A 57485-nucleotide genomic window follows, 5' to 3' on the forward strand; every position below is an offset into this window, starting at 1 on the left:
GATCTTACCGCTGAGGTTTCCAGAGATCAGGGGTTTTTTTTGTTTTTTTTTTTTGTTTTTTGTTTTTTTGTTTTTTTTTTTTTGAGAACAATATTCGTTATGTCTTCACATTTTCATTTAAAATGGCATTGTTCATAAAGATCGTCCTTATTTTTCACTCTGGATAAAAAGGTGTCTATCAGAATCTGATTTATGACTTTTGATCATATTTTTTTGCAGAATAATACCATAAACTTAAGTGTTACTCTGTAAAAACAATATACAGATATGGTCAGACGTAAAAATATGTTTTATCAGAAGCAAGGTGCGAATACATGGGAGTGAAACTAGATAAATTGATAATGACGCACAGAGTATGTATTTTAAGGTATCAGGTTTAAAAGTACGAGTGTTTTGGATAATTTAGAGTGTCAGTCGAATAAAATGACTGCTTTCAATGTTTTTGCTTGTTTAAGTAAGTAACGTGATAAGCCAGTAACGAACTAAATACGAATTAAAATATTCATCTATAACATGATCACGATCAAGATTCTGTCCAAACTAAATTTTGGTCTATTGTTTAATATTATCAATTGTGTAATTATATAAACCGCAAAAGTTAAAGTATTATCCTAGTCATGTTCAACATCAGATTAACACAAAATACATAAAATAACATCCTATAGAATCAAAATCATTTTTTTAAAAATATGGGTAAGAAATGGGAAAAAAAATACGCCCCTTAATGTCGTATTCAAATACCAAATGAGATTTTTTTTTAATTAGAACTAGAGCTGTCCAAAATGTACAAAATTTTAGAAAAGGTACAAAGTCACTAAAAGTATTATATGGATCTAAGAGGTTTTAATTTTTTGTTTTAACATTTATTAAAAAAATTAAATTGTTCATTATATTTTTTTTGTAAATGATGAACTAAGCCAAAGCCCAGTAAAACATCAAAAATAATAATTACACTGTATATTGTTTTTTATGAGATTGAAAAAATTGATGACCCCTGGGTCGAGGCCTCTGCTGGTGGATATTCGACGTATTTGGCTCCAGTCTTTGGCACCTTTTTTCAGCTCTTCCCAGTCTTTTTTTATTTAAATTTTTTGGATTTCCAACGTTTTGGCTTGAGCATCACTTTAGAGACATAATCTGCGCATATGGTGCATCAAAATTAGTACCGTATATGATTAACATTATGACCCGTGAGTCAAGACCTCTGCTGGTGACTGTTAGCCCCCGAGGTTCTCTACAGCCCAGTAACCTAGTACTTCGGTTCTAGCTTGAAAATACGGATATACATTCAATTGCTGTGTTAAAATTTAGAAATTGTTTTCAAAATTAAGGATTATCTCCCTCATGCAGAGCTCTGATCCTTCGACGTATTTACATGTAGCTCCAGTCTTTGGCACCTTTTTTCAGCTCTTCCAAGTCTTTTTTATTTAAATTTTTTGGATTTTCAACGTTCACTGAAGAAACATAATTTGTCGAAATGCGCATCTGGTGCATCAAAATTTGAGGTACCTTTATTTACTATTAATGATTTGTTTCTGGTTAGATTCTTATATAAAGCGTTTTTTCCTCTCCTGTTTGAGCGAATCTCGATGCTACCATCACATGTGATGCGGTAACAACAAATCTGACGTCATTTCTCAAAAGGGCCGCTACTCTAATTAAAAAAAAACATTATGGAAAGTGGTTTGTGTAATAAATGATTTCTAATATCGAAATGTAAACGCAACACGTCGGCCATATCGCCAGAAATAAATTCCACCTACCGGACATAGAAATATAGCTGGCAGTCACATGAAATATAGAGATAACGAACAGTATTTAAGCTCGTCAATTCAAACAATACAAGTCGGGAGCAGAGCGAACAAGGACCTCCAAAAACATTAGAGGTGGGTTCAGGTGCCATGGAGGAGTAAGCACCCCCTGTCGAGCGGTCACACCTGCCGTGCGCTCCTTGTCCGTGCCGAAAAATCCATAGAAATTTCAATGTGTATATAATGGCCTAACAATTAGTATGAAAAACGTCAGTCAGCATTTGAACTTAAGATATATTGTATTTACCCACATGGTCAGTGTAATTGTCCCACCACCAAGTCTCACCATAGAACTTGCCGAATGATGACTTCAAACGAGACTGTCGATATCCTTGTTTCATCAATTTATTGGCTAATAACTTGCCTCGTTTTAAAAAGAGCACACCCTTGCGTATCGAATCAACTGGGAGACATAAACCCCATATGCAGGTGATAAGGGTGTATTGCTACATAAGTAAGGGAGGTTGACTATTGAAAAGTTGAGGTCATCACGTTTTTCATAAAGTTTTTTTGTTAGGTTACCATTAGCGTCTTTATGTAGTAAAATATCCAAATAAATAACAGATTTGGCGGACTCTGTGGTGTCCTTTATTTCAGGTTCACTGGGATATGTCGAATCGACATAGGAATCGAAATAGCTTTTGTTAATTGATAATACGTCGTCGATATATCTAAATGTCGAGTTAAAAGGCCACAGCAAGCGTTTTCTTCTTCTCATGTTGAAGTTTTTGGATAAATTCTGCTTAATATGAATACAAAAATAGATCTGCTAATAACGGGGCGGAATTGGTACCCATTGGAATTCCAAATGATTGTTGCAAGATCTGATCTCCAAAAACCACATACATATTGTCAATCAGAAACTCCAGCATCTTTTAAATATCAACTTCAGAGTACTGTGTGTACAATTAGAATGTTTTTAACAAAATAATTTTGCAAATCACAAGGTTAGTATATTTACGAGTTCCATTTTTATTGAAAAAAACGCTGTCTATGATGTCAAAAAGCCTGGACTTTAATTTATCGTTGGGAAGTGTTGTATAAAGTGTTGAAAAGTCGTACGTTTTGATGTTATTGATTTTTTTTTTTATAAAATTTTGTGATTTCAATTTTTCTAAAAGTTTCTTGGAGTTTTTTTTAAATTTCAGCATCTGATTTACACCACTTCTGGAATATACTGTTGTACAGTACTCCTGAGGTTTCTCCTTCACGGTTGTAGATATTTCAGTGAGGAGTAATGAAAGAAGATTGGTAGAACATTTACTGCAACCCGGTATGTATCTTTCTTTGTAAGAATTTTTAAGAAGTTTTGGAATCCAGTATAGGTATGGCAATTCAAATTCATATTGATTTTTGGGAATATTAAAAATATTCAAAACTAATATATGGCTTTGAAGAATTTCCTCCTAAGAAATGGAGCTATGTGTATAAGTTTTATTACCACTTGCAGAATTAAATCCTAATACAATTCAAATTATGAGCCTTACAAACAAAGTTAATGTTGTTACCTGTTGTTTCGCATTTAAACCAATGAATGTGCGACGATTTAATCCGAGGGAAAATAAATAAATACGGATCACTGACTTGTGTCTTTGACGTTAAGTCAAGATTATGACAAAGATCATGAGCAATATCATGCTAAACTTTAAACCCACTCAAAGTTTTGATTAGAAATATATAAGGAATTGTATGATTTTATCTTTTTTTAGTTTGTACTCTGATGAAGAAAAGATGAGAAATCTTTAGTGCTTTCGTTCTGATCACTGCAGCTACAATTTGAACATAACTTGAATCATTATTGTTTCTTTTTCGGATACATTTTGCTTTGTTTTATTGTGCCTGAACTAGGTAGTTAGTGTGTAGCTTTTATATTAGTTCTTGAGAGAACCCCAAAATATAAGAAAATAAATCAAACGAAGGACAACTTATAAATTTTTAACTGATACATGTTCCATTTCCAATCATCAATGTGCCCTAGATAATAATTGTTTTTCCTTCACTCTTTTCACCAACAGATATTCCAAACATAACACCGCATTTTTACTTTCCACACTTTATTCTTCTATCTGTTAGAGAGCGCATAGCTATTTCCTGTTACAATGACGTTTGAATGATATTGGCAAATATCTTTGATGAGATTTACACCAATTGGATTGAATTTGAAAATCTGAATCCTATTGAAAAATTATACAAAAATTCATTTAAAAGATAATAGCTTTATCTTAATTGTCTACTGATGATTTTTATTGTGCATTTTCTGACATTTCTTTCAATAAATTACATAAATTTTTTAGCGATATTTCCGTCAAACATATGCTGTTTAAATCACTTCTAACAAGAAAAAGAGTAAGCAAATTGTTATTTCGTTTCAATTTGTAAGGAGGTTTCTTCTTGGTTGTGCTGGCAGTCCAAAGAACAATTTGCAATACAATCAACCTTTGATTACTTGCACAGATCATAAAAGTAATAGCAAGCCATTCCTTATTTATGTAACTAAATTTACAGCATTAATGCATGCAAATAAAGTCTTCATAAAGTCCATTTCCTCTCTCGACTTTTCTTCACGCCAATATCCGGTCTCCTGTAATTTCCCGTCATTCAGTTCGTCTTTGGAGGTTTAATGGCAGGGCGACATGTCACAGAGTGATATATTAACATACACTTTGTCAAATGTACCTTGACGGGCGTGACTATGCATTCTTATCTGTATTCAAATGTTATTTTTTGGTGCAAAACAACTTATTATATTTAAATTCTTATGTTCAGTAAAGAAAGGCTAAATCGATACCGATTTCTACTCGAACACTGGCCAATGCTACAAAAAGGTGAGATAGTTCCACTCAAGTCCAACAATCACATCGCCCATTCAAAAATTGAGAGTAACAAAATAAATCAAAACACAAAAAAGCTCAACATAATGTTATCATACTGAGCTTTCAAAAGTGAATTTTGCAGGGTTTACATGTAATGTTTTTCTCAAAGGTTTCATCGATATCTTTGCTAAACATAAAATCAAAAGGTAGTTTGTATCTTCCTTTCAACTGAAGAGACGCATTGGCTTAATCTGTGAGGCATTTATTACTGACATCGAGCCATTTAGTGAAGAGAAATCAATCTTAATCTCTAGATTGCACAATCTTGAGCACAAACAGTCTAAATAACAGCCAATAATCTTCAATGCGAAAGTGATCAGTCGCTGATCAGAGAAAATGAGTTTGAGAATGAAATCATATAATTAAAAATGAATAGGGATGCATGTGTGTGTGTGTGTGTGTGTGTGTGTGTGTGTGTGTGAGGGTGTGTGTGTGTGTGTGTTCAAAACAAATTTCTAAAATCAATGGATAACATTTTATTTTAAATGTATTCAGTTACTCATAAATACAGATTTTGATTGGACAATGTCACTGTTTAAAAAAATAACACAGGAAACCAATGGACAGTATTTTCTCCTTTGTAAACCAACTATAACAGTTAATATTTACGTTTTATTGCTTCTTTATTTAATTATTTCTATAAATGGAAATTTATGTGTATTCACCAGTCAGTAATCAGATAAAAATGGACAAAAAATAATGTCGATTTGTTTTACAGAAAAAGATCCTGTATATTTCGCCGAGACATGAATTTGTATTAATTAACGTCAAGGAGATATATAAAGCGGAATAAAGAAGTATAGTTCAGACCAATGTAGTGCGGGGCCATTTTTTCTAGGTCTTCCAGATAATATCTTTTGAAGACAATAAAAGATTTATATTGGATTTATTAATAGTTTGTCTATAGATATTTTGGTACACTACAATTATAATTAAATTTAAATCAAAATAATACTATAAGGGAAAATTTATAAACTTTTGCAAACTTCAACTGTTAAACTCAAAACAAATATTACATCGATTTAATTTATACCTATTTATTTATTTACCTATTCCATCAACAAAGTTTCTCATTCATCATTGCAAACATTAAAAGTGTATATTTGTATACCTCATTCTGATTCCTTATTAAGTTAGATGTTTTATTATAATTATTATTATTTATCATTATTTTTCTTTAAAGAAATATCGCTATAAAAATTTTGAGGATATATCAAATATTAAATAGATCTGCAGTGAATACTAATATATATATATATATATATATATATATATATATATATATATATATATATATATATATATATATATATATATATATATATATATATCCAAAAAATGAAAAGAAATATCACAGTGTCCGGTAATTAATATGAAAATTAAAAATAACAAGGCAACAATGTTAGTAAAACGTAAGCGCTTTCATTACTTCTTCAGACGTTTTACAATTCAAAACAATTCAAACATGTTTGATTTATTGTAAAACGTCTGAAGAAGTAATGAAAGCGCTTACGTTTTACTAACATTGTTGCCTTGTTATTTTTAATTTTCATATATATATATATATATATATATATATATATATATATATATATATATATATATATATATATATATATATATATATATATATACGAGGGGTTATCAAAAAGTTTGTGGACTGATGCAATAAAATTAATATTATGTAGTTGTTGATTACATAATTTGTAGGGAACATAAAAGAACAAAAGTTTAAGAAGTGTTGAAAATTTCAGCTTGATATATTGACAATTTGCCAAATTATCATTAAATAGAAAGGGCTTTATATGATCACCCGGCGCTGTCGCTGTTTAGTTTCATGACGTCCGACAAGGTCACTGTTTCTCAATGTCTGCTCCCTCTGCCTCGGTACACTTATCTTGATGAGATTCTCTGGAGTAAAGTAAAGACCTAAACCCGTCTTGATTATATGACTTTACAATATCATGAACACCTGATTTCAATGCATTAATATTGTAAATATTAGGATAAACATAAGAAAAAATCCTCGCTTGATTTTGACAGCATAATTTTCTTGCAGCAGTTCAATGTAAACCAATGATCAACGTCACTTTTCGACGTGTCTGACTTTGGACACCCTGACTACGAATCGACATTAACCGTGTGTCTCTTTTCTTGCTAAATCTGCTTTTGTATTTAAAACAAGTACTCTGGATGTATTTTATTTCTCTGTAGTTTGTTTAAACATTTTCTAGGTCTATGTCAGGTTTTCCAGGGGCTGAAACTTTATAGAATGTTGTAACATGACACCCTACTCTCTTTCGACGTCATTTTTAATCCCTTTATTATTTGGACATTCCCTATAAAATTTCATAGAATATACAGAATGAGGTCAAAATTGCAACTTTTACGGAAAAATTGTGTCATATCATATGAGTGAATTACTGGGAATTTTGGATGACAAATGCTCATATTAGAAGAGTTTTTCTCAGTTACATTCAGGTAGAAAATACGTCATGTTCGAGGTTGCGCCGCCTTGACATACCATTGCTTACAAAATCATTTACTTTTCACTAAAAAAATAAAACTTATGATTTATAGTTTATTTTACAGCAAGAAAAGAAAATGCTTATTTCATGTTTAAAAATTCATTGATGTATCTTAAGCGCTCGTATATATATATATATATATATATATATATATATATATATATATATATATATATATATATATATTGATATTGATATTTATTGATATATATATTGATATATATATCATACAAAACATGAGGCAGTGAATTATGATGTGTGAATAAGACAAAGTTATCCATTCTTATGGATAAACTGGATATTATATTGGTAAACAAGATAAATAATAAAATGCTCAACCTTTAAAGCTGAAATGAGTGAGTCTAACTATAGCCATAATATCAAATAAACACACACACACACAGGATATATAATGTAGAATGACCAAATCATTTTCAATAAATCTCTAAGTTGTAGTATTTTCAATCGTTAAAATAATTATAACAAATGAAGCATGCATAAAAGCAACCAGGCTTGGGGTGAATTACATTGTAAAGTAATGCATTACATTACCATTACTTCAAGAATTTGGGCATTAAATTACCATTACCATTACTCTAATTTCTTTAAGTAATGCATTACCATTACTTTTGGGTTTTTTCAAAATTAGAAATACAAAACATGTGCAACTATTTTCATTAACATGCACCCCATAAGTTCAAAACTTAACTTGATGACTGTTTATTCAAATTTGATTTCAAGTACTTATTTTTATTACACTGTAAATAATTTACATATTTTTTTTATTCATAAGAAGTTCAAACTTTTCAATTGCCAATAAGATAAAAACATACAATATTTACATTTTGTGTAACTATATTGATGTCATAAAGCAATTTAACTTTTAGGGCACTTAAACCCCTTCCCAAAACTATCTAAATTAATAAGAAATAGATTGTTTGGATCTGATACCTTATGAAAAAAATAATGCATAGGTAAACTTGTAACAAGGGTTGGACAGTATGTACATTTTGCTCTGCTAAAAGTAGAATGCCTGTCTTCTATTCCTTTTGGTGCAATGGAATGGTCATGGTCAGCTCAAGCTAGACCAGCTCAATTAATGTTTCATAAACACAGCCTGGGGAAAGGGGCTGGTTTTTGGAGCACTTCTCTCTTGTTTTAATTGTTATCTAACCCTAATGGCATTGTGTGTTTTGATGACACTCTATTCAAAAGGTGGCAATTATCAGTTTACATAGTACACTAAGAAGTGTATCTCTTACCAGATTCATTTTTAAAGGAATTTACTGTTAAACTCTTTTAAATATTCTTTGAAATTAAATATTATCTGCAATAAATATGACATTTAATGTATGGTGATTGTACTTTCAACTAAATATAAAGTGTATTTAAATAGATACAGAGACTTTATTTAAATGGGTTAACTTTTTTTCATTCATTTCTATCATTTAAAAAGTTATTTAATGTAAACAATAGTTGCCATGTCCATTTTTATTTTTTTAAAATAGATATACAAAATAATGCTTTGTAATGCTATGTAATGACAGCATTACTCTGGATTTGGGAAAGTAATGCATTACATTACCATTATATGTAATTTTTTGTCATTACACATTACTAGCATTACGTTAAGTTTAAGTAATGCATTGCAATGCATTACCATTACAATTAGCATTACCCCAAGCCTGAAAGCAACAAATAGGAAAACTAGATTGTTTATTTTGCCATCTTTAAAAAAATGTTTGCTTGCCCTCTCCTGACTCAATGTGAAAAATTGAATAAGTAAGTAAGAGGTAAGAAAAAAATCTAAAAAGAAATTTTCAACATTAATGCTTAATTTTCAAAATTATTCAAATTGAATTAATATAGTTGTTGATGGGATGAGAAATTCTAGAATGAATAAAAAATAATCGTTTCCTGGATCGGAGGTTTTTAAAAATTGGGCCATTTTTGTCAGTCGGTCAAACAGACACTTTTTTAAAGATGGTTTTACAATGTATCACAGTCGATTTGTGAGTCTTCTTCGTCTGTCTCTAAGATGTCTTGGTTTTAATTCTGACAGAAGTTTGTCTTACACAAAGAACCACACAAACAAGGACATTAAGTAAACAAGAAGAAGGGAGAGTCCTGGTAAAGAGGAGATGAAAGAAGGCGCAGCAACACTCTTTACAACCACCAGAAAGACAAGGCATCGAAGAAGCTCCTGGATTGAAGCTCGGGATCTGTAAAACAGGAGGATAATTGGTCAAATTATGACATTGCAAGCTTTTATAGATAATTTGTAGTTTAATGATTATAACCAGGAAGTGAATAAGCAATGTCACCCCTACATCCCATCAACAGAAAATAAAATCATCTGATAGCCGATGGAGGTAGATTATAATTAGTTCATCTTTCAACTGTTGATGGGATGTGGGTAGGGCGTCACACCAGAAATATGAATACATGGTTTATGTGTTATGTGTTATACGCCACGTAGATACAGTAAAAGGTAAGCCAATTTTAGTTTCTGTTAGAATCTAAAAAAAAACTCTACCTTCACCTTGATTAAATTGTAACGCCATTGAGACTTACTAGTACTATTGACTATACAGCCAATTGTGCCTAACGTTTATTTAATGTTAATCTCAATTAACATTAAATTAACGTTAGCTTGATGTTAATTTGATGTTACTTTCATGTTAAATTAACGTTAGGGACAATTGGCTGGATATCTTCCTTACCACTGAATTTGTAAATCTTAAATCTTTCAATGAGAGTTTGAAATTGAAATTGAAAATAATAGCAATCTTCTTTGTTACTTTTTCAGACTGTCACTGTGCAAGTATTGATAAAAACGGTGAATAGGTTATCATAATATATTATTCTTTATCGCACAAAAAGAGATCATAGAGAATTTAAAATGTTTATTTCAACTTACCTGTTATCATACAGGGCACCAAAAGTTGACAAGGTAAAAATAATAAATACCACACCTGTCACAGTGAGATACGGAGAAAATTCCTTGAGAAAAAAACATATTACGTGTAAGCAATACACTGTCGTAACTATAAAGAATTCTTAATATAACAAGCACAGTGTCTGTAAATTTGATTGATTGATTGTATGTTGTTTTTACGTCCCAATCGAGAATTTTTCACTCATATAGAGACGTCACTATATACCGGAGAAGGGCTTCAAATTTTGACCTTTACTCGGCACTCAGGACCATTGACCAGTGAGGGATCTTTATCGTGCCATTGACACAGGGCCTCGGTTTTTAAGGTCTCATTCGAAGGACCCGCAACTTTCACTTCAAAGTGCCGAGCGCATGGGAAGGATCAGTTGCTATTCATTTTTTTTAACGACTCTAGGTCAGTCGCGGCCGCGATGAAATATATGGAGATAACGAACAGTATTCAAGCTCAAAAGTCCATTAAACAATACAAAATAGGAGCAGAGCAAACACGGACCTCTAAACATCAGAGGTGGGATCAGGTGCCATGGAGGAGTGAGCATCCCCTGCCGACCTGTCACACCCGCCGTGTGCTCCTTGTCATGATCGAGAAATAACGGAAAAATCCGTCGACAATTCAGTGTGTAAATAATGGCCTAACAATTAGTATGAAAAACGTCAGTCAGCATTTGACTCAATGATAAATTGTATTTGCTGACAAGGTCATTGTATCGACCATAGAACTTACGAAATGATGACTTTAAACGAGACAGCTGATATTCTTGTTTCATCAACTTGTTTGTCAATAATTTACCTCGTTTAAGAAATTGTTCATACGTAGAGCATGCTCTTGCGTATCGAATCAACTGAGAGATATATACCCCGTATGCAGGTGATGAAGGTATATTGCTGCATAAGCAAGGGAAGTTGACGATTGAAAAGTTAAAGTCATCACGTTTATCATAAAGCTTGGTTGTTAGATTCCATTAACGTCTTTTTCAAGTAAAATATCCAAATATGAAACAGATGTGTTAGACTCTGTGGTATCTTTTATCTCAAGCTCACCAGGATATATCGTATCGACATAAGAATGAAAAAAGCCATTGTTAATTGACAATACATCGTCGATATATCTAAATGTCGAGTTGAAGGCCACAGCAAGTGTTTTCTTCTTTTCACGTACAAGATTTTGGATTCGAACTCACGACCTCCGGATTAAGGAGCGCTCTACCGACTGAGCTACCGTGAACGGTTCTGTAATTTTGTAAATTATACCTGTATATAGAATCAGAATTGGAAGAAATTAGTTGATTAAAACGATATAGTCCCTGACTCCCTATGTGTCAGATTGCAGTAAATGTTAGTCCTTATTTAATTTTCATTTATCCTACGTCGCCCGCGTGGCGCAGTGGTCAGACCGTTTGCTCTAGAGTCAGGGCGTTTGGAGTTGATCCCTGTACGACGTGGAGACCGGTCCTTCAGATGACACCTATAAACTGAGGTCCCGTGTCGCAGTAGGTGCTGACACAAAAAAGATCCTTCACTGCTCAAAGGCCCTAAGTGCCGAGAACAGGTCTAAATTTGCAGCCCTCTAACAGCAAATGGTGGCGTCTCAATATGAGTGAAAAATTCTCAAAAGGGGCGTTAAACAACAAACAAACAGTTACCCTAAAATATAATTCGACAAAACAAAAAAAAGACAGTATTTCCACAAATAAATTGAACGGCTTTACCGTTTTATATCTGGCGAGGACACCATAAAAAACAATCAATAGAAGCATATGTATCCAGATGTAGAGATTTGTCCATAATGGTAACCGTCTATCAAATTTCTCCTGTGGAGCATGGATCTATTAAACATACGATACACTTCAACAATTTCAATCTTAGCATTTTAGCGCAATGACAGACAATATATATATACTGTTATAACATCAACCAGAAGTTTCTTATGAGCCTTGAGACTTAACCAGTTTTGGAAAGGGGGGGGGTAGTTAGACTTAAGACTTTGAACAATTTTATCTTGAATAAAACACGCTTATACATGTAGCTAAGTGCCAAGGACAAACATTGATTCGTTATACACGTAATTAGTCATAACCAATGATATGATTTCATAATACCTTTTTAAACTACAGGAAATGAAAATCATTTTGCTGTGAATTGTACATGTAAGCCTCATGTTCACCATAACCGTGTTATACTGACAGGTTTATTTTTTCCTGAAAAGTTTCTCAGATCCCCGAGTCTGAAGTTTATGTTGTGCTATTGGACACCCGAAATAAGTGTCCGATCAAAAAATAAAATAGGGGGTGCACAATGGCACTATGTAAAGGAGATTCTGTGAAAGTAGCATTAAATCTTGTTCAGTGGTATAGGAGGAGTTACGGATAAGAGATGGGTACCCCTCAATATTATAGAAACAGTGGCAGTGTTCTGTGTTGTGCTATTGGAAACTAAGTGTCCGATCAAAAAGTAAAATAGGGGGTGCACAATGGCACTATGTAAAAGAGATTCTGTGAAAGTAGCATTAAATCTTGTTCAGTGGTATAGGAGGAGTTACGGATAAGAGATGGGTACCCCTCAATATTATAGAAACAGTGGCAGTGTTCTGTGTTGTGCTATTGGAAACTAAGTGTCCGATCAAAAAGTAAAATAGGGGGTCACAATGGCACTATGTAAAAGAGATTCTGTGAAAGTAGCATTAAATCTTGTTCAGTGGTATAGGAGGAGTTACGGATAAGAGATGGGTACCCCTCAATATTATAGAAACAGTGGCAGTGTTCTGTGTTGTGCTATTGGAAACTAAGTGTCCGATCAAAAAGTAAAATAGGGGGTGCACAATGGCACTATGTAAAAGAGATTCTGTGAAAGTAGCATTAAATCTTGTTCAGTGGTATAAGAGGAGTTACGGATAAGAGATGGGTACCCCTCAATATTATAGAAACAATGGCAGTGTTCTGTGTTGTGCTATTGGAAACCCGAAATATGTTTCCGATCAAAAATTAAAATAAGAGGTGCACAAAAGCATTATGTAAAAAAGATTCTGTGAAAGTATCATTAAATTATATTCAATTGTATAGGAGGAGTTGCAGATAAGAGCTGGGTTCCCCTCAATATTATTGAAAAATGGCAGTGTTCTGTGTTTTGTTATTGGAAACCCGAAATATGTGTCCTATCAAAAATTTAATAAGAGGAGCACAATTGTACTATGTAAAAAAGATTCTGTGAAAGTATCATTAAATTTTATTTAGTGGTATAGTGGTTTAAGAGGAGTTGCGGAAAAGAGATGTGTACCCCAAAGCATAACAGACGTACGGACGGACGTACAACTGGACGGACGGACACCCCTGATCCCCGTCACTATGCACCCCCTCCCCCGCTTTTTAAGCGGGAGGTTTAAAAAAAATCAGATGGGATTAGATTTTGAAAATCGATACAAATTTGTATCTTTATGTAGACTACCAGTGTACCAAAATGTATTCTTAAAAAAACAAACAGAGGTACTGTGAGCACTGACCTCTAAAAACATCAGAGGTCGGATCAGGTGCCATGGTGGAGTAAGCAATCCCTGTCGACAGGGTACACCCGCCGTGTGCTCATTGTCATGATCGGGCAAACGAAAAAAATCCGTAAATATCAGAAAATATCATTTTTCAAAATGAAAAAGTGAATTAAAGAATTAATTTTTTTGTACTCTATACATTTACATTTCTATCAAAATTTATTGACCAAATATCAAAGTTGTAGACGTAATGTTTTGAGAGATTTTTAATGATAAATAGATTATGGCGACACCTTTTTTATATCGAAAATGGTATGAAGAAATATCCATATGGAAGAAGTATCCTCATAAAGATAAAGATTTATTAAATACTAGTAATCAATCGAACTAAATTGCATGTATCTCAATCACATACTTGAATGAAATCGCAATGATATATCACATTAACACACAATGTTTGTTTGTAATTCATAATGCACGTTTTCTTTACATCAAAGTGAAATCAACTAAGAAACAACAATTTTCCAGCCGTAATAAAATGGTCTCAAGTTTGTTTCCGATGATGTTATTCTAGTTAACTTTATTTTGTTGCATTGATTCGAATTCGGCATGACGTATTAGAAAATATCAAAAGCAAAAATATTAAATTGGCCATTACTAGCTCACCAAATACCCCCTTGGGATTCGGAAAAGGTTTATTGATAAACCAAAACGATCACGGGTCGCTTACAGTGTAAGGCATTTGAACACTCCAAAATTCTCTTGATAGAATATGGTTTATATCAAGTCAACTTTTCCTATCTAAATCAGTTTTGTCATGAAGTTACAATGTAAAAATTGAGAAACCTCAATCAATGAACAGAAAATACATTGAGGATGTCTCAAACTGAAATATCTCATTGAAGAAATTAACTTTAATTCAACTGGAAGGAAACATTCATTGAGTGTAAAATAAAGTACAATAACTTGCATCTGGTATATCTTCAGTTAGGCCAGTTCGAGGTTTGCCCGGGGCCCAACCAGGTCCTTTCCAAATTACTGCCAGCTTGTTTGCAAACCCCTTTGTTTCTTTGAATACACTCCACATATATTTTAGATGACAGATCTAAATAGAAAAAATATAATGAATATCTTGACTAAATTCTTCTAAAAATCCCAATTGGAAATCAGAAGCATGCATACGTTAGAATTTTTTTTTTTAAAAATGTCTTGTTTTAGAGTCTTAAAAAATCAAAACTAGAAATCAGAAGTATGCCAACATTAGTAACTTCATGCTATTCAAAAATATCCTAATGTTGATAGCTTTGGATGGTCTGATAATCTTAAAGTCATTAAAGGTGTATTTTGCAAACCGATAATATGTAATTGCGTATTTTACCTTTTATCTATAAAGCGAGCTATACACATACCAAGGAATACATGTATTCATAAAGTACACGTACATGTCATAGGTGAACACAGATGAAGAATAATAAATAAACATAGATAATCAAAGATTACAGAGCTATCCCTGAGTAGAGCTAAGTCCCACACCAAACTAATAATCTGCTAGTGTACATCCCTAGATACAACAGTTGTGTAACTTTGGTCCAGATAGGGCTTGCAGTCTCTTGGATAGGGCCTTGTTTCAAGTCTGTAAGTGTGTATCCCTTGTTGCACCATCCATACATGTTTGGTCTAGGTTGGCCTGATATTTACTTTGGAATATTTACCTGGTCACTCATTCGGAAAGCGTAATCCAAAGTAAGTCTGGCGCGCATCCCTAGATTATACACGCTAGTTTGCAAGTTTGATCTACGAGGGGCGTAAAATTAAACTGGAATTAACATGATCCAAAACCTTTAACTTGGTCATCCATCCTTAAAATGTAGGTCAAACATCTGAAGCAAGTCTGGTAGTGTGTATCCCAAGATGCAACATCCATTAAAGTTTTGTCCAGATAGGGTTGAAATTACAGTGGAATGTACCTTCTCTTAAAACTTTTACCAGGTCATTCCTCTGGAAAATGTAGGTCAAATCCAGCATCCGAGGCAAAGTCAGAGAGTGTTTATCCCTTGTTGCATCATTCATTCAACTTTGGTCTAGGTAGAGCTTGAAGTTACACTGGAATGAACTTGCTCCAAAAACTTCAACCTGGTCACTAGAAATGTACGTAAAATCCAGCATCCGATGGAATCCTGGTAGTTTGCATCACTTGTTGCATTATCCATGCAAGTTTGGTTTAGATAGACCTTATATTTTCTTGGGGACCTCCTCCAAAAATTTTAACTTCGTCATTCATCCGGATAATATAGGACAGATACGGCATCCAAAGCTAGTCCAGAAGCGTGCATCAATAAATGTATCATCAATGCATGATTGGTCAGTATTGGACTTATAGTAACTTAGGAATGAAATATGTTCCAAAAACTTTAACCTGGTGGCTCATCAGGAACATGCAATTCAAATCCAGCATCTAAGGCAAGTCTGGTAGTGTGCTCGTTAGATGTATCAGCCCTGCAGGTTTCGTCAACATAGGGCTTACAGTTACTCTAGAATGTATCTGCTCCAAAAACTAAACCCTGGCCACTCATACAAAAAATGTAGGTCAAATCCAGCATCCGATACCCTTTCATTTTATAAACCTTTTGTTGATATTGTGTAAATATTGGCGAGTAAAAAGACATTACGTTTAAACTTTTTTCTTGTTTCATTTAATTATATCTTCATTTTTTTTTTCATTATTATCTTATTAACATGCTCCGAAAATGTACGTTGGAAATTTTCCTCAATACACATTATGAAAAATGATGCTCGCTGAAAAAAATATCATTTTACATCAGTAGATAAACGCCAAATTCTGCAAGGATAGATAAACCATTTTTGGCAGATCTTTTTTTTTCCCAAGTATCTTGCCGAGCGTAAATTAAATTCTAGGCAATAAGGTGTATCTCTCTTTAACATAAGATGTCTATTTGTTGTATACTGGGGTCCCTACCTGCGCGTTAATGGGGTCCCATGACGTAAGAGGGTGGACTAGTCCATATACGACTTCTTCCTGCTCTTTTGCAAATGTTCCTGAAAGGAGAGATAATGGTTTTGATTCAAATTATTGAATATTACAGACTCTATTCTAGCCCCTGTGAGATTCAATGATATGGGTTGACTTGCACTTAAAGCAGATTTTTCTACATATGCAAATTCACTTATGTTCAGCTTAATGACATAATCTATATTTCAGCAAATATATATTCTATTTAAGCGCGTAAAACAGACTGATAAAACGTTTTTGGTCGATCTATCTCGTGATCAGTGGAGTTGTAAACACTGGAATTATGTGATAGGAATCACAGTGCGCCGGCGTTATCCTGTTGAAATCTTAACGACCAAGTGTTATGTTTACGTCAAGAATTTCATACCATTTCCCCCTATTCTAGGCAATAACACTTTGTTTCTATTCACCCTGAAAATGATAATACCGTCGATTTTAGCTTCGTGGTCTAGAAATAAAATTGAGCATATAATGCCTTTGCTGTTTCGAATTTATTCAGCAATATTTCTCTTCTATTGATATTCAGAGTACAAAAGTACATAGGTTTAACTTTTTTATTCCATAAATTTATATTCACCTCTATCATGCGATCAATCAAAGATCGATATTTTCAAACGAGAAGTTTACTGGCAAAAAACAGTCACCAAATTCGAAAAATTTAAGATATTAAATATATTTAATATATGTGACAAGCACTTTTCTCGTGTTCTTTTTTTATATATATTTAAATGAGAGAAAAAAATAATGCCGATTCTTCAGTTATTGAACATTCATTTCTTTTCACGCAACTCGGTTTAAACAGTGTAGAGTTTGGCTAACTTGTAACTTGTTAACATCCAGAGTTCCTTTTATTTGTAACGTAATGCAAGTTATGGGGACAGTTACATTGACCTAGTATTTTACATTTACAGCGAAAGAACAAGGTACCGTTTTAATACAGATTTGGCCCTGTATTTTTCTTAAATATATGAGATCTAAGAAATTAAAACTTTTTGAATCGTTGAAATCCTATATATGCAATAAGACCACACAAATCGTTATTCTTATGTGACCTCCTAAACGCTAATTGTGACGTCATCAATTTGTGCATTTTCCAGTATCTTCTGAAAAAAAAAATTGCAGAAGACATCAATTTTAAGTGTAATTTTCTTTCAGATTATATTGACTACATGCATCGCCCACAAAGATTTTGAGAAATGTGAAAAAGGTGACGATAACGAACAGTGATCAATTTCAAAAAATCTATACACAATACAAATCTGTGAGGAGGGCATAAAACAAGGACCCCTAAAAATTCCAGCGGTGGGATCAGGTGCCTAGGAGGAGTAAGCATCCCCTGTTGACCGGTCACACCCGCCGTGAACCCTTTGTATTGATCAGGTGGGTTGAACATTCGATAGTCAAATTCAGTATTAAAAACAAAAACCTAACAATTGGTATGAAACAAGTTAGCCAAAATACGACCCAATGATACTGTAGGTTATATTTGCTAACAAGGGCATTATAACGACCACATTATTTACGAAATGCTAACTTTAAACGAGGTTGTTGAAATCCCTGTAATTTCAACTTATCTGTCAGTAGCCTGACTCGGTTCAAAAATTGATTGTACTCGGAGCATGCTCTTGAGTATCCAATAAGTTGGGAGTTCTTCAAAAAAAAAAATAACTCAACATATCTGAAAACTGAAGTGGGCGACGGCTGTGACCCCTATTTTCTGAAGCAAAATAGCCTCTGAAATGAGTCTTTTTGAGGCTTTTTCTGTTTAAAACTTAGAAATGGTAATCTAACAACCAAGCTTTATGATAAACGTGATGACTTTAACTTTTCAATCGTCAACTTCCCTTACTTATGCAGCAATATACCTTCATCACCTGCATACGGGGTATATATCTCTCAGTTGATTCGATACGCAAGAGCATGCTCTACGTATGTACAATTTCTAAAACGAGGTAAATTATTGACAAATAAGTTGATGAAACAAGAATATCAGCTGTCTCGTTTAAAGTCATCATTTCGTAAGTTCTGTGGTCGATACAATGACCTTGTCAGCAAATACAATTTATCATTGAGTCAAATGCTGACTGACGTTTTTCATACTAATTGTTAGGCCATTATTTACACACTGAATTGTCGACGGATTTTTCCGTTATTTCCCGATCATGACAAGGAGCACACGGCGGTGTGACCGGTCGGCAGGGGTTGCTCACTTCTCCATGGCACCTGATCCCGCCTCTGATGTTTGAAGGTCCGTGTTTGCTCTGCTCCTATTTTGTATTGTTGTTGTTGTTGTTGTTGATTTTGTATCATTACATTCATATACTCAACTCATTAATTTTTCACATTAACATTAATTTTTATGGCACAATACAGCCAAACCCATACCTACTTCTTCTTAGAATATTCGAACCTTTCATCCCTGTATGATTTTCACAGACATTCAACATACGAAAGTGCAAAAATTATTATTGAACTTTTAAATCAATTATCAAAAGAAGCTGCGCAGGTCTAGACACACACCTGGTCTTGTTACTATATAGAAATATATTTGTTATCAAATTGGGCTTGTAGAGAAATATAATATCAACATCTATTAAAATTATTTAAATCGGTAGAGTAGATTTTGAGAAATGGAAAGAATTTTTGTTCACAAAACTGACAAATTTAAAACAAACAACAAAAGTTGATAAAAAAACGAAATAATGTTGATTTTCACACCCCGAGATTAATGTTGATCGAGATTTGATTCTGACATTTTCATTAAGGAATGTTTTCAGTACTACATATGAAAATTTAAGCCTAATTTCTGATTACCGATTTGCTTTTATATACATATAACATACACAGCATGGCTTTTAAATAAAGAGAAACATACAATGTTACATGGTAGAAATCCGTCAGTCATCATGAAAAAAATAAGCAACATTTTACAAGAACTCTTCGATTTGAGTGTACACAGTGTTAATACGGAAAGACCTAAATAGAACGTGAGTTTTACATTGTAAATTCGAATACAGTAGTCATCACAATTCTCTTACAGTCCGCTGACATTTTTAAATACCGTTTTAGATTACATGTGAATTGATAATATAATTTTTTTGTATTACACTTTTTTGGTAATAATACAGAACTGAATCTTACCAAATATTCGATCAAATATTATCAAAGTCCCGCCGTAGTTTTTATCGATACAGTATCGATTTCTGCCGTGATGAACCCTATGATGACTAGGTGTATTTAGAATCCACTCCAGTGGTCCAAGGTTGTCCACTGTCTGAAAATGATTACCTTTATATAAGAATTCATTGACTGTGAGTATCAAGAGAGATTTGTAAGGTCTCAGTAGCTTTCAACTTTGTGTACTTTATGAATAAGAATTTTCATAATGTTAATTTCATACAAATAAATTGCAGTAGTACATGTACAATACTGATGTAGTCTGTGATATTTTTTTTATGAATATCGTTTCGATTAATTGATTTCCTATCTACCTTTCATTTGCAATGGGAGATTGACTAATCGAGTAGTAAATTCTGTGATCGATCTAAAACTTATTGAAATATTACATTTTATCACTGATTTTTGCTTGATTGGATGTCAGCAGATGCCTCTTTTTAAACTCACATATGTCCTCTCATACACAAGTGTTTCTATGATTGCTGATGAAAAAGACATTAAATTTAAGGCTAGGACGATATATCGATTCTGTGTGAGGACAATAGGCATATCGATACGTATGTAGAAATATCGGAATATCGCCAAAGATTGTTCTGACTCATTTTTACTCTGTTTACTGAACATTTTGGGTTAAATATATACGAGATAAATATTGTAAATATAAATATTAATATGAAATACATAATAATATTAACACCACTTGTGTAAAGAATTGTTTTACAACAAATGAACAGCTTCTATAAATAAATTGTTCAAAAATATCGTGATACATATCGTATCGTGGCTCAAATATCGAGATACGTATCGATATAAACAAGTTTTACGTCCCGGCCCTAATTAGGTAGAAAAGAAACATTTTCAATATTAACTTTTCTCATTGTGAAGAGAATAAGAAACTGAACAATATTTAATTTTAAGCTTTGTCGTTATCTTTTCATTTCTTTCCATTTTTCATCATGATCAATCATTGGTGGTTGAGAATTACTGATGATTGACCCTCACACTTTTATAAAGAGACTGTGGAAAGTGAATTCAAAAGAATTCAGCGTCAGATTAGTCTCATGCATGTTTTATGCATTTCAGACTCTTAATATGTAACATTTTTTTCCCAATAAAATCCAATAGATATGTAACTTTAGTTCTGAATATATCATTTTTTTTTTAAATCAAAGTATCGACCACCTATTACTGCAAATAAAATAATAAAGTCTATTTGAGTACATTTTCGTTACCTCTGTGTGTATCCAGAACTGATACAGCAAGTTGAACTGGGAGTGAACCAAGAATACGGAAGGCGGCATGATCAAGGCTAACGGAAGGTAGAACATCTGTAATTATAAAAACCAACCTATATATCAGTCTGTAGACATCAGAAAAAAAACATTTGTAATTACAAATAAACCTATACATCAGACTAAAGCAACATCAGAAATACAAACATCTGTAATCATAACCATCCTATACATAAGACTTTAGCAACATCAGAAATACAAACATCTGTTGTCATAAACAACCTATACATCAGACTATAGACATCAGAAATACAAACATCTGTAATCATAAACAACCTATACATCAGACTATAGACATCAGAAATACAAACATCTGTAATCATAAACAACCTATACATCAGACTATAGACATCAGAAATACAAACATCTGTAATCATAAACAACCTATACATCAGACTATAGACATCAGAAATACAAACATCTGTAATCATAAACAACCTATACATCAGATTTAGCAACATCAGACACACAAACATCTGTAATTATAACCAACCTATACATCAGACTATAGACATCAGAAATACAAACATTTGTCATCATAACCAACCTGTACATCATACTATAGCAACATCAGAAATACAAACATCTGTAATCATAACCAACCTATACATCAGACTATAGACATCAGAAATACAAACATCTGTAATCATAACCAACCTATACGTTATAATGATTTCATAAAGAGTTCAAATATCAAAATGTAATAATTAACAAAGATTGATATTTTTAGTGGCTTGGTAAATTTCAAGATATAAACAATTATTTATATAACATGAAAGATGTTCCAAACAATGGCACTCCTTCTCGAAACATGAGTAAAATCCAGAAGATAATTAATCTGTTCCTATAGATACATTCTTTATTATAGTTATTTATTACAGTATATTGTAGATCAAAATCAAGAGTACCTTCATACAGTCTTAATCATTCGCTTAAGCTGAAGACTATTTGAGAATCAATTTGTTGCAATGTAAATGTTGAACATCTTAAGAAATGTTCAACCCGTTGCTATGTTGTATACTAAAAGCTTCATTCATACCCTCCTGATTTACATAACTTACTTACTATAAAATAATTTCCTTCCAAAGCCTGCAAGATCATAGTGTTCACTGTAATAATGTAAACACTGATCCTCTGGATGAACAGAACTGGAGATGTTCAAAGAAATATACATGACCAACTGGCCCTATCCTTCGATCAAAAGCCATGTTGCAGGATCAAAATTATTAAATTTTAGTACTGAGGTTTTTACTCATTAACATGTTTCTCAGATATATGACCAACGTTAAGTCTACAATCACTAACTGTGCAATTTTAGTACCAGAGTTGATATTCATTATACATTAAATCAAACAGTTTTCCCGATTCGTGCTCAGCTGTAGAAATAAATTTGAAGATTGAATGATTCTTTTAATCATTTTATCATGTCCTCATGAAAACATTATTTATAATTATATTCCTTAATGAAGCGAATAATATCAGTCTAAATAGTAAAACAAGATTAAGGATGCATCCTGCTGAGATAAATTAAATTGAACATTTCAATTACGGAATTTCAATTCAATTTATTCATTAATTAAAACAAAATAAGAAAATTACGAGTTAGTGAGCAATTTTTGTTTAGATAAAATGTGTTAAAATATGGAGGGAAACCAAAATTTAATTCTTTTGGATTTTTCATAGACGATTGAAAAATTTTAATTTCTGAAAACGATATAATCTTAGACTAGAAATTAACTTTCCTTCATGTTTTTGAGAAGACTCAAAATACAAAGAATCAAAATGTGCAAGGAAATAAGTTATTTGGGGGAAAACACCAAGCTTATTTTGATGGATACAACAAGAGACGCACAGGACACCTAAGAAGAATATATCCTTAATAATTTTTCATAGTATGGTCAGAATAAATCATCTATGTTAATTATTTGTCCTAATACAGGATTGTAAACTATTTGTCTCCCTTAAAGACATACGCAACGTAGTTTTCCACATTTTCTCTTATTTTCTGTATAAATGAAGAACTGCAAAAAATGAAAGACCTTTGTGCAATTTTTATGATGCAATATAATGCTTTACAGTAACACCACCTCTAAAACTAGTTTTGAGGAAATACCAGCTAAAACTATATTTTTGGTAATTTTTTCTTTGCAAAACAAAAGGATTTTCATTATTTAATATCTATTCTAAACCCCTGGTAATGTACGCTGATTTTTTTTTTTTTGTCATAGAATATCAGATGGTACTAAGATTTAAATTTCAGTAAATCTTGAAAAAACTTATCAATAAGTAAGGTAATTTGTAAAGTACATTGTGAGGTACATGAACATTGCGTATGACCTTAAGATATTGAAAAAATCCATTCTGTAACAAATTGAATAGCCGCTGTCAAAATCGATGTTCACTTTACGGCAAATCCAGTGAGGAAATGCTTTGCATACTTACATCTAACATTTTGGGAGGGCATTTTTATCTCATGCATTAAGTTTACCTGTGTGTCGTTGCCATCTTGAAACTCTTACCCATGATATATAGCGGAGGATACATGACTGACGGAGGGCAGTGGTGAAGTTATAGTCCTCGGAGCTGTGGTGGGTTTGGTGGGCAGCCCATATTATATTCACTTCTGTAAAGAATGGGCAATGCAGGATAAGCTAGTATGTGAGTTAAAGCGTGCAGAGATGACCTGTGAGAGAATTCTAAGGGAAAATGAACAATCTGAAATTGTATCTTTTTAAAATAATTTCAATGTATCATTTCTTTACATACAATCTATTTCCAAGCTATCCCAACCTAATCATTCGTATGTATACGTCTAAGCCCCTACTTACGCTAGTCGATATTCATAACGCACTTGAATCCTTTTTAAATTTTAGATATCAAAATTTTATTGCTATATTAAATTCTTAAAATGAATTATTTCAATATATCAATGACCTTATTAAGGTATTGATTGTTTGTATGTCGTTTACATCGATATCTCTGCTAATATTTGTTACTCATATTAAGAATTCGCTACATGTAACTAATACTGATTTGTCAATACCTGTGTCATAGACTCAGGCCAATGCAGTAAGGTATTTTATTGTTCTGTAATAAGTGGTAATAGGTGGTCCATACTGTTAAAGTCTCTTCCGAATGACCTCTAAATTTAACTTTTAATCCGGCATTTTTCAACAGCAGAAATACCCATTTTCTATTCAGAGTTGTCGTTCGTGCCTTACATTTCATCCTTTTTTTCTTTTTTTATGCCCCCGTATCGAAGATTCGGGGGTATATAGTTCTTGCCCTGTCCGTCCGTCTGTCTGTCTGTCTGTCTGTCTGTTTATCTGTTTGTCCGCAAAAACTTTAACATTGCCCATAACTTATGATTGGTTGGAGCTATGGCTTTCATATTTCACGTGTGTATTCCTTGTAACAAGACCTTTCTCTGAGAACCATTATATTTGACCTTGACCTTGGATTTTGACCCAGTTTTACAAAATTTTACGCAGCTTTAACCTTGGCCATAACTTTTGAATAGTTAGAGCTATGGCTTTCATACTTCACATGTAATCATTGTGACAAGACCTTTTTTTTGGATACCAACAACTTTGCCATAACTTTTGAACGGTTGGTGCTAGGGCTTTCGTACTTCACAAATGTAATCCTTGTGACAAGACCTTTCTTTGGATACAAACTTTGACTTTTTGACCTTGATCTTGGAGTTTGATCTACTTTGAAAAATTTTAACCTTACCCATATCTTTTGAACGATTGGTGCTGGGGCTTTCATATTCCACATGTACATTTCTTGTGAGAAGGCCCTTCCTTGGGCACCATTAATTTTGACTATTTGACCTTGACCTTGATGTTTGACTTACTTCTGAATATCTTTAACCTTTTCTATATCTTTTCAATGGTTGCTGCTAGGACTTTCATATTTCACAGGTACGAGGGGTTATCAAAAAGTTCGTGGACTGACGCGATAAAATTAATAATATGTAGTCTTTGCTTACAAAATTTAAGCGGAACATAAAACAACAAAAGTTTAAGAAATGTTGAAAATTTTAGCTTGATACGTTGATAATTTGCCAAATTATTCTAAAATTAAAAAGACTTTATGTGATCACCCGGCGCTGTCGCCGTTTAGTGTCATGACGTCCGCTTAACGTCATTGTTTCTTAATGTCCGCTCTCTCTACCTCATACAATTATATTGATGAGATTACCTGGAGTTAAGTAAGGACTTAAACCCGTCTTATTTATATGAATTTACAATGTCTTGAGCAGCTGTTTTCAATGCATATAATATTGTAAATGGATCTTTATATGGGGAAAGATCCTCACCTGATTATGCCAGAATACTTAGTTTGTTGGAGTTCAATTTCTACCACACATGATCAACGTCACTTTTCGACGTGACTGACTTTTGACACCCTGACTACAAATCGACACTAACTGTGCATATTTCATCTCTCTGAATCTTTTTGGGCATTAAAAACAAGTACTCTGGATGCATTTTATTTTTCTGTAGCCAGTTTAAACATTCCTTAGGTCAATACCAGTTTTTCCAGGAGCGAAACTCTATAGAGTGATTGAAAAAGAAACCCCCCCCCCCCCCTTGTTGACGTTATTTTCAAGTCCATAATTGTTTGGACACTCCATATAAAATTTACGATAAAATTTCATAGAAATTACAGAATCGGGTAAAAATTGCAAATTTTACTAAACAAATGTGTCATACCACATGCCTGAATTAACGAGATTTTTGGATGACAAATACTCATATCTAAAGAGTTTTTCTCAGTTATACCCAGGTAGAAAAAAACGTCATATTAGAGGTTGCGCCGCCTGGACATACCTTTGCTTACAAAAACACTAACAATTTATTAAAAAATAAAAATTATGATTTATGGTTTATTCTATAGATAGAAAAGATGATGCTAACTAAATGTGTAAAAATTCATTGATGTACCTAAAGCGGTTTTAATTTTATGACGCTAGTCCACGAACTTTTTGATAACCCCTCGTATATTCCTCGGGACAAGACCTTACTTTGTTTACCAACATGCATTTGAGAAAGTTTAAGTTACCATACGGGGGCATCAGTGTTTCACAAACAAATCTTGTTTTTTTTTTTTGTTTTTTTTTTTAAATGTCGTAAATGGTGAAAAATGATATTTAAAATTGTGTTTTTAAATATTTTGATTATCTGTAAAAATGATTTATTCTAAATTTATTATCCCTTAAAAATTTTTTTTCAAAGTTTTTAATTTATATTTTGCAAATAGCTCTTTTTACATGTTTTAATACTTTAAAATAAACAGATTTAAGGGATGCTAGATATAATTTTCCAAGAATCTTGTACAGCGGGCGCCTGAATGAGGTGTATGTGGGAGCACAGCAGAAATGACAATTCTTGAAACAGAATGGATAAAACCTATTATAAAATTTAATCTATGCTTCGGCCAGGATTCAAACTCGCGAATTTTACACAAAAGACAAATGTCTTTACAATTCAGCAACCGCGGAGATTGAATTATACACATGTACAAGTGCTCAATCATGTATCTAATGTACCTTTGCCTGATCTCTATGCTGTTGCAAACACCAAGGTCTAGGTCATGGTGTCAAAAACCACAGTACATTCCGAAAGGTCTATTCCAAGCCCTGACTTTTTCTGGTGCAAAAGTTACGGCCAAGAATTTTTTTTAAAAGTACAATGTAGGTCAACGTCAAGGTCATGAGGTAAAAAAATCAATATATATTCGGTAAGGTCTTGTCACAGGTTATGTAAACGTTATGCACATGTAAAATATGAAAAACCTGATCTCTATGCTGTTGCAAACATCAAGGTCTAGGTCATGGTGTCAAAAACCATAGTGCATTCCGAAAGGTCTATTCCAAGCCCTGACTTTTCTGGTGCAAAAGTTACGGCCAAGATTTTTTTTAAAAGTACAATGTAGGTCAACGTCCAGGTCATGAGGTAAAAAAATCAAAATATATTCGGTAAGGTCTTGTCACAGGTTATGCACACGTTATGCACATGTAAAATATGAAAACCCTATCTCTTGAGGTACAAAAGCTATGGTCAAGGTTAAAATTTGTAAAAGGGCTTCAAATTTCAAGGTCAAGGTCATACTTATAAAAACATGGTACATCTGAAAAGGTCTTTTCACAGGTAGTACACATGTAAAATATGAAAGCCGTATCTCTTCCAGTACAAAATTTACAGCCAAAATAATTTTTTAAGCAGATCAAACTTCAAGGTTATGAAGTCAAACGGAAAGGTATAGGCACATCTTCAATATGAAAGCCCTATCCTTCTCTCATTAAAAATTTTTACCAAGGTTTAATTTTTGTGATAGACGAACGGACACTTCGCTAGACATATGAATGAGATTTAAGTCATTGCTTTTTCGCGAAAGCGGAAGAAAAATCAAAGTTTAGGGATTTAATCGAATTTTTTCAAGGTAAAGCAGCTACCGGTAATAAAATAATGACAGTTTTATCTGTGTACCATTTCTATTTGTTAAAAACATCTTACTTTAAAATACATGTTTCTTGACCTCAGATTATCAGTTTGTTTTAATGAGATCATCTGACCCTTAGACGATTGTAGAGATTGAGCAAACAGAAGATTTGACGATACACCGACTTCAAAAGTAAGCATTGTTTTGAATTATTTTCTTTTGGCTACTTCTATATGTTTTGGATAGAGATGCTGGTGAAGGTTTGGTAATGGCTAATCCTCTTTATTTGAACGTTATCTTATAAACTACAAATTTCCCATTAACATTTTAAAGGCCTTTCTCAAAACCTATAAAGAAGAAAAATGTTTCCTATCAAAAAGAGATCATGCTGATATTACCCAGCATTCTGGATGCTTCTGAGTGAGAAAGTGTACAGTAATTAAATTGAAATCACATTAAGGATATTTGTGGGATTGGGAATTAAATGTTCTTCAATTTCTTAGTCTTTAAGTGCACTGCCTGACTTTACAGGAAATTGGTTTTATAAAAACAAAGATCAAGAATAAACAAATTTTTGTTTCAATAGTTTGCACAGTAAAGAGTTTATTTAATTATAATCTCTAGTTAAAGGTTGTAATTTTAAAATCATCTATCTGTCTATCAGTCTGTGAGTTTGTTTCGTCTGTAATTTGTATATGCATTCCTTTTTCAAAGAACATCACGTTTTATATATCTGTAGGACTATAAATCAATGCCACATCTTAACGTTCAAAGTTAATACTCCCAGTATATAGTCATTGGGGTTAAACTTTTTTCTGGACAATACAAACCTGGTATGCATCACAGGTCTCTAATTAGAATAGGTAGACATTGCACTTGCAATGTATCATTTCCTAGTAGGTGTGGTAAAATTATACGCCTTGGTAGTACAATAAAGCAACAAAATACCAACCAAGTAGTTTATTATACACAAGCTGGTCAGTAATACGAAGGTATCGTCATCCACTTACATACTCCTTGTTGTTAAAAACACATATATTTCTTTGAATGAATTCTGTTTTATTCTTTGCAGAGTTCAGTTTCTCATTTTTGTTTGAGATAGGCTATCCTTCCTCTAATATGCAATGAATACTGCATTATTGGTACACTGTTGTACATATTTAAAACTATCAATAATTTTTGGATATAAACATACATCAATTACAATGTATTATAATTCTTTTTTTTTTTTACTTATTTCAGTCAGACGAGAAAAAAATCAGTATGAAATATTACTTGTACATCGAATCTAATGCGGTGCTTTGATGCATGTATGAGGTAAAAAAAGCAGCCAAGTTTATAATAGCTCAGGAGCGCTAACTCTTTCTAGCAAGGATGGTATCTCTTACCCATCCAACATATCTGTGAAGTGCCGATTGTCTGAGTGCAGTCACTAGGTTATAGTCCTCTGAACTATGGTGAACCTGATGCCCCGCCCACATCAGATTGACCTCTACATAAAATCATGATGACATATATGACATAGATGAAATATAGAACTATTTCACCTTTTAAAAAATCACAATATATTATGGACTTCTATCATATAAGTTTGCAACTTTCCAAGAATTCATTCACAGTTCATATCAAAACATTTGCTTTTTTCATTAAAAATGGAACACGTCAATTCTTTACATAAACGTTTTCATTGGTAAAGTGCAAACTTATTTTGTAACAAAATATTTTGATTTTACACACAAGTACATATCTATACAACTATATTAAAATAATAGACTTGAATTTTTGGCCTTTAATACCGATAAATCTGAAGAGTACTGTCGTTTGTTTTATATATTTTAAACATCATTGGTACTTGAAGATTACCAATTTGTTTTTATTTTTTCTCAATTAAGCTTCGCTAATTAATAATCAACGAAAATTCCTCAAAAAATTCCGGAAATCATCTGGATTTTTTGGATTTTACAATCTTGCGCGTGCGTATTACATTCACGCTAAATCACGGTGTTCAAATCAGAGAAGACAAAAGTAATTTGTACTAAGTAGATATATATTTGTAATTTTATAATTTTCTCTAATAAGAAATCATATAAATATATATGAACAAAATATATAGCATATTTCCAATGAAAATTTACACGTATTTGTATTAATGTTTTTGAGTTTATCCATGCAAATGTGATATTAATTGTGGCCACTTGGGTAATCATTCGCCATCTCAGAGACGCATTTATTATAAGTTATTTATGTCTCTGGTCATCTCAACGGAGGCAAAAAGCTCATGATCGTAGGAGCAATATTAATGTAACCACCCGATTTTATTTTATCCTTCCTCTCTTTTATGCTTTTTTTGAAGGGAAAGGGGGGGGGGGGTGTTACAACTCCAGCTAGAATCACATCTTAGTGAAGTAGGCATTCTTTTTCCGCCAGAAATTACAATATTACAATAACATTATTTTCATTTCTTAACTTTGAAATAAATCGAAATAATTAAATAACGTCAATATAACCGATATTTTCAATTTGAAATGTGTCTAAATGATTGCAACTTGGGGGCCATGTTTACTATTACCTTCACTGCTGAGATTTATAACTTCACCTCCAAAAAATTCTTTAACTTTAAAAAAAAGTGGGTGAAATATGTAAATTATTGTTATTGATCTTCGGTACGTTATATAGAAGGGACAGCCTGTTCTTCTAAATATGTAAAGGTTGTCGTGGTAACTACGCTTGATTGGTAGTCTGAAGTCAGCCCTTGCGGCCCGTACAGTTCATTCTATCAGTGCTGTTCGATTGTTTGTGAAATTTAATCCATGCATAGTAATTCTTAAAACTATGAGGTGGGACAAAATTAAGATCGTAAAAATATTTATTCAATGATGAAATGAATTATATTTAATTGTAGCAAACAAACTTATGTTTTATTAAATCGCCACAAGAAAAAATACACCAGCGTGAAAACAAGTCGTCTTTTTCAGCAGCCATGACAGTTCTCATGTGATGTCATGACTTTTAATTGAAAACGTTTAATACTGCAGTAGATTAATTTTTGTTATCACTAAACAGATATATAAATGTTTATGAGGTATGTATTTTATTTTTGCTGCATTATTTACGTATGAAGTAAGAAAAATTCCCATATTCAGTTCAAGATCAGCTCCCAAATTCTCATTGGCTGTCCCAAAATAAAATCGGTCAAGGTCAGTAAACTTTAAAGTTTGCGGTAAACTCAGACTTTACTAAATATTTTTGGAAAAATTTATGCTCTGAATAATAACATTAGAAACATTTATTTTAAAATGTTCCTGATTACATTGTATGATTTCAATTAAAAAATGGAAATGATATATTGTATGATCCAAAAAGAGTTGTACCCCAACCCCAGGAAAAGGCTTCATTATTGCAGCAAGAAGTACCTTCAAAGGCCCGTAGGAAGCAATTTCAGTTTGGGGGGGCACAGGCATACATTTTCAGTTGAGGGGGCACTATCAACCAAAAATTCCTTGACAAGCAAAAAAAAAAAAAAAAAAAAAAAAAAAAGGCATAAGACGTTTTTATTGAGGGGGCACAAGCATATAGTAGCTCGGTTTTCTATAGCAACCTATATATCGGCAAAATTATTGGGGGGGGGGGGGGGGGCACGACCCGCCTCCGGTTCCTACGCCCATGCTTCAAATTCCTACTTTCCTACTTAGGATACCCTTGCTTGGCTTATCTAAGATAATGATAATTTATGTTTCCCATGTATTTTATACTTAGTATAAACTAGAGGCCCATGGGCCACACCGCTCACCTGAGTAACTATGGTCAATTACTCTAACCCAAACAGCTTTAACAAATCAGAAATATCTGTACAAATTTAGTTTTTTATATTAAGTTTTTGACACATATTCTAACTTTGAAATTTTTCTCCAAAGACTTTCATAGGTAAAATTTCAGTAAATATTCTGTTCCCCCTCTCCCATTGTGGTTGTACCCTATCATGACCCCCTGTGATCGTCATCATCAAATTTTAATGTACATTATATGAATTTACATTTCAGAAAACCTCTCTGGTCAAGTAGTTTTGGAAAAGAAAATTCATAAAAAAAAATTTCCTATAAATGCTCCCATGGATACCCCTCCCCCATTGTGGCCCACCGTAACCCCAGGGGTCATGAAAAGATGATAAGATTGAAACGAAATTGAGAATGCTTCCACATAAGTTTCAACATTCGTGGCCAAAAGGTTCTTGAGAAGAAGATTTTTAAATATTTTCCCTATATATTACTGTGTAAAATTTCAACCCCCCATTGAGGCCCCATCCTATCCCTGGGGGTCATGATTTTAACAGTTTAAAATCTACACTATCTGAGGATGCTTCCACATAAGTTTCAACTTCCCTGGTCAAATGGTTCTTGAGAAGAATATTTTTAAAGATTTACCAAAAAAATTTCAATATTTCTTAAATATCTGCCTTTGGTAAAGGCGTGGTCCCTCATTTTAACAACTTTGAATCCCCTTCACATAAGGAATTGTTTTGTGCCAAGTTTGGTTGAAATTGGCTGAGTGGTTTTGGAGAAGAAGTCGAAAATGTGAAAAGTTTACAGACAGCTAGAGTGACTGACGACAGACAAAATGTGCTCAGAAAAGCTCACTTGAGCTTTCAGCTCAGGTGAGCTAAAAAGTAAAACACATTACATTTGTTGAATCATAAAAGATGAAAAAAAAACTTTCAAATTGGTTGCTATTTATTTCGAATTTCTAATAACTATAACAGGTTTAAACACAACTGAAGCAAACATATTGTTTCCAAAAATTGAATCCAAATTATTCAAAAACCGAGGTTTTTGTTTTAATCAAACCGATTCAAAATATTACTAATTCAAGGATATTACATTAATTTTTATCAAAACAGACAGTCATCAGAACATTTTCTTATATCATATATAAAGTACATTTGATATTCTTAATTTTTATTATGATCTCTTGAACAACCAGTATGTTTTTTTTGGGGGGGGGGATATTTGCAAGATAATCTGTTCTGCTTCACATCTGCTAAATTGTGTAGAAATGTAGAAATACTAGTATAGCACATTTGTCCATTTTCATTTCTGCTTTTACAGATTATATACATGTCTATAACCTGTGTATATATAAAGTATATGTATTAGCAGTGCTTAATAACTCTTTTATTGTTGAGGTCATATTTTGAACAAGTTGAGACCTGCAGTGTTAAAATTGTTACAAAATTTTTTACACCTTTAGTTTAATAACTAATTGTGTAAAAATACCAGCTAAACACATTTCTTCATTTTCATTACTTTGCTTGATATGTATCAGCAGTGCTCAACTCTTTGTTGTTGTCATATTTTCAATAAATATCCATAATTTCTTTTATTAAATTTGTTTTGAAAGGTGAAATTTATGTAAGCTCCGGCGTGATTCGAACTCATGACTTAATTGATTTATACATGTAGCTAACTGGGGGTCAAACCCATTCTGTGCTACGCCGTTACGGAACAATTTTGCAAAAAAAAAAAACAAAAAAAAACAAAAAAAAAAACATAATTATATTCACATTCATTGTTTATTTGAAAAGTATCTTACAATATATGAATTGTCGATGTATCTATTTTGTAAATGTCCGATATGCACATGGATGCATTCATAACAATGTCAACCCGTGCACGCACGGGTCAAAGTCTAGTGTACTCCGAAGTTGATATCATAGAGAAGCTTGAGTCTCTAATTGACAATATTTATATAGTCTTTGGCGATAAGGTCTTCCAATTATCTGTTGGAATACCCATGGGTTCTAACTGCCGTTATTAGTAGACCTGTTTTTGTATTCATATGAAGCAGAATTTATTCAAATATATAATTAATTATATATATATATATATATATATATATATATATATATATATATATATATATATATATATATATATATATATATATCGAACAGTGACGTAGGCTGTATATTTCTCATTAAAGTGTTTGCAGCGGAAAGGTCGTAAATTTCATAGACTTCTGTCTGTGATACATGCATGAAGGTTCAGGTTTATTGTATAGATCTATTAGTTTGTCAGCTATATCCACAAAATCCTATGTATCTGTGAAAATGCTCTATAACAACTGAAATGGCAATTTGGTGAATTTAACAAAGTTATTCTCTAAACCATTAGTATAGAAGTGATGTTGAATGATTATTTACCGTGACCACATCGATGTACCCAGTAATATCCAAGGTCTACACCTAGGAAGCCTAGTAACCAGGTCCAGGAACTGTCCCAAGGGAGGTCAATAAGGTTATAGTGTTCATATACCCAGATATATGTGGCCAGCTCCACCGAACGAAACAGCAATCTGATAAAAAAAACATAAGAAGAAAAAATCATCATATAGTTAGTATCGAGAGAATATGGTTTACGCTTTATGGACTGTAATTTTTTTGTCTTAATTTTTGTTTTTAATAAATTCAAAACCACTTCATTAAAATAAAGTGCTAATTACCTAATAAGTAACATTTTTTTTGCGAGTGCATCTATATACATTATCTGACTTTGTTCTATGTTATAGACACTAAAAAGTTAAATATTTGTACCTTTTTTCTTTTGTTTAAAAAAATACTAACCCATGCAATAGAGACAAAAGTCCATTCGCCAAAGAACCAAAGCTGTCATTAAATCGTGGCAGACGCTTTCCTCTCAAGTACAAGATAGGAATTTCCAGAATTATCAAACAAATAAAATATGGTATGGCCTAGAAAACATTAAGTTCAAATTTTATTAGCATTTGCATATATGTGTATATTGAAGCATTTAAAAATATTGATGGTGCAAATAGTGAAAACATTCAAACAACATTATAAATACTGGATAAAGTATACAGGGGAGGGTTTGGTATGTTAACTCTGACGAGACTGTAGCTCTACTGGTTTGTACTTATAACAAAGGAAGAGAAAAGTAGCACATGGACTTGAAACTTTGCAACAGCAATAAATAGATTAATAATGGTTTAGTCTCTTTTTGCGGCAAGAATTTTGCAATCAGACTAAAATTGTAGGAGGAGTAGCCTTTTAAAAGAATTTACAGAGATTTTCTATTTTTAAAACCATGGCAACACCGTTCATCAAAATCAAAAAAAAAACGATAAAGAGAATGGTATCTCAGTGTAGTCTACTTGCATGCAAAATTATAGTGCCTTGGTCTTCTTGTGTGCCAAGTTATTTTGAAATCAGACCAAACCTGAAGGAGGAGAAGCATTTTGAAAAAATTGTTTACAGACAGACGGACGACGGATATCTTACTATCGCATTACGCTCTTCTGGTCTCTGACCAATGTGGAAACATGTTTTATGATTTCTTGGAGAATTTATTGCATTCTTGAACTATAGGGATTCTGCAACCCCATCTCTTATTTCTTATAAGAGAAGCGAGAACAGCGCTTAGAACACTACATTGGGGTGGTGGTCATGTGTGATATCGGGTGGCGGCCCCGAAGCGGAGAAAAGACAAACAAGGTGAGTAAACTTGAAATTTTTCATATGTCTAGATGTACAAGTTCAGAAAATTATATTTTAGGGAATGGGGCAACCTGGCATCCCTCAAAAGTTAAACGTTAAAAACAACATATAAAAGTATGTCATAATTTTTTGGGAGGTTGCCCTTCTCCCACTATTTAAACAATAGCTACCTCTTTGTTTGGAAGCAATATCTGTATGTTAGCACCGTTTTATTTACATCAAAGTTCAGACACTTACATGTAGTATCGTTTTTGAAAATTTTGACAACTTACCTTTAAAAATATTGTCCAAAATCCAATTTCATGTGTGTGTATGGGGGGGGGGGGGTTAAAATTCAAAATAAAGTCTGTTTTTAATCAAATAATCGCATCTTACGCTTATTGATAAATTTTTACCCAAATAAGTTATTTTAAGATTCGAGTTTTATGATGCAAACTAACACAGATTTTGAAATTATTTATTGTTGTATTTAAAATCAATGCTTTGAAACCATTATTAAAACAAAATTGAATAAAAAGCATCCAAAGCAACATTTATTTAACTCATTTAATAAGATATATTGAAAAGAAAAATGACATATGATCGATAGATTTTTCCCGTTTAAGAAAGAATGCTACTTACATGAATACATGTTCACCGACATTTTATTTAATCAATCTTTAAGACATTACTTCTGAAATATGGCTTAAGTATGAAAAGATTGATATCAACTTAAATTAATTTTTATGAATTTTGGGGACTATTTTAGGAGAAAATGAAAAGATTGTTTTAATTGCCAATAAGATCCTTTAGAGTTTAAAGTTTGCCGTAAATAAATGCCGTAAATTAATATCTAATATAACATGTCAATCAAAGTCAGATAAGCTTTTTATTTTTGATAAAAATTATTTATGAAAAATAAACACATTATTTTTAGTATTTTTTTTTTATACCAATGGATAAAAAAAATCATGTAAAATAATAAATATCTTTTATCAATCTTTCAATGCTGAAACCATGTTTCAAAAAAGATACCTTAAAGATCCAAAAAATTACAAGAGGCTCAGGGGCCACATCGCTCACCTGAGCACTGTGGTTAGGAAAAAAGGAAAAATCAGTTTAGTATTGAAAAGCTTAAATGCATAAATGGTCCCAACCTACCCCTAAAAGGGAGGGGGGGGGGGGGGTATGACTTAATTAAATCAACCAAAATTAAATCTACACTGCTTACATAATTTTTTGACTAACTGTGACTTTTTTTCTCTACAAGTTTGAACTTTCATTGTGGCCCCACCCTACCCCTGGAGGTCATGATTTGAACAAATTTGAATCTTCACTATCTGAGGATGCTTCCATATAAATATTACAAACCGTGGCTTTGCTGTTCTTGAGATTTTTAAAGGTTTTTCTTATATATTCCTATGTAAAACTTTGAACGTTCATTGTGGCCCCACCCTACCGCCAGGGGTCATGATTTGAACAAACTTGAATCAACACTACCTGAGGATGCTTTCAAAAAAATATATCCAATCAAAGCTTTGCTGTTCTTGAGAAGAAGATTTTTGAAGATTTTTCCTATGTACACCTATGCTAAACTTTGATCGTCCATTGTGGCAACACCCTTACCCTGGGGGTCATGATTTGAACAAACTTGAATCTACACCACCTGAGGATGCTTCCAATATAAATATGACCAATCATTGCTTTGCTGTTCTTGAGAAGAAGATTTTTCCTATATATTCCTATGTAAAACTTTGATCGTCCATTGTGGCCCCACCCTACCCCTGGGGGTCATGACTTGAATAAACTTGAATCAATACCACCTCAGGATGCTTCCAAATAAATATGACAAATCATAGCTTTGCTGTTCTTGAGAAGAAGATTTTTGAAGATTTTTCCTATATACTCCATGAAAACTTTGATTGTCCATTGTGGTCCCACCCTACCCCCAGGGGTCACAATTGGAACAAATTTGAATCTACACCACCTGCAGATGCTTCCATATAAATTTGACCAATCATGGCTTTGCTGTTCTTGAGAAGAAGATTTTTGAAGATTTTTCCTATATTCTCCTATGTTAAACTTTAATTGTCATCCATTGTGGCCCCAACCTACTCCCCGATGTTCATGATTTGAACAAACTTGAATCCACACCACCTGAGGATGCTTCCAAATAAATATTACCAATCATTGCTTTGCTATTCTTGAGAAGAAGATTTTTGAAGATTTTTCCTATATACTGTATTCCTATGTAAAACTTTGATCGTCCATTGAGACCCCACCCTACCCCCGGGGGTCATGATTTGAAAAAATTTGAATCTACACCACCTGAGGATGCTTCCATATAAATATGACCAAACATAGTTTTGCTGTTCTTGAGAAGAAGATTTTTCCTATATATTCCTATGTAAAACTTTGATCGTCCATTGAGGCCCCACCCTACCCCCGGGGGTTATGATTTGAACAAACTTGAATCTACACCACCTGAGGATGCTTCCATATAAATATGACCAATCATAGCTTTGCTGTTCTTGAGAAGAAGATTTTTGAAGATTTTTTCCTATATATTCCAATGTAAAACTTTGATCGTCCATTGTGGCCCCACCCTACCCCCGGGGGTCATGATTTGAACAAACTTGAATCTACACCACATGAGGATGCTTTCATATAAATATGACCAATCATAGCTTTGCTGTTCTTGAGAAGAAGATTTTTGAAGATTTTTCCTATATATTCCTATGTAAAACTTTGATCGTCCATTGTGGCCCCACCCTACCCCCGGGGGTCATGATTTGAACAAACTTGAATCTACACTACCTGACAATAATTCCACATGAGTTTCATCTTTCCTGGCCCATTGGTTCTTGAGAAGAAGATTTTTCAATAATGCCATTAATTTTTTGCTATTTCGTAATTATCTCCCCTTTGAGGAGGGAGTGGCCCTTCATTTGAACAAACTTGAATCCCCTTTACCCAAGGATACTTTGTGCCAAGTTTGATTGAAATTGGCCCAGTAGTTCTGGAGAAGAAGATGAAAATGTAAAAAGTTTACGACAACAACGACGCCGACGACGCCAACGCCGACGACAGACAACGGACAAATTTTGATCAGAAAAGCTCACTTGAGCCTTTGGCTCAGGTGAGCTAAAAATGTTCCTGTAGAATTCCTCCTTCAATAAATGCAGGTACAGTTAGTTCATAACTCTATATGTACCCCTTAGAGGGCCCCTTAATTGAGTGTGATAATTAGATGTTGGTTTTGTCCAGTAGACGTTCGGGGAACACACCGGTTATTAAGTACTGCAATAGAATTTAGCTTCATTTGTACCTTGTAGGTCAATATATTTTAGTAATTAAGTCAATAAGGCTTCAAACTCGATGTGATAAGCGTATACTTGGGGTGGCGATTTCTGCGTCTCACGGGTTGGCAGCATGTCTTAGAAATAGGGATTATTTTTGCAAAAAGTTTAATTGCGGGATTAAAAAGACCCTTATCACGTAGAATTTTAAAGATAATGTTATGGCACGGTGTTATTTTGCTGTCAATTAAACAAAGTGTGCGTAATTTCAGTCATTTTAACAAAAAGAGTGTTACCATGATAAATAACCTGATAGTGGTGCCACTTTCTTTAATGATATTGCATTAACTTTTTTTCTTTTAAATTTAAATACTCCTCTTAATCATAAAATAAAGCAGAGTTTAGCGGTTAAAAAAATTGACGACATTGACGAATTATTGTGATACTCCAATATCTGTAAGCAAACTAAATACAAAGTGGCATAGAAACTTTTTTTTTAATAAATGGGTAGAGCACCAAAGACTGTGACTCTCTCTACATTCTGAGAGGGGAAGTAACGACAACGTTAATTCCACATACATGTAGGAGATAGAGAATGTGTGTGAAAGGAAGAGGTTGTACGTGTATTTTTTTTTTATTTTTTTTTTAGAAACTACCAAGACTTTTCGTTTTGACGTACAATGTATGTTGATAAGTGCTCCGAGGTGACAAAACATTTTGATTTTAAAATGATGTAAAATAAGTTCAATTTGATTAAATCAAAATGGAAACTGCAGAAATCAACAAAATAAATGTTTTACATATGATAATGTATTGATCTTAAATATCTTAAAAGTAATATGACGAGTGGCATTTTCTGCGTATTTTTAATGACCTTCGTATATACTGCCCCTTCAAAATCAACAGGTGTGGCAGTATGCTATAAAATTGACATGGTCATAATGAAATTTTAATGTGTATTATAAACTTTAACTTTAGTCATAACCTTAATATAATTAAATGGTTATTGAAATTGAAATATTGTTCATAATAGTTAAATACCTTTTTCTCATAAATGATACGAATATTTTCATTGTATTCAGAAAAGGAACTATACTGCGATATGCAGGGCATTACTTATAGGGGAGGGGGAAAACTGGCTCTAGGGGTACATGTAAGTAGAATCCCCCCCCCCCAGAAAGCTGACTCTACAGTGCAATTTCCATGGGTAAAATTCTACTCTGGATCTAGTTTTCCTTTGGAAAATCCAAATCTAGAGTTAGTTTTCCGTGGAGGGGGATATTTACGGGAGGAAAAAATCCTACTATACAAAACCGAAATGTAGATACGTGTGTACATACTATCAAACTGTTTGATCTATTCTGAGCTTGGGCTTTACCACTAGCTTTTACAATGAAACAGAATATATTTAAATACTGGATCAAATTAAGAATGACAGAATATTGCATTCTTAAGTCTTGTTATGAAAATATGGTATTAACGAAATGACAAATGCATTTTGAAAATTAAAAAAAAAGAGTACACTTTTCTAGGACTAGGTCAAATTTGGACGGAAACCCAATAAATGTGTTTAATTGATAAAGCTTAGACTTAGAGCACTATAAAACAACTACTTTTAGATATTTCTAAGCAAACTATAACAGAAAGTATATCAAATTTTCTAAAGGGTTATTTATATCAACATTTAATTGACAATTTCTGTTCGCAATCATATTAAACAAAACCCATTGATAACAAATTTAGACGATTATTAGTGAAATTTAGGTTATCAAATCATACGTTGAATACTGAAACAGGTCGACACCGTAAAATAACTAAGATTAATAGATAATGTATGTGTTGTAATCCCCATGATATAGAAGACGAATTTCATTTCATTTTCAAAATGTCCTTTTATAACGACCTAAGCAGGATATTTTATAAATGTACATACTAAGCCTAGAGTCTTAAAATTAATTCAACTGCTAAGTACTAATAATGTTAAGGATCTTTTAAATTTGGGCAAAATTTAGCTGCAGAACTCTATCTAGGCAAATTTTTTAATTCTGCCACATTGTTAAAGGGGCCTGGACACAGATTTGAAGATAATATTTTCTCAAATTTTCTGTATAATATCATGGCTTTTATGTTGCTATAGCATTTCACTCGGAAATATAATAAAAAACTTATTTAATTTTAAAATATTGAAACTACGAATTTCGGGACGCGTTTGATTGACACATTCTTGCACTTTCACCAAGTAAACTTTATCCTTAATACTTAAGAAAGGCGAAATTTTGTTGTGTACTAATGTAAATTTATAAAAACTATAATCCAGAAAATTCAGTGTAGAAATGTGAGAAAGCAAAACCATCTCACCAGAATTGTCAGTCCATGCTCAGTGATGTATGCAGAGTTTAACAAATAGAACACACCCGGTGAAACGTAAATATTAACAATAATAGAGCTCATGCCCTGTTTACAAAAACAGTTTACGTTTCACCGGTCTGTGTATCTATTTAAGAGCTCATGCCATTATATGGTAAATTGGTTGGAGACAAGGCTGTCATTTTTCGATAATTTATAAATTCATATCGTTTGAAATGTACGCTGAGATCTTGTATTTCAACCAAGCAAAAAATTGTACTTATCTGTAACGTAAATATGTTTTATATATATATATATATATATATATATATATATATATATATATATATATATATATATATATATATATATATATATATATATATATATATATTATTTTTTGCTGACATTGATTTTTTTTAAATAACTTTAGTAAGTACATTCATCAAGTTATGGATTCAAACATAATATTTAACAATTAATGTTGAATTCTCTTAATTTCATGATTTCGAAATCTCGAAAAGTACATGTACTTCACGTATTTCTCAAATACTGAGTTCACAATGTTTATTCTCCTTTATATATTAATACATGTATCTAGGTGCTCATTATTCCCATAGAGCCATTTATCTGATTTATTAAACTTGTTATTACCTTCTTTAAACCTGTGAAAAGTGTTTTGAGACCTCACTGATAATCACAGTCAGAACTTCGGGATACAATTAATGGAAACCACCAAGTTTTCGTTACATAATCTTCATAATGCTAACCATGTATTATACATGTATCACTCAAAGTTTTGAATACACGTAAGTACATGGTGTATATCAAATTGAAAATATAAAATAGTCATCATCGACAGCCACCCCCCCCCTACTTAACTGAGAAAAAACATTATATCTTTGATATTATATAGAGTACATGCTTCTGATAATAATGTCAAGAAAACGTAAATAACAGATTATTTTAAAATATTCCTCACTAACCTCATCGACATACTTAGGAACTTTTTCCACAGTTGGAAAAGAAGTTTCTTTTGGAGACACAAGGTAGAAAAGTCTTCTTAGTCCTGTAAATATGTTTTTCAGGGCATTGCCTTCCATTTCCTCTCCAACAAGTAACATCTGACTTTGTTTTGGACTTTGTTCATGTCGAAAGTGAAAGTTAGTGTAAACATGTGAAACAAATTTGTTGTCTCACGAACCCGATTTAAATTCATATGATTGAAAAGTTGATAAGAAACATATAAGGCATACTCTAAGGGCGGGGGGGGGGGGGGGGGGGGGGGGGGGGCTTACATTGTATAATAAAATTTTTTGGAGGGACATGTAATTCGTTAACTACAATTTAAGAACTTTTATTAAAATTTAATTCTGAATGTGTAAAGAGTAAAAAACGTGGGCACAATTTTAGCAATTAAATTTTCAATGACTTTTAATTTTACGGGTCTGACTTTCCAGAACAAAAACTGATATAAAATAAAATAAATGAACTAATTTGAAAATTAAAGAGAAATAATGGGGCATTTTGAAAATTTATCACAAATTCCTAGTTTAAAAAAAAAACAAAGTTTAAAAGCATCCAAGCTTAATACATGTAATAGCTAGGGCAACAACGTTGTTTCATAGTGAAAAATACACATGTAACAATGTTCTTGCTGCAGCAGCTTTAATTGCAATAAAACATCCAACTCATTTTTTAAATTAAATTAATTATTTTATTTATTTATTTATCTTAGGCCAAATAAAAAAATATGTGTGGTTCCGGTTACCCGACCGTCCCTATTTTATACCCCCGACCCTAAACTTTTTTCTGGCAATTTTCATATTTTTTCCAGAATTTTCCCCGACTTCCATCATCGGCTCCAGTATTAGTTTTAGTTTCAGCGATGGCGGTCTCCTTGCAAAACATCATTTCAACACATAGTGCAAGTTTTTGATAGTGTTAAATCCAAATCAAGCTAGCATGTAGGTGTCCCCTACCAATGTTGACTAGTATATTATCACGCCACATCTAAATGCCACTTGCAAAGCAGTGATAGGTATTATTTAGAAAAATTAAGAAAATCATTTTGTAAAAAAAAAAAAAAAAAAAAAAAAAAAAAAAATCCCTACCTACCTACCCTAATTTTTTTGGAGATGTAACCGGAACCTCACATATTTTTTTGTTTGGCCTTACATACATGTATACGAATAGGCATAATAAATTGAGGGTGTTGGACTTGGCCAGGGACGTATAAACTAACATTTTAGTATTATAAATACGTCCCTGGTTTGGCAGTGTACTTCTTAAAAGCTAAGAAACCTCGGCATTATAATTACACGTAACAACTGCTCATCATCAGCTGGCCATAGCCTTTACATTATACCGTAAGTACATGTAGATTTTATTATTTTTTTCTATATTGTGTGAAATCATGTACTTCCATAGTAAATTCAAGGTTTAACAAGCAGACATATGTGTAAACTTGTAACCAATCACTTATAAAAACCTTTACAAGGGTTGGCAATATGACAAATATAGAGTTAGATACCTTGTGGAAAGAAAAAGTAGGGGGTGCCCTATATTAATAATTCGAGATTCCCCCGACTCTACCCCCCACTTTTATATTAGACAATTTCTGCCTTTATTCCATTCATTAACTTTGTGATAGTGTTTTATTTTGTTTTTGTTTTATATCATAGGTACATCATATCAGAAGATGACTTTGCTCTTGTGCTTTCTACGTCATCGTAGGTATCGTTCGCATATCCTTTCTTGCTTGTAGAAAACTTAACGACGGGACTTTTAGCACGTGGGTCGACTTTTGCGTAGTCATCCAAATCAAAGTGTTCGTCCTTAAATGTTTCCGTCATTTGAGCATAGTTGTCTGCAGTCTGTTTGTAACTGGCCACATTAGACGAAGAGGTAGCTCTGAATTCCGTTGATTCTTGAATCCTTTCTTGCAAAGGTTTTCTCAGCGGCTGTGCATACACGTCACGCGTCACGTGACTTCCTGTACTTTTGCGTCTCTGTTGTTCTCTGAGTTGTTGTTGCAATGTAAGGTTAATTTCTGCTTTCACATCAACATCTTTGTTTTGATGGCTAGGCGGATCAACCTTGTTGTAAACGTCTAAAAGTTGAGTGTTATCACGGTAATTTAACACGCCATCATTGCGTTTAGTGTTCGAAACCTCGACTTTTTGCTCTTGTACAATCAAAGGTGGTCTGAAAATGTATGACCATAGACTGTTTCTAATTCAGACAGAACATGTAAACGAGCAACAAATTGTCTTTTGTATGTTATAACAGAAAGAAACTATTCAATATTCTATAAAACATAACTTTCTTGTTTTTAAATTTCCAAATTCCATACAAAATAGAGCTGTCTTAATTGTACATCAACATCATTGCTTACTTGTTCCTTCTTTTCAGCAGTAAGAGGACAAGGATAACTACGATGAGAAAAACAATGATAATGGACAATGTACAGATGAGCGCTACATCCAGATCTACAACAGGCAAAATTATCAATTATCATGCACTGAAAAAGACAACAGTAGCAAATTACTGTAAGGTTTTAATGGCAACTTACAGATGAAGGAATTTAAATACTAAAATCAGAACTGTTTAAGAAAACCTCATACTCATTAAACAAGCTTTATAACTGCATATAATTATGATAAATAAAATGTCCACATCAACAAAATGTATCAATATTTATTAAGACACACAGTTCACATGTACAAGTACATATATACCAAGTAGATTTTTTTGGTCCGCCGTGAGTCCTCGGTATATGACTGTGAAGTTGGGTGAAGCGGCTGTAGAAGTTAACATCGTCTCTATATAAAACAAATACAGCACAATTATAACAGCTATAAGGTAATCTACAGTGAAAAACATACAGGAAATATCTAACTAATTTGTTTTTAAAATATCTTGAATTTTAAATAATAAAACAATTTACTTAATTCAATAACCATAAAATATTGACAATTCCTTTTCATGTGAAATTGAGAAGCACAATTTTTCACTCCCCACTCTAAAAATGTCCACTTCCTAAATTTTGGCTGACTACATCTACATGTTTATTTATATGTAGGCTACCTTTGATATTGGACTTGTATGTAGCCTTGAACCCTCCGTACCGGACGTTCTGGTTGCTATTGGATACCAAGATAAGGTTGATGGTGTTACTGGTGGAATTAATGGTGAATCTTTGCAATTTACCACAATACTTCCCTAACAAAGTAGACTGTCGAAAAAATCCATCTCTGATCTGCAAAAAAGGGAATAGAATCTTACAAGTGATCAATCCCGCCATTATCGAATTCTTCCTCTACGCTTGTCGGCTGCTGGCTTTGTGAAAATGGTAAAATAAAATCACATCTAAAATAAACTAATGCTGTAGAGATTGAAATTATATTTTTGTTTAATAAGAAAATTTTTACGAAATAAAGATTTTTTTAAACATGTCTGTTTTTTTTTGTTTATTTACTTACACTTTACATTCCATCAAATGCTACAAGTCACATATTCCGTTGTATCTAGATTCAGTGTTATCAAAAACTGACTGACAAATAAGTTTTCACCTCCAATGTAAACAAGAACATTCACATTTAAGCAAATATTTTACTTAACAAATATCTTAATGTCTTAGGAAGACTTGCTTCGCAAAGCTGCACATGACAATAGGCAATCAACCCACTTTATGACTCATTTTTTATCTCTCAATAGAAAATGAAGGCTTACAAAAAGAAATACTGAATCAGAAACGTTTTACACTACAAAATAAATTTTCCAACAAGAACGAAAAAAAATTGACTTATTCATTAGCTTAGATTTACTTACTAGTATTTTGCATCTATTTAAAATAAATAAATGTGATTGATTTTTTTTAAAAAAAAAAATACCCAAAGATAATAATTGAGTAGCCAAATGTTACAGAGAATTGAAGAAAACGAAAAGGGAATGTTTTCGTAAATCCATATCATTCATTATACTTTACCTCCACATAATCATCGATACACAACCCGTCCACTTTAGATCCGACATCGAAATCTATGAAGGTAAGAGAGGTTATTCTTCCTGGATATTGAGTGATGGTGTAACTGCAAACAATGTCCCGGATGTAATTCTTAGGATAACTAGGGGACATAATTTCTCCCGATTCTTCACTCAACGTTACTCCACACACTAGGTAAAACATTTTAAAATTAGGTTGGTCAAAAATGCCGATCATTATTGATACAACTGAGAAAAAAATTATTTTTGTATTGATAGTACTCACCGCTCCATTTGGCCTGAAACCCCTCTGAGCTGACGTCACACTGTGCCACAAACTTAACAAACATTCGGCTTGTTGTCGATATTGTTGTTTCCGGTATCGTACTTCCGGTCACTACTCTTAACAATGGAGAACTTTCATCAACGCCATTGTGAATCTTTAAAATAATACAGGAATTCAGCTTTATACATGTATATATGTATACCTAGATTATATTCTTTAGTAAATGTTTTGCAGATTTTTTAAAACAATGGCGTCAGTCAATGCTCCCATATAGGTTGCGATATTATTGACGACACAAAAATCATTTAGAGGACAAAATTCACACCCTTCTTGGGTAAGAGTGCCAAAAAATGCATTCCTTCACAATTCTCAACGTGCAACAGAATCAGTCAATACTTGTTAATGATAAATATGTTTTCAAAAATCTTTTATAGGCGTTGTTATTCGACTCTCTTTTACGAATCAATTTTCTTTGTACAGCGTACTTCTTTTATGATAGACATGCTAGAATGAAAAGTATCCTAATTCACCTGTATATAATCTTCACAAGTACCCGTTTTAACAAGCTTTAAGTTCAAGAAATCCAGCACCACATTGCTTCCAGAGACGCTATCTATGACGTAAGAGCACGACCGTTTAATTGGATAAAATCCAGGCCAAAATGGTGATCGAATTTTGCCTGTAGGTGTGGTAACCCGGCTGCCACAAGCTTTAAAATAATAAGAATTATAATTTATGTAGCTGCATCTATTAAATAAGGAAAAACAAACTGTAAACTACAATCATCCAAATGACCATTTTTTTCTTCACTGTATTAAGAACAGACCTGTCCATATCAGGCTATACTTAAAACCACGAGGCCTTCCGAGAGCCTGATTAAAGGTCAGCTTTAATTTCTTGGCTCCAGTTTGTAATAATCCATTTCCCTCATTGAAACATGGAAGACTTAGTAGAGTACTGTTCTGGGGACCAATTTCTTCAACCTACAGAAAAGTAGTTTTAAAAACCTAATCAAAACTTAACGTTTCCATATTTTTACAAACTGATTTCACGAGAAAGTCTTCCATAAATAGATTTTCCTGGAACATTTCAAAAGTTATTGGTATTATACCTTTAAAGCATTTTCACAGGCGCTGTTGCTTGACTGAGTGTTTTCTGATTTATACTGCACAAAAAAAGATTCTACATCCTGTGGTTCTATCGTGTATTCGCAGGTTATATCAAACGCATGCGTGAGATAGAGTTCCGGTGATTTAATTTCGCCGTAATGATCAGATATTTGACCACCACATGCTGCCCATTCTAAGACAAATCCCTCAGTTTCCACCGTCCCATCGGATCTAAACTTGATAAATAGCTCGTTCCCAGAGTAAAGCGTCTTTGGTGGGAAGGTGGCACCACAGTAATGTTTGTGGCTGTTCTCAAGGACGTGATCGTGTGGGTTCCCGTTTGATAGTGTTTGGTGTTGGAATGCAAATGGGTCAACGATCTGAGAAACAAATTAAAACATATATTCAATTGTAATATACATGGATCTACATGTATAAACCTCTGGGTCGTCTAGAAAACTTTATATAACCTAAATTGTATCACGCTGGATAATCTACTTGTAGACATTCTAAAGAGACTTTAACTGTAGAATGGATACAGTGTTAATTCGTTCACTACTAGTATTAGGATTACTTGTGAAAGATTACGTGTAAAACTATATTACCTCTAAATAGTCCACACAACTAGCTGCCCAGTTATCCTCCAATCTAAATTTACTGAAGGCTACCATAATTTTACTTCCAGCAAAAGTCTGTATATGAAAGTCACAGTGCTCATTGGCCGAGTATATGTTGCTATAGACAGGGGGGAAGAAACGACCTTCCAACAATTCATATTTCCCGCCACAGGCTAAATGACAAAAGAACTTTCATTATTAAATCTTACGGCAGATAACTCAAACAAGAATATACATCTTACTGTGAATAAGAGTAGAGGTCTGACATATCGTAACGGGTGAGACAAAAATGAGACAAATTTTTATTTAATAAAGTCAATAGAATAACTTACGTTCGACTTGAACATAGGAAATACTAATCCCCGTTCCTTGTGTGTAAGCATCGGAATAAAATCGAACAGTGAGTTCATGAAACGTAGAGGTCACAGTAAAAGGGGAGGATATGACTCCACAATGTTCAGCTATTGGAAGTGTGGATCCAGAGTCGCTAATCTGTATAAAAAAAAGATGTTAGTTCATACAGTACGGCTTAACTTAGTGCCTCATACCTGGAATAAATGAGTGCATGTTTAGTTTTACTATGATTTCAACCGTTTTTAAAGATGAAATTATATCAGATTTTACAAATAAAATAAGCAAATCGAATTTTTTCTTCAAAGTTGAATCTATTTCAATGGTCTCCTATGCAATTTTACTAAAAGCTTCAACACTGTAAAACAATATCATTAAATGAAAGAAATGATACAGTCTGTTGACAGTTAATACGCAAATATAGCTACATGTGTGATAGTAGACGGTGTATATATGTTGGATATCCCATACATGTAACAACGATCATAGTTCTCATCGAAATCTGGATAAAATGAATACAAATACAGTTACTCACACACCATATTAAGGATTTACCTGAACATAATCCATACACTTCCCGTCCGCATTTTTCTGCTGCAGGTCAAACTTGGTGAAGGTGATGGCCACTCGTTTTCCTTCCGGTTGTCGGAAAACATACCTGCAGTCCATGTTGTTTCTATAGTAACCATTAAAGGTGGGCAGGACCATAGTTCCCGCCGCTTGGTCTATAACTCCACCACAAACTGAAAAATAAAACATTCATATCCTCAAAAACACTTTTAAAAAATTAAAACGCACAGAAATATCAAAAAACACACTGACAAATCATCAGGCGTACGATTACACTTAATATTCAAATGTATCAAAAACACTGATATACAATTGAATTTTCAATGAGAGGGCTCCAGATTTATTAATCTTCATGTACGTGCCAATTGGCCGAAAAGGATATTGCTTTATCTGGGCGGATGGAGGTTTAAGGTAATCTGAAGAAATTTCTGAAATGAAATTATACTAGAAAAGGCGGGCCCCCTGGTTAATTGATAAGGAGAGTCAATTATACGATGGTTGTCCGTAAAGTTCGTGGACAAGCTAAAATTTAAATAAAAGTTGCGTCATAGATATTTATTATTAGCATATTTATAATCCTTTACTATATGTGAATTACAAAATGAAAAAAAATTATTCAATTTTAAGTGTATAATTACAATTATGACTTCATTATTAAACTTGGGATGGTGACCCGGAGCACAACAAAGTTTTCATTAAAAAGTTATTAATCACTTTATACATTTCATTTGTATTTTGTAAAATTCCACGGAAATTTGGATGGCTTTTACATTATAAGGTTGACACAAGTTATAACGTCAAACCTGTAAAATTTGAAAGTTCAAAGTTTCGAAATGGCAGAGAAATCGAGGTCAGAGTTTATTAAGATAGTTTCTTCAATGTTCGAAAAAGGGACGTTTTCGGAAAAGGTGGAGCAGAGAGTATTGATAAAATTGTGTGTAGACATCGGAAAAACACCAACAGAGACCCATAAATTCCTTAAACAGTCAGGAAATCATAGTAAAGTAATCTATTCTTTAGCGTTTAAGTGGCACAGAAGATTTTCGGACGAAAGAGACTGTTTACTGGATGACATGCGTGAAGGAAGACCATCGTTCCGAGATTGTAGTGCTGTAAAAATGAAGTTTGTAACGTGACTTTGCCGTATTTCCGTACATACAGTCGTTTTACGCGGACAGGGGTTTGATGATTTGCAGGATCTGAGACAGGAAGTGTTAAATATTATTTCATGTATGAAACCAGAACAGTTTGTCCACATTTTTGATGACTGGTTGAAAAGACCTAAGAAATGTGTTGAGTGAAACGGTGACTGCATTGAGAAAACTTTAATGTATTTAGCATTTGACGCCGAGTAACGTCAAGGATTTTCGTTTTAGTGCTCCGGGTATAAGTGCGTTTCTTTTTTGTATCTGATAAAATATAACTATTTGTGCTTTGTTTGTGATTAAAACTTGCATATTAATAAACTGAGACATGAATTTAATGAAAATAATAGTTTCATATATTTTATCAATGTTTGTCAGTTATTATCAATGTTGTCCATGAACTTTACGGACAACCCTCGTATATGTATTCCTGAAGGAAAGCGATTTGTCCTACCCCCATCCCCCAGAAATGTCGTAGCCAGATTGTACTAGTTGAAGTTATGCAGTGGAAAAACCAGACTACATCACCACTCATTGTTCTTAGAACCTGCAACTCAATGCACGTATCTATTGAATCTTAATTCAAAACATTCATACATTTTTAATTGCACTGCCTCAGTGTGTGTTTAGTTGAATATTATATTACATTTTTATCTCAACTGGCGTCGATATTGGGTTCTTTATTTCATTCTAGGTTGATTGCTTTATAAGGAGGCATTTATAACAAGTCAACACATACTATGAGAATTGTACTTGCTTAAGAAAAATCCACAGATTGTTTTTAAATCTATTTTGGTACAAAGTGATTGTACTTAAGAAATAAGTATCTCTCTTACTTTCCCAAGTAAATGAAAATCCAGGGTACACGACGTTTGTGTTCGTGACGAAGTGGAGATACATTGTGTTGAACTTAGATACGATGTCCACTACATTGGAATTACCACAGAATTCTCCTAGAGACCTGCCATCTGCTTGTTGTATCTACAGTACAAAGGATAAAACTGGACAATCAGGACGGCTAGTTGTTATATTTACACATGTTTGGAGGCTAAAATACATCATACGGAAATAAAGGCATAATAGATAGCTGAAAACGAATTCCTGTTAAACTCAGTTAGGATATGAATCTTAAAAAGCTATTTTGTCAAAACCTTCAAATGTACATACACACCTCTAAATAATCCAAACACTTTCCGTTGTAGGCTGGCTCTAAATCAAACTCCGAGAACGTAAATATGATCCCGAAGTCACCGGGGACGGATATCGAAATCATCGCCCTGAAGTTGTTGGCATATTGTAAGGATGCAGGACCCTGATACCGGGGGGAAGCGAAGGACCCAGAGGAGGCGTTCAGTTTTGCGTCTGCAGGATCTACATAAAAACTATAATTTATTAAGCCTCTTTTGCAAAGAAAAAAAATGGAGAAAGCTTCTTGATAAATTAATAAAACATTGATTTAATGTTCATTGATCCCATGACAAGAGAGATAACTCTTGATGGAATAATTTTATAACATTTTCAAGGTTAAAAGTCATTCCCGTCAAATCATAGCCCACAAGGCCTACGTATATGCTGAAATTGTGCGAATTTTAATTATGAAATAGATTTTTTTTTTTGGGGGGGGGGGGGGGAAATCATGAGCATCAAAGCAAAATGTTTATATTCATGAGTGATCAGAGGATGGAGAACCTTAAGTAAATATATGCTTACCAAAAACAAAATATTCCGCAGAAACAACTAGGTCTCTCAGATTCCCGCCATTTATAAACCTAATGAACACAAAATTCTGTGTTGCTGCTACAGAAAAAGCAGAGTTTTCACAATATCGCCGAATAAGCTCCGAATTTTCATTAGGTCCATCCCGAATCTGTTCAGACATAAAGATTTGAGCATTAATATTAGCGAATAAATCAAACAGAGAGAGAGCGAGGGGGAGAGCAAGCGTTTTAATCCCGTGTAATAATCCCTGGCATTTCAGTCTATTCAGCTTTTAGAAGAAAAAAAAATTGCATGGATTGCCAAGAATTTGAAGTCGTAAAAAATTCTTTAAAAACGTTTCTAACTGTAACATTTTGAGATTATATTCAAGTAGGTGAATTGAAAAGCTTGTACCTACAAATTAAGAGCATTTTGTCAGTTGAAAAAATATTTATAATAATTAATTGTGAACTTTTGTCAATTGGATTTTATTTTATCTTATTTCATAAAAATCGATTTCTTACCTCTATAAAGTCTGAAGAGCAGTTTATGATCAGAGTTTTAAATCTGACGATAGCATGTTTGCCTTCTGTAACATTGATTCTGACGATACAGGTGTCCGGGGAGTTCCGATTTTGAGATGTACTGATAGCAAAAGCACCGACATCTCCCGAAAAATTACGACCACAACTTCCATATACTGCAATTTATTTATGTTGAAAATAGTTATACTTATTCAAAAAAAAAAAATACTTTCTTTGTGATTTCTTATAGAAATTCGTCTAATTCAGCAACACACTAGCGCAGAATTTTCGCTAGTACTAGTATTATTGAAATTTGATTTAGAAACTGTACTCTATTTAAAACTTTGAAAGAATATCTCTTACTTCTTTTAATTCAGAAGGAAAAAAATATAAATTACCTGATACTATAAAAGATCCAAAAATAAACCATATTATATGCGTTTGATAATTAAAGCGTTGGAAATAAGATCCGTGCATTTTAACATTAACTGTATTTTTCAAACTGTGAACAGCATTGTCTACCCGGAGCATATGTCAGCAAAAACTGCCCAGGGGCTTAGATGATAATCAGAAACAAATGACCTCAATATATAACGAGAGTTGACCAGAAAATAGATTAATAAACTGATTAAAGTATCGACCAGATGGCCTGTCATGTCCAAGATATGTTGGAAGTTGGTCAATCAAAAACAAAGTTTATCCCAAAATATTTTATTCTCCCCACATTGTACATTGTACATTTAGTGTGTCATCTACTGTCATGATTGTAAATCGAAATAAGAGTTATTTGGGGGTTGAAACAAGGTGCAGTCTATATTAGTTCACCAGTTGAAGTTTAGTCATAAGTTCGTATCTTACTCCAGGCTGGATTTTATTTGTTGAATGAAAACTCTCACTTAATCATTGATCACACGTCAAATCTTTAACAATTTTAACTTTTTAATTTTGATTTACATAATAGTATCACATGTATACATTATAGGTTTAAAGTTCAATATATAGTCCTGACCATAGTTCTTACTTTATAACAAACCATATATATAGAGATATATATGTCTACGATTTTTGGAAACATGTCAGACTCTCTTTTTGTTGTTGTTGTTGAAATATAAAACAGCGTGTTATTTCTTATCTCTTTTATGAAAGTATGTCGTTAATCCCCGTCCTTTGAACATAAAAAAGAGAAAATATTTAATTGAGGTTCTATAAAAATCAGAGTTATCCTTCACTGAAATATTTCCTGTTTCTTGGTTAACTGCTGAGTTTAAAAAGCCAGTAAAAAGTTCCAATCCTCATCGAGTTATTAGACTGTTTACAACTTTGTATTAAACTCATTAAAAAGTTTCCTATCAAAATTATTTTTTATACAAATAATGTCAGAATTTAAAAACAAAACAAAACAACAAGAACCGGGTTTTACTGTTACAGGTTGTGGTGTTTTTTTTAGAAGATATTTATGTACACATGTACTATACAGTTCTCCCTCAGGGAATGATGATATCAACTTACGAATTCCACAGCGGTGTTTAACAAGTAAGATTCAGTTCTATGTAATTCATTTAAAAATGGATTTTCAAGTTTAAAAAAATACTGCACTTTTTGTACCAAATGATTATTAAATAAATTTAGAGAGAATGTTTTCTTTGTGTGTGTGTGGGGGGGGGGGGGGTGGGGGTCAAACTTTTTTCCCTTTGCTACACTGCAAAATAGAGAGAGAGAGAGAGATGTTTATTTCCTTGCTATACTTGTTTTATTGTCGGTAAACTCTGTGATCTTGAGGTCAACACACTTTACCACAGGTTTTGTCGTGGCACTGGACTTGTGTACTGATTTTTTTTTTCGGCCATAAAACATCTTTCTTGTGGAAGGAGGTGTCAGGATTTAGTGGTCTCTATAGAAAAAATATTGTTCTGTAATACCACTTCTTTTGAAGTGTATGCATGTATTTAAATGTAATTAAAATTAACAAAATATTGCTGGTACAAACCTATGTTTTATTATACCTCTACAGTCTCATTGTTTTACTATATCTATACTATATGCTAATCCAAGAGAACTTCAATATTTCAATTTTTTACAATTTTCATATCAAAAAGAGTTTTTATACGTTTTAAAATTTTAAAAATGAAAGTAAGGGAAGGGGCACTCCCCCTTCCTCTTTTCCAAACAGAACTTTTAACTATTGAAAATGTTCATTGAAAGCCCCCCCCCCTCCCCGGCCACACACACTTTTTGTTGCAGTATAGTCATATCGTCCCATGGTAATGTAGTAATAAAATTCGTTTGCAGAAAAGTTGGAATCTTAAACTTTCTCTCTCTCTCTATCTCTCTCTCTCTCTCTCTCTCTCTCTCTCTCTCTCTCTCTCTCTCGTCAAAGATTTTTCAGGTAAGTTTTCTGCCTATAACCTATAACTGTTATGTTATGGCATTATCTTGTCACACGGTTTTACGGAAATGTCGTATACCTGGTTTAACGTTTCTTTTGCCTAATTATATTGCACAGAGGACATCATTTAAAGCTGATAACACCGAACATCACATTAATTTATTCTTAGTTAAATTTGGCTGAATCTCTAGAAACCTTTTTTTTTTATTGAAACAAATTTCAAGTATTTACAAATAGTTTTCCCCCTGTTAAACATGTCGAGTTTCTCGTTGAGCTAGATATGTTTGTGACAAAAATAAAGTGACTTTGCAGAGAGCATTGGTGACATCTCGCGATATTTGATTGATTTACAACTATCATTAGTGGGGTCTTGCAGAGATCTTGGTCAAAGTCAAAAATATCTTTGACCTGTAGAATGTTCGTTACTACTGACGCGTCCATCAAGAGGAGAAATCTTAATATGCAGTTGATACAGGATATCTAATCTTGTCTGCATCAATACAGAAAATGTCTTCCTTGTGAATTTTATTTGATCATGCTGTGTCCTTTTTGAGGAAGTAAAAACTTGCAGTGCTACCAAACTGAATAATTTGCATCCGCAAGAAGGAAATGTTTCTGACACCTATGGTAAAGTACAGGGTCTGAATTTCTTCACGAAAACCGAAATTTAATGATGACCATCCTTTGGAGAACTCGATATTTGTTGATTCTTCAGTTTTCCTCTTTGTTTAATATCTGCTATGGTAAGAGATTTTCCTCAGTATTTTTAAGTATATAGTTTTATCATATTAATCGATATTATTTCAAAATTGTTGTTACTAATTTTTTTAGATTGTAAAATATCTTAAAGTTTATAAGTATTGTTATTTACCATTTTATAATTGTATTTATGGCTGAAAATTCTGATATGATATTTTATTATCCAAATTAAACCAGGCCAGAAGAACGCGGGGGGGGGGGGGCTTTTTTCTGAGTATAGTATTTAGCTATAGTATATTTTCATTTAGATGCTATCTACCCCCTCCCCCCCCCCTCCAAAACACACACACACACACACACTTTTTGTTGCTCAGCACCAGCAAATTCCAAGATTTGAAACGAATAAGAAGTAAGAGAAATTAAGGATCAACGGTCAACCCCCCCCCCCTAACAAAAAAAAAAACGAAATAGATTTTCGAGTTTATACAGTTTGATTCTTTTGTTTGTCAGATTGTTTCAGAGGTTGCGCCCCCGCCCCCCCCCCCCCACTTTTGGACTGTTCAGCTTCCCCCTTTTTTGCGAAGTCGCCCCACCTTTAAAATCGTTGCTACCGGCCTGTAAACTGACAAGTAAATAAAAGAGCACTTACATATAAATAAATATATACAAGAGTACAATAAATATTGTTGTTGAGAAATCTTATAAATGACACTTTGTGGTCCATCCACAGTACACTCTTATCATGCGTATTTGTGTTCATGTAAACCGATGGGCCTTTGTTCAATATACATATATAAATATTATACAAAATAAAAATTTCATCAGGTCTATTACTGTTCTGACAATTAAACAAATAATCTGGGTATGAAGTAAGAGAGTGTTGATGTAAATGTAATATTAGCTTAGTCATGTCAAAGGAAAATGTATTTTTAAAAAAAATCAATGCAGAATTACCTAAATTAGAATTGAATACCTTTACATATTATTTTGGAAGTCGAGTGTTTCTTACGCCCTTCGTAACCCATGTATTCTGTTGTTTTTATGTCTCGTGTTATCACAAAGAGCTAACTATTATACTTGGAAGGACTTTGAAATTGTTGTTTATGATGTCACATTCAAAACAAATAAAAACTCTTCTCTGGTTCAGATGAACACGAGAACAATTACACGTCACCTGTGATTTTCTTTCATAAAAGCAGATACAGTTTTGTATTAGTTTTTTTATGGCCATTTACATGGCGCGTCTGGCTATTTTTGTGAGTTGAAACCCTTGAGTCAATAACCTGAAAAATTTCTCACAGCGTCCTTTGCGCAGAAACAGGAAACATAAATTAATTTTTCCAGAAAAAGAATCCCATTATGTATTTCTATTGTGAATGAAGTAATTCAAGCTTTATTTTAAAAAAAAAATATTATTTCAAATGAATTGATGTCCAATAAATACAAAATAAATTAAATTAAAGCTAAGAAATTCCTGATTTGTTACACGTTATAAAACGGGTCTGATTATGTCAAAATTTAAAACAGTATCCCAAATGAGAAATAAAGCTTTTTAACTACAGATCGACGACGTTTGACCATAACTTATAACAATTTGTTGCTTCATATTTTTAGCGGCTTTGGCGCGGACAGCAATGCGCTAATTCATGAATACCGTTACAATTGTAATAAATCATAAATAAATACAATATATGGCGCGGATGTTTGTAACGTTAATTCATGATTAAGCCAACCACTCAATATCTAGTGATGTGTTAAATTTTGAATACGTCAGTTTATGTACACGTACAGTAACTCAACTTTATGATAAACGCGGTGGTTTTGAATTGTCTGTTCTCAACTCCCCTTATTATCTAGCAATATGAAGTACCATTTCACCCGCAAATAGGGTGATTTGATACGCAAGAACATGTTCTGCGTACAAATTATTTCTGAAATGAGGAAAGCTACTTACAAATAAATTGATGTTACAAGAGTATCAGTGAATTCGTTAAAAGTTGAAATTTTGCAAAATTCTATGGTCGATAAAATGTCCTTGTTTGCAACTTCTAACTACAACACGTCATTAGATTGAATGTTGACTGATGTATTTAATACAAATTGTAATACCATGATTTTCACGTTGAATTATTTACGGGTTACTTTATCTACCCCAATTAGGACGAAGGCTCACGAGGGAGTGACCGGTCACCATGGGTATACTTACTCTTTAGTGGTACCTGATCCTAACTGTTGTGTTTTCAGTGGTCCGTGCATGCATGTTTGCTAGAGATGCTTTCAATTTGTATTGTTTAATGGACTTCTGAGCTTGATTATAGTTTGTTATTTTCATGCACATTTCATTACCTTTGATACAAACTTATGACTAAAATGTCCAAGCT

At 33.1% G+C, this 57485-nt stretch overlaps 2 protein-coding genes across 2 annotated transcripts; both read right to left on the reverse strand.

Moving 5' to 3' along the window:
• Positions 1-7658: 7658 nt before the first annotated feature.
• Positions 7659-41859, reverse strand: LOC133191137 (alkylglycerol monooxygenase-like). Its single transcript, XM_061326844.1, has 11 exons — positions 41720-41859; positions 34219-34346; positions 33799-33950; positions 23672-23775; positions 21093-21188; positions 19825-19957; positions 16630-16709; positions 14623-14757; positions 11881-11997; positions 10133-10215; positions 7659-9434 (listed from the first exon to the last, which is right to left on the reverse strand). The coding sequence occupies exons 1-11, from the start codon at positions 41855-41857 to the stop codon at positions 9284-9286; spliced, it is 1317 nt and encodes a 438-aa protein (XP_061182828.1). The 5' UTR covers positions 41858-41859; the 3' UTR covers positions 7659-9283.
• A 1213-nt stretch (positions 41860-43072) lies between these two features.
• Positions 43073-52496, reverse strand: LOC133191644 (cubilin-like). The gene is made up of 17 exons (XM_061327388.1): positions 52418-52496; positions 52020-52195; positions 51508-51664; positions 50969-51168; positions 50634-50778; positions 48638-48825; positions 48064-48223; positions 47720-47904; positions 47117-47494; positions 46832-46988; positions 46536-46714; positions 46006-46159; positions 45724-45911; positions 44823-44994; positions 44474-44557; positions 44131-44224; positions 43073-43940 (listed from the first exon to the last, which is right to left on the reverse strand). Exons 1-17 carry the CDS (start codon positions 52494-52496, stop codon positions 43412-43414), a joined length of 3225 nt encoding a protein of 1074 aa, XP_061183372.1. The 3' UTR covers positions 43073-43411.
• Between the last annotated feature and the right edge of the window lie 4989 nt (positions 52497-57485).

Source organism: Saccostrea echinata, unplaced genomic scaffold, assembly GCF_033153115.1.
Source record: "Saccostrea echinata isolate AGI-Se365-2 ecotype Australia unplaced genomic scaffold, CSIRO_AGI_Sech_v1 ptg000023l, whole genome shotgun sequence".
NCBI classification, from domain to species: Eukaryota; Metazoa; Mollusca; class Bivalvia; order Ostreida; family Ostreidae; genus Saccostrea; species Saccostrea echinata.

Bases quoted from the DNA above. Each gene is read 5' to 3' on its own strand.
- LOC133191137 (XM_061326844.1), bottom strand. From the start codon at position 41,857: ATGTTACTTGTTGGAGAGGAAATGGAAGGCAATGCCCTGAAAAACATA. The intron at 34,347-41,719 runs GTTAGTGAGGAA...AATGTTTTCTAG, and splicing joins TTCCTAAGTATGTCGATGAG to GCCATACCATATTTTATTTG. The intron at 23,776-33,798 runs GTAAATAATCAT...CATTCTTTACAG, and splicing joins GGTACATCGATGTGGTCACG to AAGTGAATATAATATGGGCT.
- LOC133191644 (XM_061327388.1), bottom strand. From the start codon at position 52,496: ATGCACGGATCTTATTTCCAACGCTTTAATTATCAAACGCATATAATA. The intron at 44,558-44,822 runs GTAGCCTACATA...TGTTTTATATAG, and splicing joins ATACAAGTCCAATATCAAAG to AGACGATGTTAACTTCTACA. The intron at 43,941-44,130 runs GTAAGCAATGAT...ATACATTTTCAG, and splicing joins CTGCTGAAAAGAAGGAACAA to ACCACCTTTGATTGTACAAG.